At 41.1% G+C, this 72089-nt stretch overlaps 3 protein-coding genes and 1 pseudogene across 3 annotated transcripts; 3 read left to right on the top strand and 1 right to left on the bottom strand.

Annotated features, from left to right (window-relative positions):
* Nucleotides 1–19177: 19177 nt before the first annotated feature.
* Nucleotides 19178–27415, bottom strand: LOC133390960 (putative nuclease HARBI1; annotated as a pseudogene).
* A 7930-nt stretch (nucleotides 27416–35345) lies between these two features.
* LOC133391553 (uncharacterized) lies at nucleotides 35346–36388 on the top strand. Its single transcript, XM_061646485.1, has 3 exons — nucleotides 35346–35899; nucleotides 35986–36051; nucleotides 36122–36388. The coding sequence occupies exons 1-3, from the start codon at nucleotides 35773–35775 to the stop codon at nucleotides 36382–36384; spliced, it is 456 nt and encodes a 151-aa protein (XP_061502469.1). The 5' UTR covers nucleotides 35346–35772; the 3' UTR covers nucleotides 36385–36388.
* Nucleotides 36389–36405: 17 nt separating this feature from the next.
* LOC133391554 (uncharacterized) lies at nucleotides 36406–37382 on the top strand. The gene is made up of 2 exons (XM_061646486.1): nucleotides 36406–36534; nucleotides 36733–37382. The coding sequence occupies exons 1-2, from the start codon at nucleotides 36432–36434 to the stop codon at nucleotides 37173–37175; spliced, it is 546 nt and encodes a 181-aa protein (XP_061502470.1). The 5' UTR covers nucleotides 36406–36431; the 3' UTR covers nucleotides 37176–37382.
* A 25197-nt stretch (nucleotides 37383–62579) lies between these two features.
* Nucleotides 62580–65520, top strand: LOC133390961 (uncharacterized). Its single transcript, XM_061640473.1, has 2 exons — nucleotides 62580–65361; nucleotides 65507–65520. Exons 1-2 carry the CDS (start codon nucleotides 62580–62582, stop codon nucleotides 65518–65520), a joined length of 2796 nt encoding a protein of 931 aa, XP_061496457.1.
* The last annotated feature ends 6569 nt before the right edge of the window (nucleotides 65521–72089 follow it).

Raw genomic sequence — 72089 nt, forward strand, 5'->3', positions numbered from 1 at the left:
AATTGGACGAAAATTTGAGAGACCCGCTGTGCTTCGTTTCTTTTGCACCAACACAATAATTCCATCCACGAAGCAGCTAGGTATATTGCCTTGAAGAGCATCATTCAGCACGTATGTTAGTTCTCGAGATATTATATCGAAAGTGCGAATATAAAACTCCTGTAATATGTTTGATGACTGTTACGGTCGTCATGTGGTATGTTTTGAGATAGTCCCGGTATGTTCGATTTTGGGACGGTTGCCATGTAGTAACTTTGAACTCGCGTTGGTCAGGGTGGCCTTCGTCATCGTTTGCCGAATTAAGTAGAACTGAGGTGGATACTGTTTCGAAGCGGACGTTCGACACTTGATCGTCCAGGCGATCATAGAAACCTTTAGGAGGTTTCCCTTACTGGAAACGTTGGAGTTTAGAGGCCTTACCTTGGGTAGGGGGACATAACTAAACTCTTTAAATGAGAACTCGATAGATGTAGGATGGGCATAGTCCTATCCTGACAGTCCGAACGAATCTGACCTGCCATGATCGGAGTTGGTTTTATTTATACTCAAAAGAAGTTAAGGGTTTTTCACATTTGGTTCCATGTTGTATGTTGAAAAGTTATTGTTTTCACTAAGCTAGTTACGTTTGTCTTTTGTTGACAAGAACGATGGTTCTTGTCACTAAGTTCCTGTTTTGGGTTTAATGCTTCTACTGTTCCTGCTTTGGGTTATAAAGCATAAACTGTTCCTGCTTATGTTGTACGTTTCGGTTGGTTCTGTTAAGTGTGTCACAATTGTTTTTATATGAACGGTGTGGCCTGAGCTCTTCCGGGTGTGTATGGTATGATCTGATTTACTGAATGTGTTATAATGGATGTGTTACAATGGTGTGACTTGGCTTTCCAAAGTGTGTTACTATGTGTCTATGGCTGATAGTGTGTATTACAATATGTTCTGTATAGCAGATATGCTACACCTCCCCCCTTTAATAGAATAACGTAAATAATGAAATTGTTTGAAGTTATTCTTTTCATTTAATTAAACTGTTTTTTTTTTGCTATGCTTTTTTTTTGGTTTAGTAATAAAATCATTTCTTATCTCTTAAGGTGGGTAATATTTTATGTAAATAGATCTATTGTTTAGAGATAAAGAATTGGGATTATTTAATTTTCCTATAAAATATTTAGATTTTCCTATAATTTTTTTGTTAGGTTCACATATAGAGTTTTCTGATCTGAGATTCTGAATTTCTGAGATAACATTATGAAATTTTACTAGGAGCTCTTTTAAATACTTTTCGTAAGCAATAGTTCTTCTTGGTTCTTTTACGTTTACATCACATAATGTGGAATAATTCATTTTTCTAGCCTTTTTATCCTGGCAATATAATTCATTGTTTGATTCATTTATATAATTCTTCTTTGATTTGATGCTACGTTTTCTTCTCTTTAGATGTTTTAGCTCGGTTGTATGATTTTTGTTGTAAGAAATCTCATCATTTATTTCCATTTTGTCTAGCAGTAATAAACTATCTGTCACTTGTTCTTCAACAATATTTTTCTCATTGTCATTACTTGTTGTAATCATTTGTATATGTTGTTTGTTTTCATGTTTATAATCATGTTTAGTATCATTTTCATATTCTTTTGTTAAGTTATTATTTTCTGCTAATATCATTTCAGAGTCGTCTCTTGGCCCTTTCATATCATTAATTGTTTCATTATTTAATGCATTTCTTCTTTTTGATTTATCTTCAAGTTTTCTGTTTAAATAGTTCGTTTTGCTTTTAATATTTTTATAATCTTTTTGAGTTCGATCGTTCATTTCAATAGTATCTGTATAGTCTTCATAATTTTGATTATTGAATTGTGTATGATTGTTTTGTTCTGTTCTTACATAACAGCATTGGATTTTATTGGAATTGTTCTGACTATTGTTTTTATAGTTGTATTCGCGATTATTGTATCCTTGGTTAATTTGACTCATACTACTACAATCGCTTAACTGATGGTGGCGTTTATAGAAACTGAAATTGTTATTATTTCTATACCTGTATTTGTTGGATGGTGTTTTAGTTGTTATTGATTGATTAAAATTTGGGTAAATTTGATAATTAACTTGGGTATCTTTGTGTTGAAAATCCCTATTGTTGTTTCTGTTGTTGTTCTGTGCATATCTTACGGGTGGGAACCTGGGTAGGTTTTGTGTCTGAAAACTAATATTATTTTGGAATTTGTTGAAATTATTCCTTCCTTGGTAGTTGTTTCCATACTCTCTATTGTTCCTGTTAGCGTTTGCATATAGGATCTTTATACGATCATTATTTCCCTTTTTCATTCTGTCTTCTAGCTCCAACTCTACTGCTCGCTCTATTGCTTCATGCAAGGTTTCGAATTTACTCGATCTCATTATAATTTTGGTCTCGAAATTTTTGAGTCCATAACACAATGCACTGATTCCTGATTTAGTTGCCTTTTTTCTTGCTACTTCTGGCGCTATCTCTTCTGCAATGTATGCTTCTTCTAGTTGTTGCGTTAATTTTTCAATAACGCTTCCAAAATCTTCTATCCTTCCAATCTGTTTAGTATTGTCCATTTTCAATACTAAGATCTCTGGTGTTACCTTTATGCTGCACCTGTCTTGTAATTTGCTAATTATATCTTCGATTGAGGTTGGGTTTTCCCCTACGACAATTCGTGCTTTTCCTGTAAAACGTCCTAATACCAGTTCTATTGTTGTTTCTTTATTTTCCGGATTTACTATTTTCTTTAGTACGTTTAAATTTGACACCATACTTTTCAAATCCTTCTCATTACCATCATACTTTGATATGAGAGAAGTGGTGATTTTAATTAATTCCATAATGTCAGCCATTTTGTCTGGTTTAGTTTCTATTGTTAGTCAAATTGCCTAAAGAGGCAGAGCCTACATTTGTTCAGCTGTTTCACCTGATCATAATTTATGTCTGATTCTTCTATTTTCTCTAACAATTTTTGCATCGTTCAATTTGTTATTGTTGGTATTGTCACAGTCTATAGACAATTTAAGTAAATTCCTAGCCTGTTTTTGCTACTTTATGCAGTCTGATCAGTAAAATTTCGTATTTACGGTACCTTTTTTTAAATACATACCATGTATCTTTGTTGTTGCTGCTCATGATGATGCCTCGTTACCGGTGCCTGGTGTTTAATTGGTGCTTGGTGTTTACTCGATGTCTGATAAGAATTTCTACGATGTCATCAGTCGTCACTCGACGTCTTGTCGAGGTTGGGACCCTATGTCCATTCGCGCATGCCAATCCATATTGGGCAGTGAACTCGCCTTGTCTTTTCGTCTTCCACGTTGGGAACGGTTGTTCCATTCAATCACACTGGTTACATCTCGTATACCGTAGTCTCGCCATTCATTCTATCACCTTTCAGATGAACATCACTTCTGCTTATGGTTTCACAGCGCTGGTGACATCGTTATTTCCGCTTACGTTGGTTTGGGTTCGTTGCGTTATTAATCACTTCAAGATTGTTCTAGTTTGCAAACTGATCACTTAAGGGTTTATTTATAATGTTGTTGCATTTTTGCACGTTGAGGAAGGTTGTCACAACACTTTATTTTTTTGTATTGCTGTACATCACTTTTTTTTCGCCCTTCAAACGGTTCATCACTTATATTTTCGATGAGTTGTCATTTTGTACACCACACTGTATTTGCTTTTGGTCGCTCATTCATAGCGATTGTTTTTTTTATATATGGGTCACTTGTGCCAGCTGCGTTGTTCAATACAAATTTGCACATTTGACACTTTTTTCCGTCGTATACCGGTTATGGTCAAAAACGCACTTTTTTTTTACACTATTTGATGCGTTAGCACGACACTGCTGTACGTTACCGTTGTACGTATCACAAATAATTTGTTTATACTTCTGCCCGTCGATTGCAGATTAAGGTCACGGTCGCCATGTAATATGTTTGATGACTGTTACGGTCGTCATGTGGTATGTTTTGAGATAGTCCCGGTATGTTCGATTTTGGGACGGTTGCCATGTAGTAACTTTGAACTCGCGTTGGTCAGGGTGGCCTTCGTCATCGTTTGCCGAATTAAGTAGAACTGAGGTGGATACTGTTTCGAAGCGGACGTTCGACACTTGATCGTCCAGGCGATCATAGAAACCTTTAGGAGGTTTCCCTTACTGGAAACGTTGGAGTTTAGAGGCCTTACCTTGGGTAGGGGGACATAACTAAACTCTTTAAATGAGAACTCGATAGATGTAGGATGGGCATAGTCCTATCCTGACAGTCCGAACGAATCTGACCTGCCATGATCGGAGTTGGTTTTATTTATACTCAAAAGAAGTTAAGGGTTTTTCACATTTGGTTCCATGTTGTATGTTGAAAAGTTATTGTTTTCACTAAGCTAGTTACGTTTGTCTTTTGTTGACAAGAACGATGGTTCTTGTCACTAAGTTCCTGTTTTGGGTTTAATGCTTCTACTGTTCCTGCTTTGGGTTATAAAGCATAAACTGTTCCTGCTTATGTTGTACGTTTCGGTTGGTTCTGTTAAGTGTGTCACAATTGTTTTTATATGAACGGTGTGGCCTGAGCTCTTCCGGGTGTGTATGGTATTATCTGATTTACTGAATGTGTTATAATGAATGTGTTACAATGGTGTGACTTGGCTTTCCAAAGTGTGTTACTATGTGTCTATGGCTGATAGTGTGTATTACAATATGTTCTGTATAGCAGATATGCTACACTCCTTTGGAATCCCATCGGGACCAGGAGATTTACGTGAAGCAGATTTTTTTATTGCAAAGAGGACTTCATGCCTGTTAAAATCATTCATGCAACTCCTGTTTTCAACACAATCGTCTGGTATTACTTGACTGCTGGAGAAATTGTTACTTGGTGTTTCCGTGTGTTGTACTGATTGGTTATTTTGAGAGTCAGGTGTCCTCTCAGCGTATAATTCAGAATATTTTCTGTACATGTAGTTATTAATCTCCTCCACTGATTCTAAGCTTATGCCTTCGCCTGTTTGGAAACTGGTTATGATGTTTTGTCTCTTCCTCCGCTCCTGCAGATGAAATGTGGAGACAGTTTCTCCATCAATAAATGTTTCATTTATACGTGTAAAATGATGCGAAAAACGTCTTTCAAGAGAGTAGAAGTAGAGAAGTAGAGCAAGCATTTTTCCTTTCAATAAATTTATATTCTTTAGTTCATCTGGTTGTTGTAAATATTTTTCGTAGGATAAGCTTAGCTGTTTTTGAAGAACATTTTGATGCAGGCGAAAGTCATTGTATTTTTCATTGGTTTTCCATCGAAAAAAAGATTTTATTTTGGGTTTGGCACATTCTACCCACCATTTTATCCATGTGTTGTAAAATCTCTTTTGCCTTGTCCACCTTTCCCATTGAATTATAAATTCTTCTAGGACTTCGTTAGAAAGTATGTGAGCACGAAGTTGCCAGTATCCGTTTCTGCGCGGAGCTGGAGGAATCGGGAGGGTGAGATGGATTGTTAGTGCCTTGTGATCTGAGAAGGAGACTACTTGCATATTTGTCGTTCTAAGTTTTGTGCTAAGAGTTTTGGTTACGTAGCATCGATCGATGCGCGATCCCGATCCACGAGCTATAAAAGAGAACTCTACAGAGTTTCCTCTCAGCACCTCTCAGCTATCGCATAATCCTAGACTGTTAATGACGTTCTGGAGCGCAAGACTTACATCCCCTCCACCCGTAGCGTCATTTGATTTTAATACGCAATTAAAATCACCCGCGAGAATTACGGGCTCTTGTGCGTTTCGCAGGTAGAACGGCAATGTGTGGCTGAAAAATGTTTCTCGCTCTGCTCTCCGTTGACTGCCTGACGGAGCGTAGATATTGCAGAGAGTACCAGTGTTCTCGAGTCGGATGGAGATTAGACGAGAATCTAAGCTGCGCTCTACGTGAGAGTATTTAAGCTGTTCGCGTAACGCAATTGCAGTGCCTCTCATGTATCGTTTACATTTGTCACGACATTATAGCCAGGGATTGTTAAATTTGTTTGATATACTTCTTGCATGAATATAATATCTAATCAGTGGTTCGTATAAATGCAAACTGCAAAGCGTCTATTTTTGTTTTGTTGGATATGGTATTCAAGTTCACTGAACCAATGTTATAACTACATTCATTAGCCATTTATAACTGAGCTTATATATATATATATATATATATATATATATATATATATATATATATATATATATATATATATATTTTTATATATATATATATATATATATATATATATATATATATATATATATATATATATATATATATATATATATATATATATATATTTATATATATATATATATATATATATATATATATATATATATATATATATATGTATATATATATATATATATATATATATATATATATATATATATATACATATATATATATATATATATATATATATATATATTTATATATATATATATATATATATATATATATATATATATATATATATATATATATATATATATATATATATATATATATATATATATATATATATATATATATATATATATATATATATATCAGTGGATTTACTTATAAATGGTTCTTACATCGTTTTAGGATGTTTGAGTGGGCGTCCGGGTTTACGTTTGGTTTGCGAGCCCTGGGAAGAAGAGGATGCATCACTCTCCGGACTATCATCTGTGGGTCGCTTTGTACCAGTGTTATTCTCTTCTGTCGGTTCTGAGAGAGGATCGGATGGAAAATCGAGCGGCGTTTTGAAGATTATTACATCTTCACTGTTCGCTGCTTGAACTATTTCCATGCCTTCGCCTGCGTTTTTTTGTATTGTTTTTGTTAGAAGAACTATCGGTTCGTGTGTGTGTTGTGCTGAAGCCGCGGTTTGTGTAGCGGCCTGTGGCACGTTTGTTGGTTTTATACTCCCTTGTGTGTTTGCTTGAGTAACCTTTTCAAGCCTTTGTTGAAGGTTAACATGAGGCACCGATGGGTTGTGTTGTTGGTGTGTGTGTTTTTTTGTTGTGTGTTTGGAAACAGGTGATACTATTGTGGGCGCATACGAATTCTGTGCTGCTCTTTCCATCCTATTGACTGCACAACCCACACCATGATGTGCTGGCAGCTGACAATGCGCACAGGTGCGAACTTGCCCGCGATAAGTTACACCTGTCACCTCTCCTTCGATCGTGATGTATGAAGCTATCGGTAGTTTGCGTATCATGCGCACTGCTCGTGTTCCCATTAGGATACCAGCAAGCCGGCTTCCTTCCGGATGCCGTTGTTCGCGTATGCTAAGTATCTCCCCGTACTTAGCCATCTCTGCTCGAACTTCATCGTCGGTTATGTAGTAGGGCAGGTCCTGAAGGAAAACATCGATCGCACCATCCTCCATCTCGATGTCAAATGGCTTGAACACGTTTCCGCACTTCCTCCCGTGTTTCCCTTTATTCCTCTCCACTACCGCTTGCGCTTGCTCTAGTGTACCCATTTGTAGATACACCGTGCTCCGAATGAAGTGTAGGTGAGTTCGGATTAGATTGTCCGTCGGGAGAACCATCTTGACGATTAGATCATAGATCTCTTCTTTCGATGGTTTTACTTCAATATCAGCAAAGCTAATACGAAGCGTATTCTCCCATCTTCTCTCTGCACTGTTCATCCTAGTTGTACTTGAACTTAGTTGTCTTTAAATTGTTTTGGTTTGCTTTCTCGCGTGAATACGTCTGCTCTTTACAAATGACACGAGAGAACTTGATTAAAATAACAAAAATAAAAAAATAATAATAATTATAATAATAATAATATTATGATTATTATTATTAATAATAATAATAATAAAAATAATAATAATAATAATAATCCTAATAATAAAAATAAAAATAATAATAATAATAATAATAATAATATTAATAATAATAATAATAATAATAATAATAATAATAATAATAATAATAATAATAATAATAATAATAATAATAATAATAATAATAATAATAATAATAATAATAATAATAATAATAATAATAATAGTTATAATAATAATAATAATAATAATAATAATAATAATAATAAAAATAAAAATAATAATAATAATATACGCGGGTGTTTTTTTCTGCATTAAGTCAGTCAAGTTCCAAAGTTCAAAGCAACAACATCGTGTCTTCATCAATTTCGAAACTTCCTCTTCATCATTAACACCTTCATAACAGGATTTTTCAAGGGTTCGAAAATGTAAACGGATTTGCATAAGTTCGTTGGTTGTATGAGGAACTATTCCACGCAAAGGAGTGAAATTATGGTTTAATTCTTCATTATCCCATCTGTCTCTCCTCGTTATTTCAGTTCTTCTAATAAAATTATGAAGGTATACTGTAGTAAGTACTATCATGCTGGCCGTTTCTGGATTCAGTTACATAGTCCCATAGTAGTCGAAGAACTCTAAACATTGAGTCTCCCGAAAGCCATTTCAACAACCCTTCGTGCCAGAGAATGGCGTTCGTTAAAAAGGCGTTCTATTTAACCACTCTCTGTAACACCACCGAAAGGTCTCCCAAGAGCATATACGGGACTCTGATGGAAGAATTTTGATTTACCGGTTCCGCCTCTGGGATGTTTAATTCCTTTCATTCCAGCATACCGTAAAGACGAGAGGTCCTTAAAATTCCACCGTCTCATATGCGACCCTTGCACCCAACGTCAACAAACATCAAATTGCAGTCAGCATCCGCAACACAATACTAAAAAAATGTTTGTAGTTATAATATTCCGTTCCACTTTTGACAGCAGCTTTGATGGCAACACGTTTTCCATCGATGGCACAAATAGCATGGGGAATCTTCCATTTGGCATTGAATGCATCCGACACCGTAAGCCATTCTTGCTGTGTCGACGGAAGCTGTAATAAGACATTTAGAAACATAATTAAAATAAGTTTCAAATTAATTAGCAACAAATATAATAATTATTTTTTTTACGAACCTTTACGTATTTGCGAAGATAAATTAGCAAACTGTTGCACACTTCTGAGATGAACAATGATATCGATTGTTCAGATACCTATGATGTGATAAAAAAAGATTGCAACATTAATTAATTTACTCTTTTCCGCAATATTCAATCAATAACTTACTCGACTGGCGTATTCCAAGCTTTTGAAGCTATCACCAGAAGCCAGAAATCTTAGTTTTATAATAAGTTTGTTTTTTGGTGTAATCCTGCCTACGGATGTGGAGTGTTATAGCCGTCAACAGATAAGCAAAGTCCCATCTCACTAGCCGCATAAAATTAATAACCGTATTGTCGAGCTCTTTCACCAGAATCGCACGCATTAACTGGCTTGCATTTTGATTTAGTTCCAACAGCATTGGTCTTGCCCAAATGCGTGTTCTCGGTCTTCTTTGCTGGAGGATATGAAAACGAGCGAAACTGGCAAACACTTCGGTTCAATTTAACAGCGCTATTCTGTATCGCTCATCCATTTTTGATAGATTTCGCTATATATATATATTTTTTTTGCGTGGTGGAGCAGTCTTCAAAAAATTTATACGTTAAATCTAATATTCAAAACTCATCCGCGTTCTCAACATAATTTGTAAAACTAAAACTCACCTGAATACGGTTTTCTTCAATTTGATTTTGGTTACGCTTATTTAACCGAATGACAGCACCGCATAGACCGCGTATACTAAGATATGTGATACAATCAAAATGAGTAGAAAGGAGGTGAGCTTATCGAAAGATTTAGATCGACATGACGATTGTCAAATTTAACACTTTATAACCGGTATTGTTTATCTTTTCTTCCTGTGCATAACATCGTCGCTCAATCAGTTTTATTTCTAAAAAAGGTATTGTAAGGATTGTTTTATTATTTCAGTATTCTAATGTAAGTCCCTCATCAATGTAATGCCTTATGTTAGAAACTGCCGTTCTAACTCGGAAAAATTGAATAAAATGAATTTCTTATTTTGGCACTACAGGTGCACCAAAAAATTAGTTTACTTTTATTCTTGCTATCGCTTATTCGCTTTTGGATATTCGTCACCTTTGGTTCACGTAACGCTTCGGTGATCGGATGGAAGAACCCCGACGATCTTTTGTTTACCTTCGCAGCTGAAAATGACTGATTGATTAAAAATGATTTTTGTTTCAGCCGTACATACCACCACACTACTTTGCTTCTTGCACGAAACAGTCCGACGTTAACTCGTGGCCCGATCCGTTTAGTGCCGAAACTCATCATGACAAAGATTGGATCCCTGTTCGCCAACACCGAACACTTCGTCTCACCAATCCATCCGGCCTGCGGGATAGAATTATCCTTTCCTGTCGCATGAGAGATACATTTATCCCTCTCATCCCATCGCAAGGTTGCGACCAAGCCACCGCACGCGCGCGCCTTGTTTCCTTCAAGCTGCGTCGCAACTAAAAACCCCTCACACTTGGGCTTACATTCCTTCATCAACGGATCAACGATACACGTATCGGTCGCGAGTGAGACTCCCGCACTGTTTCCATCAGGCATTGTTAATGATAACCGCTCTGAAACTGCTTCGGAGTTGCATTCTTCTATTTTAGATACTGCATGTTGTTGCTCAGTTTCTCTATTCTGGACCGCAATCAATATTCGTCTTTCAAGGAAAGCCTTTACAGTGCTGATTTCTTCATTCAACCCATCAGGATGCAGCCGTCAATGGTGATATGACCCGATAAGGTTTTCATTTGGATTAGTGTTCGTGTGCAGTGTTGTTTGTGAGGTAGTGTTAGTAACCGTTCCAGCTAAGTTTGTTGTGTTTGTCGTGCGTGTACGCCTTGTCGCAATAGTTTTGCTCGTTTGCCATCGAGAGCGTTCGCCATCGAAATGCGTCAATCTTGCGCCATTATTGTGTTGTAGGTCATTACCCTTGGAACTTGAAACCAAATGCTTGGTTGGAACTTGGCATTGTGGTGTGCCAATAATATTTGTGCCGCTGTGCCTCTGCGATTCTTGCGTTGTGAAATGCTCGTCTCCCGGTGACTTAATATTCGATGCTCCCGAATCAGTTGTTGCCCAGCACCGCTTTTCGTCACTCCCGGACTCATTCGTATCGCATAATTCGCGAAGCTCGCGCTCAAGTTCCAATATGCCGTTGCTCTCTTTTGATCTCGAGAAACCTGCGTTCGATCTTGGCTTTTACAAATCGCAGCGCTTCTGCATACGTTTTCTGGAACACTAATTCCCGATAGTTTTGAGATGGAAAGTCTTGGCGAAAGGTCTCACACACGTTGCCAATAGCTACTGATGAAATTGGAGATTCAGCCATCGAATCTGCCGCTTGTTGGTCCCGCACCTGCATTTGTGGTATCGTGTCACAGCCCGTGACGCACCTGCTCGTGCCCGCCTCAAACGGAAATCCTCTATCAGCTTCACGCGTTGTGGTCGAACCGACTGGCCCTCTGGCAAACACTTGAACGCCGTTGCGCTCCGCGGTCTGTCTTCTTATCGGCCTTGATGCTGGCTCTCGTTCCACACGGTGAAAATACTGCACGAAATCCATTTTCTTTTCACTATTGAACCTCGTTATTCTTGCAGCACCTTCTAACTTCACGCGCCTTTCCTATCGTTACCACAGTGAATATTTGTTTCGCGATATAGTGCCGAGTGTAGAAATGTTTCTAAACTAATTTTTTGGAATGTTAGAAACTGCCGTTCTAACTCGGAAAAATTGAATAAAATGAATTTCTTAGGTTGGCACTACAGGTGCACCAAAAAATTAGTTTACTTTTATTCTTGTTATCGCTTATTCACTTTTGGATATTTTCTTGTTATTGTCCCCGTTTATGTGATTTCCTTGCCTTTTTATCTCTTTTCGCGCGCACAAAACATCGCCTTGGCTGACAGTCCGTTGGAACCTTATAACAATTTCCAACACCTTATCTTCATCGAATAGTTACGGGTTTGTATTATTTTCAGATATTACAAACAATTCATTACGGAATTCTGATATGCTATATTCTGATATGTTTCGCATGTCACTTTTGTCTTAAAAATATCTAATTTTACAATATACAGTCTCCTGGGATTCAGTTGAATGTGCTGCTTTGTGAATCCCAAAGAGATTGGCCCCTGCTGCCGTCTCATTGGTGATCCTGCCCAAAGCTAATTTCGTCACGGACCTGATCATCGATTTCTACCACCGAAAATATCGACACGCGAACCACCTTGTCCTAATAAATGAAGTTCGCCAACGGTACGATATTCCCGCACTAAGAGCAGCGTGTGGTCGAGTGCGGGCTAGGTGCCAGCTATGCCGAATAAAAAAGGCGAAACCGAATGTACCGATGATGGGAGAACTACCGGAATGCCGCTTGTCGCCCTGCACTCGACCCTTCACCTTTACCGGAGTGGACTATTTTGGACCGTTCACGGTAGTAAACGGTAGGAAAACGGAGAAAAGATGGGGAGTTCTCTTTACCTGTCTGGTGGTGCGGGCGATACACATTGAAGTCGCGCATACACTGTCCACTAGTTCCTGCATCCTCGCCCTCCGCAACTTCATAGCTCGCCGAGGAACACCAAACGAGATAGTATCTGACCGAGGTACCAACTTCGTCGGCGCCAATCGGGAACTCCAGGAAGGGCTAAAAGATATAAACATGAGTAAGATCGTCGAGGAGCTGAACCTCACCAGCGTAAAGTGGACCTTCAATCCGCCAGGAGCACCGCATTTTGGAGGTGCCTGGGAGCGGCTCGTACAATCGGTGAAGAAAACATTGGCAAACATTCAGTTTACCAAACATCCATCAGATGCGGTGTTCAACAGTTGGTTGATGGAAGTTGAATTTATCATCAATTCTCGTCCTCTTACAGATGTTCCGGTTGATCGTGAAGAGGACTCCCCACTTACGCCAAACCACTTCCTTCTCGGATCCTCGTGCGGGGCCAAGCCGATAACCAGCTACGATGTGTCGGCCGAGTCTATAAAAAACACCTGGAAGACGTCACAGGTGTACGCCGATATCTTCTGGCGAAAGTGGGTGTCGTGCTACCTGCCCACTCTTACCAAGCGGACCAAGTGGTTTGACACCGTGAAACCTATTACGGTGGGCGACGTGGTGCTAATCGTTGACGAAACACTCCCGCGCGGATGCTGGCCAAAGGGACGCGTAGTTCGAGCCATCGTATCGAGAGACGGCGCGGTCAGACGAGTACACGTGCAAACGGCATCCGGAAAAATAATCGAAAGGCCGGCTGTCAAGATAGCAGTAATTGACGTATCCGCATGAAAGTGTTTGCAATGTTTACAAACACTGGGGGCCAGTGTTGACGCCGTCAACCGTCAATTTAGATGCAAAAGCCTCCTTGCACGGGTCACGCGATAGATGGCGCTGTCGGTCGCTTCGAAATTAATCGGTTTATCGAAAACCGACCAGCGACGGCACGAGCCGAAGCCCTTAGGGGGAATGACCGGAGCAGCAGGATGACGGGCAGATTCCTTCGCGCACCCGAGCATACGCACGTGATTTTTTAGCGCCACCTTGCGAAATAGCAATAAATTATACCATTCAAAATTCGGCTAAAAAACGTTTAATTGATCTCTGGGTAGAAAGAATCGGTTGCATCGCAACATTCTTCTTCTTCTTCATTTATTAGGACAAGGTGGTTCGCGTGTCGATATTTTCGGTGGTAGAAATCGATGATCAGGTCCGTGACGAAATTAGCTTTGGGCAGGATCACCGGACGTTTCGTTCATCGCTCTAGTCCGCTGCGCAAAAGAAGCCCCTACATGGATCGAGATGGTGTCCTTAGGGTCAAAGGTAGAATCGACGCGTGCTCATTCATTAGCGAAGATACAAAACGTCCGGTGATCCTGCCCAAAGCTAATTTCGTCACGGACCTGATCATCGATTTCTACCACCGAAAATATCGACACGCGAACCACCTTGTCCTAATAAATGAAGTTCGCCAACGGTACGATATTCCCGCACTAAGAGCAGCGTGTGGTCGAGTGCGGGCTAGGTGCCAGCTATGCCGAATAAAAAAGGCGAAACCGAATGTACCGATGATGGGAGAACTACCGGAATGCCGCTTGTCGCCCTGCACTCGACCCTTCACCTTTACCGGAGTGGACTATTTTGGACCGTTCACGGTAGTAAACGGTAGGAAAACGGAGAAAAGATGGGGAGTTCTCTTTACCTGTCTGGTGGTGCGGGCGATACACATTGAAGTCGCGCATACACTGTCCACTAGTTCCTGCATCCTCGCCCTCCGCAACTTCATAGCTCGCCGAGGAACACCAAACGAGATAGTATCTGACCGAGGTACCAACTTCGTCGGCGCCAATCGGGAACTCCAGGAAGGGCTAAAAGATATAAACATGAGTAAGATCGTCGAGGAGCTGAACCTCACCAGCGTAAAGTGGACCTTCAATCCGCCAGGAGCACCGCATTTTGGAGGTGCCTGGGAGCGGCTCGTACAATCGGTGAAGAAAACATTGGCAAACATTCAGTTTACCAAACATCCATCAGATGCGGTGTTCAACAGTTGGTTGATGGAAGTTGAATTTATCATCAATTCTCGTCCTCTTACAGATGTTCCGGTTGATCGTGAAGAGGACTCCCCACTTACGCCAAACCACTTCCTTCTCGGATCCTCGTGCGGGGCCAAGCCGATAACCAGCTACGATGTGTCGGCCGAGTCTATAAAAAACACCTGGAAGACGTCACAGGTGTACGCCGATATCTTCTGGCGAAAGTGGGTGTCGTGCTACCTGCCCACTCTTACCAAGCGGACCAAGTGGTTTGACACCGTGAAACCTATTACGGTGGGCGACGTGGTGCTAATCGTTGACGAAACACTCCCGCGCGGATGCTGGCCAAAGGGACGCGTAGTTCGAGCCATCGTATCGAGAGACGGCGCGGTCAGACGAGTACACGTGCAAACGGCATCCGGAAAAATAATCGAAAGGCCGGCTGTCAAGATAGCAGTAATTGACGTATCCGCATGAAAGTGTTTGCAATGTTTACAAACACTGGGGGCCAGTGTTGACGCCGTCAACCGTCAATTTAGATGCAAAAGCCTCCTTGCACGGGTCACGCGATAGATGGCGCTGTCGGTCGCTTCGAAATTAATCGGTTTATCGAAAACCGACCAGCGACGGCACGAGCCGAAGCCCTTAGGGGGAATGACCGGAGCAGCAGGATGACGGGCAGATTCCTTCGCGCACCCGAGCATACGCACGTGATTTTTTAGCGCCACCTTGCGAAATAGCAATAAATTATACCATTCAAAATTCGGCTAAAAAACGTTTAATTGATCTCTGGGTAGAAAGAATCGGTTGCATCGCAACATTCTTCTTCTTCTTCATTTATTAGGACAAGGTGGTTCGCGTGTCGATATTTTCGGTGGTAGAAATCGATGATCAGGTCCGTGACGAAATTAGCTTTGGGCAGGATCACCGGACGTTTCGTTCATCGCTCTAGTCCGCTGCGCAAAAGAAGCCCCTACATGGATCGAGATGGTGTCCTTAGGGTCAAAGGTAGAATCGACGCGTGCTCATTCATTAGCGAAGATACAAAACGTCCGGTGATCCTGCCCAAAGCTAATTTCGTCACGGACCTGATCATCGATTTCTACCACCGAAAATATCGACACGCGAACCACCTTGTCCTAATAAATGAAGTTCGCCAACGGTACGATATTCCCGCACTAAGAGCAGCGTGTGGTCGAGTGCGGGCTAGGTGCCAGCTATGCCGAATAAAAAAGGCGAAACCGAATGTACCGATGATGGGAGAACTACCGGAATGCCGCTTGTCGCCCTGCACTCGACCCTTCACCTTTACCGGAGTGGACTATTTTGGACCGTTCACGGTAGTAAACGGTAGGAAAACGGAGAAAAGATGGGGAGTTCTCTTTACCTGTCTGGTGGTGCGGGCGATACACATTGAAGTCGCGCATACACTGTCCACTAGTTCCTGCATCCTCGCCCTCCGCAACTTCATAGCTCGCCGAGGAACACCAAACGAGATAGTATCTGACCGAGGTACCAACTTCGTCGGCGCCAATCGGGAACTCCAGGAAGGGCTAAAAGATATAAACATGAGTAAGATCGTCGAGGAGCTGAACCTCACCAGCGTAAAGTGGACCTTCAATCCGCCAGGAGCACCGCATTTTGGAGGTGCCTGGGAGCGGCTCGTACAATCGGTGAAGAAAACATTGGCAAACATTCAGTTTACCAAACATCCATCAGATGCGGTGTTCAACAGTTGGTTGATGGAAGTTGAATTTATCATCAATTCTCGTCCTCTTACAGATGTTCCGGTTGATCGTGAAGAGGACTCCCCACTTACGCCAAACCACTTCCTTCTCGGATCCTCGTGCGGGGCCAAGCCGATAACCAGCTACGATGTGTCGGCCGAGTCTATAAAAAACACCTGGAAGACGTCACAGGTGTACGCCGATATCTTCTGGCGAAAGTGGGTGTCGTGCTACCTGCCCACTCTTACCAAGCGGACCAAGTGGTTTGACACCGTGAAACCTATTACGGTGGGCGACGTGGTGCTAATCGTTGACGAAACACTCCCGCGCGGATGCTGGCCAAAGGGACGCGTAGTTCGAGCCATCGTATCGAGAGACGGCGCGGTCAGACGAGTACACGTGCAAACGGCATCCGGAAAAATAATCGAAAGGCCGGCTGTCAAGATAGCAGTAATTGACGTATCCGCATGAAAGTGTTTGCAATGTTTACAAACACTGGGGGCCAGTGTTGACGCCGTCAACCGTCAATTTAGATGCAAAAGCCTCCTTGCACGGGTCACGCGATAGATGGCGCTGTCGGTCGCTTCGAAATTAATCGGTTTATCGAAAACCGACCAGCGACGGCACGAGCCGAAGCCCTTAGGGGGAATGACCGGAGCAGCAGGATGACGGGCAGATTCCTTCGCGCACCCGAGCATACGCACGTGATTTTTTAGCGCCACCTTGCGAAATAGCAATAAATTATACCATTCAAAATTCGGCTAAAAAACGTTTAATTGATCTCTGGGTAGAAAGAATCGGTTGCATCGCAACATGTGTTATTTTAAAGAATAATTGTGTATTTACCATTCGTGTGCGCGGCAATTTCATTATTATTTTGTGAACAAAAAGTGTCGTAGATTGTTGATGACACGATTGACACGATGCCTTGGATTTTATCGTATCAATTTGTGTGATGTGTTCTTAAATAACATCGGTAAAGTGTTTATATTATCTTTGCTGTAGTATGGTCCAGGACTATGAAAATACTGTGATAACATTTGGTCAATTGTAACTCATTCGGATTGTTCTATTGGAAAATAAACGAAATATTTCACCAGCAGCAACAACTGTCTCCTTCAATGTTGATAGATCCTATATAGTGTGTTTTAAATGATTGGTTAACCAAAACATTTCTCTCTCTCTCTTTCTTCATATCAATCGTACAATATAACACAATGAAAATGATTTGTCATTTATACTTTATTTTATCTTGCAGGATTAACATCCCAGTACGATGACCACGCGCAAGCAGAATACGATGCACAAGTGCTTATGGGAACATTGTCTCACAACAGCGATACCGATTACATCAGTGATCGTTCTTCTGAAAGCGAAACCGACGCCGTGGCTGAAGGGTCCACAACTGCTTACAACTGCAACAACCATAGCGATATTGGTGAATGTTTGCGAACTTTGGCAGTTGTGCATAATCAGCCACGCTCGTCGGTAAATGAAATTTGAGCTATTTTGGGAATATGGACAGATTTGGAAGAAGGATTCTCGCATGCTATTGATAACGCCAAAAACCATCGGGGAAGAGATACAATCGATAGCGGGCGGTGAATTTTGGTACAAAGGAATAGAAAATAATCTCGTCAATTATTTTAAGTAAGTTTTGAAAATAATTTAGCCTAAACAGTGTCTGGTAAATGTGTTCTCATTTCGATTGTTCTCATTCTGATTCATTTAATTCAACTGTTCCATCAATCGACGAATTGTCGATACAGGTATCCACCGACGGACTCCCTCTTCATAGAGGTGGACCTACACAGCTCTGGCCCATACTTATGAAGATTGTAGAACTGCCCTCCGCACCAATTATGATGAGCGCAGTGTTTTGTGGACCAGCAAAACCAACCAGTCTGGAAGTATTTTTAAGACAGTTTGTAGAGGAGGCAAATGACATTCATCGAAGGGGATTGCGGATCGGAGATAAAATGATAAAATTTTCGATCCAAGCTATTATTGCAGATTCTCCTGCGCGGGCTTTCCTTAAAGGTATGTAAACATACAACCATTGCTTATATGTACACAATTATCTGGAGCTTGTGTAATGCTAATTATGGGGATCTTCACGATTGTAGTTAGTTTTATGTATGGAGTTTGACAGTTGGAGGCTGAAATCATGTAAACACTCCAAACAAAACCACACACAAAACTAACCTGCAATTTTCAGTCGAGATTATTCTAGCCACAAAGCTAGAATTAGATTCGAGTACCTGCTCGAAAACACGGTGTTGTTTACATTTATCCCAATGTGCATTAAAAAGATCAGGTGGTGGAATCTGGAATCAAAGTGTATGTAGTCCAGGTGGTCTCATAGCATTTTTTCATAACCAATTTTTAACATCACTTTTTGACAGAACGAGTGAAAACTTTTGCTCCAACGAGCTTTCTGGAGGCTTGACTAATACTCAAAATACTCTTACAATCTCCATTCAGAAGCAGAAGCGATAAAAATCAGCCTTCTAAATTCATACACCTTGGGATAAGCCCACCTGTATATTATACTCACTTAGATAGCTGCTCGAAAACTGCTATACAATGCAAACAGCTGACAGGCTGAATTCACTAGATTCACTACAATATGAGCCTCAACCCGGGCCGTCATCACAACTTCAAAAACAACCACAACAACAAAAACAAAGTCAACAAAACCCGCAACAGCAGCAACTAACTTCGCAACAGCAGCAGCACACTTCTCAGCAGCAGCACACTTCTCAGCAGCAGCAACAACCTTTGCTACAGCAGCAACAAACTTCACAACAGCAGCAGCGAACTCAACATCAGCTTCAAGAGCAACAACAATCACAACATCAACAACAATTACAACAACAGCAACATGAAGATGAAGCAAATGTGCATGGTACACTATTTCATCGCTTTAAAAAGAGAAGTGTTGCTGAACTACAGTTGCTAGAATTCAAAAGATACAATAGGACAACAGAAAAACTGGCAGTCATAAAATAGGAAGAATTAGAATTAAAAAAAGAATTTTTGGGTGTTATAAAAGAATACATCAATGCTAAACGCGCGGTAGCAGAAAGAGATTTGGATTTGAAACAAAAAATATTCAATTTTAAGGTTGAATTAGCAAATAAGGAATTAGAATTAAGGCAAATTTTGTCAGCAAAAGAATTAGATTTAATATTACAAATATCAAATAGCCAGTTAGAATTAAAAAAAAGCAATAGCTAATAAGCAAATTGAGGTTCAAATGTTAAAACTAGAATTAGAGAAAAAACGTTTAGCTTAGTAAGTTGTTGCGATGGTACTCAGTATTGAATTTCTTTGTTTGTATTGATTCAATTTTCGAAAATTACATCAAAATTGAAAATTTCACAAATTCATCGAATTTCACTGTTACTTTTTCTTTTTTCCTGTTTACTTCTATGAATCTTCTATACCACGTATAATACTATTGAACGTCTGTTGCCACTCTATATTGTGTTCAATACACATGTTGTGTAACGCACAACACGTATTGATTATTACTCCTGCCTTTCTTGGATCGTAATTCAGGGATCTTTCAGCTCCTAACAGACATCTGAACCATGATTTTAGAATTACTATACTTTGCTCCACAGTCATTCTTCCCGACGATATTTTTGAGTTTTCTTGTGCTTCCACAGAACCTTCATCCGGATCACGATGAGGTCTTACTATCCAAGGTTCTGAGGGATATCCAGCATCTCCTGAATATAAAAAGTAGTATTAAAATGTGTTTTTTACATGATACAAAATATCAAACTACCAAATAGTCTGTCATTTTGTCCGCTTCTATGTAAGTGCTCAAAATAAGCCCGGAATGGACTTACTCTCCAGATATGGGCGTCATGGTTCGATCCTAAAAAACGAGCGTCGATCGCTCTAATCCGGTATTTGTGATCACATACCTTCAATAAACAAAATGTTGTTAGTATAGTATAGTATAGTATAGTTAATTGTGGAAGTAATTGGCCGAGCGAGGTGGCCTTATTACTTAATACTACCCTATAACTTAAATCTAGCAATACATAGCTTATCAGTAACCGAACAAATACATTACATAACGCACAGTACAGTAAAATGAGTCGCGTGATGCCAGTCAAAATGATCATAATTAGCGTTAAATTTAAGAGTCATCGCAGTCATGGGATCATTTTCACTATAAGCACGTCTAGCCAGTTGAGTTTTAAGTAGTCGATAGTTACGAAATGTTCTAGAGGGTACATTTAAGTTAATTTTAGCTAGTAGTTCGGGTGCGTCAGTCTCACCTAAAATTAGCTTAGACATAAATTTCTGCTGAGCTACTTCTCGTCTCTTTTCAAGCGTCTCTAACCCAAACAGTAAACACCTAGTTTCATAAGACGGACGAGGATCAAGATTGCGACGCGGGGTAAAACGCAGGACAAAACGTGTAAACTTTCTCTGTACTGACTCCAATTTTTTGGACCAAAAGCTGGATGAAGGAGACCATACTACAGAACAAGACTCAAGCAGTGGACGAACAAGAGACTTGTACAACATTAAAAGGCAGTGTGGGTCGGAAAATTCTCTCGATTGTCTGCGAATGAAACCTACCTTGTTGGCCTTGTCTAAAATATCGGAGTAGTGTTGATGAAAATTCAATTTACAGTCTAAGGTAACGCCTAAGTCCCTAAAAGTCTGGCAAGCTTTTGTTAGCTTTTGTTTATGTTTTTGCAAAAAAACAAAAACAAAAAAAAAACAAAAAAAAAAAATATATATATATATATATATATATATATATATATATATATATATATATATATATATATATATATATATATATATATATATATATATATATATATATATATATATATATATATATATATAAATATATATATATATATATATATAGATATATATATATATATATATATATATATATATATATATATATATATATATATATATATATATATATATATATATATATATATATATATATATATATATATATATATATATAATAATGAGTCGTGGAGATTGGATTTAGGTGTTTATTCGCCAACGGTCGGAATAGAAGAGAAATAATGTGAGGAGCTCGGCTGTGTTATCCAACTGACGTTTTTGACAATTCAGTTGGGCAAGGTTTATACAGTGCTTGTATAATATTATACTGGTATACCAGTTTAAGTTATACCACTCATAACTTCTTCGGGGGGTGAAACTCGGGCGTCCTCGTCCGATTGACATTATTAAAAAAATTCAAACACGGTAAAATTTATGTTACTTAAAACTATCTTGAAACTTAACTAAGTAATAGTCCTATCTTTAGCATTTAGAAGCATTCATGTGATATTTAGAGTTCAAAATCATTAGCTAACAAAAACTAAATAAGGGAAAATTCAAAATTAGATATGAACTACTATGCTGTACTATTTTAAGAAAAAATAACTGTTTAAAACCAAAACAAATCATTCTACTAACTATTATGTCACTTATTTCAACCTTTTGAGTTTGCGCTTATGTCTTTTAACACCTCTGATATTTTCGAAAGTTCTGTCAGCAACATTTTTCGCTACCACTTTTGATGCTCTTGGTTGCATCTTCGTTCTTATATTTGGTTTGATATACACCAATTGATTTTCTTCAAGAGAAGGAGGGTCACATTTTACATTATTTCGTTTGGTTTGCTGCTTGGCTGCTTTTAACATATTTGTTTGTGCCGCAGAGAATAATGTTTCCCCATTCCTTAATATCTCTTGCAAATTACGGCTATCTGAATTGTTAAATAGCAATTCATTTGGTGTATATCCTGTCGCTGAATGTACAGTATTATTATAAAGAGTAACAGCAATTCTTACTAGTGTCCTTGTGTCTGCTCTCTCATACTTATACTTGTTTGTATTGAGTATCTCAGTTAATGTGCAATGTGTCTTTTCGATTTGTCCGTTTGATTCGGAACATGAGGCATATTTAAGCGAAACTCCTAATGACGATAGGTAATTTTTTAGTTGAATGGACATAAAAGTGGTCTCATGATCTGTTATGATTTCCTTGGGTAAACCAAATGACGAGAAATACTTTGTAATTTTTCTTTGAACTTGTACAACGTTTTTGTTTTTTAAGTTTAGCATTTGTAAATGTTTTGTAAATGAATCGATTATGGAAAGAAAGCTACACTTATTAATTATATAAATATCCATATGAATGCGGTCCAATGGCTTTTCCGTAATTGGTCTTGGTGAAATTTTAATGTTATAGGGTTTCCTGTCATATTTATGGCAACTACAAATTTCACAGCTATTAATGTAATTTCTAATCATTTTAAGCATGCAAGGAAAAAAATATGATCTTCGTAATTGGTGTTCTACTTCACTTATACCTCTATGTGCCCTATCATGCTCGGATGTTACGAGAAATTGTTGCCTGTCTGGATCTAGAACATCTTCTACAATGTTAGTTGTAATTACAAAATGACCTTTACTAAACTGATAATTACTCAAAGTCTCTTGTAAAGTGTGCATAATTTCTTCTGGTGCGAAAATCGCTGTTTGTTTTCCATTATGGTACTGGGTTATGAATTGGCTAATACTATCTGAGTCAAAATTGTTACGTGTTATTTCTGTTCTGCGAAAATTATTGAACGGTAATATTTGAATTATTGAGTTTGTGGAACCCATTTTAAATACGAGTTGGTTTCTGAAGAAATTTGCAGGTCTCGTCGTGTAATGAATATAATAATCGTTCGATTTATCAGCCGAATGAATTGTTGTTCCATTACTTGAACAATCACTTGTGTCATTGTTATGCGTTATACTTGTATCCGGATCTGAAATAGAAGAAATATTAATATCTGGTAATGTTTCAGGCCTCCTGCTTAAAGCATCCGCTACCACATTGGTCTTTCCTTCTTTGTATTTCACTTCGTACTCAAAGTTCTCCAATTCTAATCGCCAATTGAGTATTTTTGAATTCTTAAATGAAGTTTTTATAAAAGTAAGCGGCTTATGATCAGTAATCAAGGTAAATTTTTGCCCGTACAAGTAGGGTTTAAACTTTTTTACTGCCCAGATGATTGCTAATGCTTCTTTTTCAGTAGCAGGATAATTCATCTCTGTTTTATTCAGAGTCCTACTTGCAAACGCTATCGGCCTTTCACAACTATCCTGAATTTGAGATAGAACCGCTCCTAAAGCATGATTACTAGCATCTGTTGTTAAAATAAAGGGCAGCTCAAAAATAGGGTACGCTAGTACTTGATCTGAAGCAATAATTTGTTTCAGTTCTGTGAAGGATTTTCTAAATTCGATATCTTCATTTGAGAAAATAGCTCCTTGTTTTAAATATTTCGAAATAGGCCTTGTTATTTTGGCATAATCCCTCACAAATCTACGGTAATAGCCTGCAAGCCCAAGAAACTGTTTGATTTCTTTCGGATTAGATGGCAGCTTCCATTCAATAATTTTTTGAATTTTGTCGGGATTGGGTTTTATACCATGTTGTGTTATTAGATGACCTAGAAACTCAGTTTCTTTCTTTAGAAATTCACACTTGTCGATTTGGATTTTTAAATTAAATAAGGATAATCTTTTTAAAACCTTGTTTAAGTTCTCCAAATGTGATTCTAAATTACATCCAATAACGACAATGTCGTCTAGGTAGACAAAGCAAATCGAACCAATGTATCCAGTTAACACATGATTCATAGCACGCTGGAAAGTTGCTGGGGCATTTTTTAACCCAAACGGCATTCTCGTAAATTCGAAATGTCCCTGGGATGTGGAGAAGGCCGTTTTTTCACGGTGGGAAGGTTCCATTTCTATCTGATGAAAGCCAGATTTGAGGTCCAGGGTTGAAAAGTAAGTAGATTTTCCCAAACTATCCAAAATTTCCTCTATTTGAGGAATAGGGAATTTGTCATTGATAGTTTTTTCGTTAAGTTTACGAAAATCTATCACAACCCTTACTTTCCTAACATGAGATGAGTCCGATTTTTTTGGGACTACCCAAATAGGAGATGAATAAGGACTGTTAGAAGGAACAATTATACCATCATCGAGCAATTCTTTAATTTGTTCCTCGACATCTTTTTTATAATGGTTAGGAAAACGGTATGTTTTTGTATAAGTTGGCTCGTTATCCGTTGTTATTATTTTATGTTTGACTGCATTAGTAGATGAAAGTGTCTCATGACGCTTTAGCAGTACTTTTTGATTTTCTAAAATAATATTTAGTAAAGCATCTTTTTCATATGGAGTTAAATGTAGGGTACGAATTAGCTTTTCAACTGAGATTTTATTAAGCTCTTCGTCAGAACTTAGCGGGATCGGACTTATGGTTTCGAAATTATTAACTTTCAAATCAAAAGTTTTCTTTATGTTTGGTGGAATTTGAGATTGACTTAAAATGTTAATAGTTGATTTATATCCATCCGATTTATACAGTCCTGGTTCTATTACAATATTTTCACATAGTGTTTGATGGTATGGCACAAACCAATCGCCATTTTGTTGAGTTTCTATTGAAACTATGTGATGATAATATTTTTTGGTAGGAAAATATTTATGAAAAGGGAAAGTTTCATCCAACAGGTGAATAACTTCATTTTTATAATCGACAGTGCCTTCACACATTGCTAAATACTCAGATCCGATTAGACCGTCAAAAAAAGCATGGAAATCCATCTCGTAAAATAGTTGTTCCGGAAGATTGTCTCCTAGTAAATTAATTATTCCTTTTTGTGTTACATCATGTGAGCCACTGATGTTTTTCACAATAGTGTTAGTAGGTTGAATTAGAGGAATAATTCCGCTCTTTAATATGTTTTTGTTAGCGCCGGTATCTACAAGTAATTTAATTTGTTTCATAGAATAAGGATGTGTAACTAAAATATACGGTAAAAAGTCTATGTCTTTGTTTTTATTTGTAATGCTTCGCAAAAATTTGCATCAATTATGTCTTCATCTTGTTCACAATTATTATGATCGTCTTGATCGCACGTTTCATTCGAATTCACACCTTTCTTATTTAACGTTAATCTTGTCCTTGTGGATTCGGTTTCCATGGGGACGGGGAAATTTGTTTCCATGTGGTTAGTTTTATTTGTATTTTGTTTAAAAACACCGGATCGAACTGAATTATTTGTCTCCCGCCGAGTCGTTTTCGAACTCGAGGGATACAGATCATGAGAAGACTTTCCGAAAAATTTGTTATTTTCTGTAACTTTTCCTGTATTCATGTTAATTGCAGTTGATTCGTGAGATTTAAATTTACATAAAAATGCATACGCATCTTCTAAACTTTCTGGTCTTGCTGCTTGCATATACCCAAAATAGGGGTGAGAGAGACCAGCGATAAAAGCTGCTAAGCTTGTTTCGTCTATGAAACTATTTATCGCCACCCAGCTGTTTTTATATTTTTCATTTTGCTTGGCTATCATTTTTATGCTTTGTATTACCTCTTTTGTTTGAAGGTAATAATTTTTAATAGTTGAGTTGTGATTCATTTTATTTTGCCACAAATGACTTATATGAGTTGATAGATCATGTTTATCAGAAAGACCGTTTATAAGCACATCTTTTACCTCATTAAAGTCGTTAGGGCTACCTTCAAGACAAATAATATCTTTTGCACGACCTTGAATTTTATTAATCACGGATGCTTCATACATACTGAAGATTGAAGGATGCACTTTGTCTTTAAAAATGTTGAGTGCATTCTCCGCTGTTTTAAGCCAAGAAAATAACTGCTTCTTATTACCTTCATACACAGGTATGCCTTTAATAGGGTCTGGGATTTTGTAAAACGATTCAATGCTTATTTCGGAACTAGAATTTAGAGCGATTGTATGGTTATTTGAACTAGTTGCATTGTTAACCGTTAATGCAGAAAGCCTTTGCTCCTGCTCTTTCTGTGTTGCAACGAGAGTTTGCATTAAACGATTCATTTGTTCTAGTTGCTCCTGAATTTGATCCATGCTATTTTTTTCGTTAACTGCTAGGCTAGCAAATGGAAGCTCAACTGTTATCGGTATATGTGAAAGGCTTCCCGAATCGTTCGATGATGAATCTGTATCAGATTCTGAACACACAGTGGAATTGTTTCTCCACATGAAAAAAAATCGAGCGTGAAACAACACTTTCTGCGTTTTTTGTTTGTTTCCAAGATCAAGCGCCTATTTAGCAACCTGATAAAGAATGCGAATAAACCTATCAGGTAGTATTTATTCACTGCACAGTAGCAAATGTTTTTTTATCTCTGTCACTCTTAGACAAACAAAAGATTAAAACTACAAGTTCGCTTACCTGTGCTTGCGTGTTTGAGAACACGTGTAGTACCCTAACCTCAATCCGCTTCTGGATAAAAGGAGAGGAGGAAGGAAGGTTCTGTCGTTGAATTAGAAACGGCGTTGCCACAAGTCGTCCGCACTTTGTTTTCGTTCGGAGATGAAATTATAGCTCTATCTAGTAGTGGCTATTTTTTCGGGCAATCTGCGTGAGATTGTAATACACTCACTAGCACTGTTATCTTTCCTTTTGTTTCAACGACAACTACCGGCTGCGCCAATAATGAGTCGTGGAGATTGGATTTAGGTGTTTATTCGCCAACGGTCGGAATAGAAGAGAAATAATGTGAGGAGCTCGGCTGTGTTATCCAACTGACGTTTTTGACAATTCAGTTGGGCAAGGTTTATACAGTGCTTGTATAATATTATACTGGTATACCAGTTTAAGTTATACCACTCATAACTATATATATATATATACTTACAATCAAAGCATTGATGCTATAAACGTTCTTCCGGTTTAAATACTTTAGTGGTCGGTTACGTGGTTTAATTTTTTTATTTTTATGTGGGTACCATCAACACACATGACGATATTTTCAAATCCACTTTTTCCAAAAAAGAAATCTTTTGCATCTTGTCGCTCCTCTTTAGACATCATAATTTAATAAGAGATTGGATTAAATTGGCGAAGAGGGACTAATGTTTGCTGTAGTACTTTTGAAAACGTTTTTTGCGCAATTGCAATATGGAAATCTTTCCCAACGCCCTCGTTGGTAGCTTCCGGTTGCCAAAAAATAGGCATGCTGCTATTTGTTCTTTCGTGTCGAGTCCATAACATCGTTGAGTATTTAATTGCTCGTGAAGACCATCAAAAAGGACCATCAGAAGCGTGTGACTTGTTGAAGGAGACACACGTGCCTAGCCAGTGAAGTGTCCTGCTGAGAGCAAAGGAAAGGAAATTGTTAAGAACTTTGGGCAACCATCATCCAAATTCCTCTTGCGATCAGTTCGGAAAACAAAAAGTATTTTTTCTATCGAGTGGTGAAAAAGTGAGCAACGATGCCGGGGCCACCGGCCACCTCAGCTGGTCTCCCCCCGCACCCTGGGAGGGAGCAAAGGGGAAGAACGCTGCCAGCATTCATGGATCCCAACAACGAGCATGGAGAGAAGCGGTACCTGATCCTGCGCACAGCAGACGGATCTCCACTTCCGACCAATCCCTGGATACTGAGCGAAACGGTAAAGCGCATCCAAGGTAAGGTAGTAAACGGTAGGCTGATCAGCCCCTCAACCTATTTAATAGAAACCCGATCCGAACACACCTACACTAACCTCCAAACGGTCACGAAACTGCTTAACAATGTGGCGGTCGTTGTCGAGCCGCATCCCACGTACAACAATGTGAAATTCGTGTTCACGTGTGGCTCGAGAGCCTCGCTCACCGTGGACGAAATAAAGGCCCATCTCGAGGAGGATAATGTCACCGACGTATATCGGTTCACGCGCAAGTCGGATGGCAAATCGGTGCCCACGAATTCATATGTAGTGACAATGCAGGCAGTGAAAATCCCTGAATATATCTACATCGGCATGGAGCGCATCAAGACTCGCGTCTACTATCCACGTCCAATGCGCTGCAACACGTGCTTGGAGTTTGGCCACACCAAAAACAATTGCAAAAATAGCGAAACCTGCGCAACGTGTGGCGAAAAAACCCATGGTCCGTGCACACTGCCGGCAAAGTGCACAAACTGCGGTGGAGCACACAGTGCTTTCGACACCAACTGCCCCAAGTACAAACAAGAAGCTCAGTTGATAAAACTGAAAATCGACCACAACTGCTCCTACCGTGAAGCCAAGCAGATGATCGACAGTTCCTCTGGACCAAAACAAACGCTAGCTAGCACGGTGCAGCAGCGTATAAACGTAGCGCAAGCCGTCGATCCGAAAGATCAAATTATAATCAGCCTCACGCAAACAATCGAAAATCTGAACAAGCAGATCGCGCGACTTAACACTCGCATCGACGAACTGCATCAAAGCAGCAGCTCCGAACAGCAAACCGATACGGATACGGAAACCGACTACACCACCACCATCACAAGCATACCAACCACCGGCTCCACCTTAACCTCAAAACACCAACTCTCCCTTTCATCTTCTTCCTCCTCCTCCTCCGAAGAGGGAGAAGCTGTCAAAATACCAGCAACAAAGAAATCGAAATTCACCTCGAAATAAATTTTTATACTGAATTTCCAATGTCCAATTTCCAATTTTCTGCTAACAAATGATATTTCTTTTCCTAAAAAGTGGATCCTAACGCCTTTAATCCTACCAGCACACCAAATAACCAACATAATTTTTTGTTAAATTGGAATATACGAAGTGTCAATAATAATATCGATGAACTAAAAATTATATTAACCCAAACACAACCCACAATAGTAACACTACAAGAAGCGTACTCATCAAAACACCTTTTTAATGACCCACTACTAAATAACTACACTTGGATAACTAAACCAGCAGTCATACCCAAACATACTGTTTGCTTAGGTATCCTAAAACACATACCCTTTTAACATGTAACCCTTCAAACCGATTTGCCAGCAATAGCCATCCAAATAAAAACCCCCATAGAGGTCACCATTGTCTGTATCTACCTCACACCTAGCGATCGACTTATTCCAAACCTGCAATTGTCGCTTGACAACCTTTTTAACCAAATTGCACATCCCCTTATGTTGGTTGGCGACTTTAATGCCCAACACAAGGACTGGGGCTGTGCAATAACCAATAGCCGCGGAACACTCCTACAGGACACGTTCGAAAACAATCTTACACAGGTTCTATACCACAAAGCACCCACCAGACTCTCGCCGGACACAGGTAAACAATCGTCCCTTGACCATTGTGCCACCTCATACCCAATAGTTCCACACTTTTCCATCCAAGTAATGGACGATCTGCATGGGAGTGATCATTTTCCTATGATCATTAAATGCAATCGCAACACACCACCCACAACCATCCGTCCCAGATGGAAGTATGACAAAGCCAACTGGGAGGACTACCAAAAAGCGTTGAGTGCCTTCCCTTGGGACATCCTCGATCAGAATGAACAGGTGTTTGCCAATATTATTCTAGAAGCAGCCACATCCTCCATTCCCCGAACGAACGGCACCTTACCACGAAAGTACGTTCCATGGGGGAATAAGGAGGTAGCAATAGCCATAAAAAACAGGCGAAAGCACCTGAGGCGCCGCACAAACAACAAAAACAAACAAAACAAATTCCTAACCGATTTTTTGGCGGAGAATTTCAAAATAGCCGATAAAGAAACCAAACTGGCCATTAAAAAAGCCAAACAAGCCGCAGACGAAAAATTTCTCAAAGCAGTCAGCAACTCCACTTCTGCAAGAGAAATATGGTCCTGGGTAAACGAGCAAAGCAATAGCAAAGCCACCAAATCCAACTCCCCAATTATCCTAAACGAGGACAATCCTATCACGGATCCAGCAATAGTTTCGGAAAAATTTGCCCTTCATTTTCAGACCATCTCATCCAATAGCAATTACCAGAAAAATTTCCTAAAAACAAAACTAGCCTCCGAAACGAACCCACACAACTTCACCGCAACACAACAACACCAATACAACACACCTTTCACACAGGCAGAGCTGCACTATGCACTCAAAAAGTGCAGCGGCAACTCGGCCGGCCCAGACACAATCGGCTACCCACTACTACAACACCTCCCCCCATCCGCATTATCCCATCTCTTAAATATCTACAACCACATATGGGAAACTGGTTCCATTCCCAGCGAATGGAAATACAGCTTAACCATACCCATCCCAAAACCCTCCAAAAACAGACACCATGTGGACAACTACAGACCCATCTCACTACTCAATTGCATTGGGAAAGTGCTCGAAAGGATGGTCAACCGTAGGCTCTGCCAAGAACTGGAAAACCAAAACTTAATACACCAAAACCAACACGCCTTCAGACACGGTTTGGGTATAGACACATACCTGAACCACCTACACGAAATATTAAATACCGCAAAAACAAACCGCCACCACACAGACTGCGCAGTCGTAGACTTGAGCAAAGCCTTTGATTGCTCAAGGCGATACTTAATTCTCGACCAGCTCCACCGATGGGGTTTCCAAGGAAACCTCCCTAATTTCATTGTAGATTTTCTAAAAATTAGAACCTTCTCTGTACAAATAGGCTCCACCGTTCATACCCTTCAAAATGGCGTACCCCAAGGAGCGATTCTATCGCCGATTCTATTCATAATCGGCATAGAATCACTTTTCCTATCCATCCCACTAAACATTACACCATTGATTTACGCGGATGATATCCTTCTGATATCTTCCGCAAGCACACCAGCCGAATCCAGGGATAACATACAAGCCGGACTCAACAAGCTTGCACAATGGTGCCGTTGGACTGGCTTCCAGTTGTCTCCTTCAAAATGCTCCATCCTACACATCTGCCCACACACACATGATACACCTACCACACCACTTACAATAAATAATAAACCGATCCAAAACAGCAAAAATGCCCGAATATTAGGAGTCATCATTGATTCAAAACTTTCCTTTTCCGATCACTTTAGTCAGCTTAAAACCAGCACCAAACACTGCTTAAACTTTTTCAAAATTATGGGCTGTCGGAAGACAAAGGCTTCCCGACAAACACTAATCCGGATAGTGCACTGCTGGTTAGTACCAAAATTACTACACGGCATAGTACTATTTTCAAACCACCTCAATAAATTCAACAAACTCATAGCACCCGTTTACAACACTGCAATAAAATCCTCAGCCGGTGCTTTCATTACCAGCCCAACAGTTTCAACGCACTGCGAAAGCGGTCAACTACCATTTAGCCACGTAATAGCCTTAAATATAATAAAAACAACACTCCGCATCCTTGAGAAGAACATTCCCTGTGAAACGCTTCTCAAGCATGCTAACACCACCTTTAAAAACATAACCAACTCCAATATACCGACCATTCAAAAACTAATCACCACCAAAGATAGGCCATGGACGACACCATCGGTTAAAATAGTTAAAATTTTCAATAATAAGGACCAATTAAATAGCATACAATGTTTTCAAATGCTCAAAGAGCTACTAACCACCAAATACCCAAACTCCCATGCCATCTACACAGACGGTTCGGTAGCAAACAACGCAGCCGGATGTGGCATCTACTCATCCATAACAAAATGTGCCATTAAATTACCAAATTTCACCTCCATTTTCTCGGCAGAAGCCATAGCGATAAGCCTTGCAGCCGATGAAGCAGCAATAGCCGGACAGCACAACATTATATTAACGGACAGTGCTAGTGTGCTAAAGGCATTAGAACATGGCAAAAGCAATGATCCCCACATACAAGCAATAGAACAGTCCCCAAACATCAACACTATCACCTTTTGCTGGGTGCCAAGCCACCTAGGCATACGTGGCAATGAAATAGCCGATTCATTGGCCAATGAATAACGGCGCGATAAAAACAAAAACGACAGTCCCATCTCAAGAAGAGATGCTGTAAAGTATTGTGAAACGGCACTATGGAGCAGTTGGCAGGCCCTATGGGACAAAGAAATAGACCGATTTCTCAGGCAAATTAAAAAATCCACAGCAGCATGGTACGACCTTCCCTCTCCTAGTGATCAAAGGATCATTTCTAGGCTGAGGATAGGTCACACCAGGTTAACACATGCACACCTATTGGAAAATGCTCCCCCACCACTCTGCGAGTACTGTGGTGTTACCATCACAGTGCGACACTTACTAATAGAATGCCCCGCTTACGATCAACATAGAACAACCTGCCAACTAGCTCACAATCTGGACGAAATGCTCGCTCCTAACAAAAAGGGACTAAGAAAAATACTAAAATTTCTACAAATAACAAACCTGCATAAAGAAATTTAAGAATATACTGCTTATTACAACACAAAAGAGAAGAAGTAACTTATCAAACTAGGGGACGAATTTGACTATGGAAACGTAGTCTGCCCGTCTCCTTAGTCGAAAGGCCGGAACTACCTCACAGTTCACCCACTTATGGGGTAGATTCGACTACCCGGTCCGCTGTAATCCTAGCTGGAGGGGGGGCATTGGTGGGGAGTGTGGCGGGTTCCGTGGGCCCGGGGATTGATCGGGGGATGTCTGCGTTGGGACTCCTGTCCTGGATACTGCGTCTGGTCACCCAGGAGCTGGATACAGAGATGGGGGGGACAGCGCGGCCTGACCACGACCATATTCTCCGTAACCCACCGAGCTTTCCCTCATCCTACTTCTGCTTCCTGCCAGCACGGGGGGACAGTGGCCAGTAGTCTGCTACCTCAATAGTTGAAAAGGCAGAGTTACTTTACAACTCAAATATGTTCTTTCCCCACTCCTCAACTTCCCACCTCTCCACCTCATCCTTACCAATCCGGGTATCCATTATTCCCCCTCAGAGAGGAAGAGAAAAAAATATATATATATATATATACAATTTGGAAAAGATTATAGTGCATGTGACGAAAGAGTCCATAAGGACCAAAGTCACTATAATTTCTTTGACAGACAGACAGACTTTTGCCGATGACACATCTAGCGCATGCATTGAGTAAAAAACAAAAAAAACTTTTTTTTCCTATTTTTATGTCCTGCGGTGAACCACGAAATTTTTTCACCGGGGGTTTAATTTTCGATTTGACATTTACTGTCTAATAATTACTAATTACTTCCATTCGTACACCTTATAGATTCCGATTAGGCAGACAGTCTTTGTCTATTCGAATTAGGATCTGCTTCCCTACCAGCCAAAATCATTATCAGATGTCTAATAGACAGCCTATTAGACATCTAATAATGATTTTGGCTGGTAGGGAAGCAGATCCGAATTGTGCGAGTCGAATTCCGATTTTCCGACTGGCATCTATCTGTCAAACCCTGTTTTAAGGATAGATTCCAAAATCGAATGTAAGTATTTTCCTCCATCTAATAAGGCCTTTACTGATTGATATTCTTGTCGACGACTCCGACAAACTGGGTATTGTGTGTTTTGTATTAGAGTATTCGGTAAAAACCCTCAATTTAGCATTTCGTTTTAAGTCAATTTAGCAATGTCTGAAGTCTCTTGGTGTGACGTAGAAGGGTTTGATGATGATGATGGCCAGAAATATAATCAAAAGAAAAGATATGATAGTTTTAATTATTTAAAAAAGTATATTAAATGACTATATAGATAAAGTAGTATAGATTTTACCAGGCCTTAACTAGTATAGATAAAGTTTTGGTTTCTATTGCAATTTAACTAATAATGATTCCATCTACACCGGAAGAATGGATGCAAATTTCCGATGAATTTGAAGAACAATGGGGGTTTCCACTTGTTATTGGGGCGATAGACGACACATAGAAATAAGAAAGCCAAGTAACAGTGGAAGTGAATATTATAACTATGAGGGTTTCCACAGTATTGTACTATTAGCAATTGTAGATGGTGATTACATTTTTTATATGCAGATGTAGGATGTGAAGGTCGTAAATCTGACAGTAGTGTTTATAAATTTTTGCTATATATACCCAATTAGAACACAATATTTTGATTCTCCCTGAGCCTCAAATTTTAAGTATGCCTTATACGTCAAAATTCCGTATGTTCTAGTTGAAGACAAAGCATTTGCTTTAAGCAAATACTGTTTACGACCTTTCAGTACACTCCTCTTAATTGCCCAATCGAACGAAACTTTAATGTGTGCCACTTAAGATCTAGGGCAATCGTGGAAAACACTTTTTGCATTCAGAACAGTCGATTTAGAGTTTTAGAAAAATGTGTACCTTTGGAACCAAAACATGTAATAAAAAGTTCTCGCTACTGTATATTTCCCCAATTTTCTTTGAGTTAGTGCAGGTGCACAAAATTATGGCGAGACAATTAGTGGATCTTTGCGCTTCGAATCGGATTCAGCACCACCCATATCTAGATTAGCAGGTATTAGAAAAGGACCATCAAACGAACTCAATGATATGAGAATACTTTTTGCTATCTATCTCTTTCATCATTAATGAACTTTGTTTTCATTTGCTATTAGAGATAAGATTAGATTAGATGATTATGTATAAATGTTTAAATTAGAATAATGCATGTATATGTTGACACTTGAATAAAAACGGAATAATAAATGAACTACTGCATAAGTGGTTTACAATATTTTGAAGGTGAATTTATCTAGACCGCTATTCAAAAAATACGAAAGCATAATGTTATTATTCACATTTTCTACATTATCTAGGTTCGGATAATTGCGGACCGAGTACGTTTTTTTTTTCAAACCACATACCTTGCAAAAGATGCCAATTTTGCATTGAGCTGTCATTTCTAAATAGCAAAAATACTCGGTCAACCTATGAAAGGTACCTGGATAAACGATGCTCCACTATATTTATGTTGATTCTATAAACAAGGTTTTGAGAAAATTACCGTTTCTGTGTATCTTCAGTAGGATATCCGTCGAACTCCTGTCAAACATATACGAAATTGACGATTCGATGGGTTTGTGGAAAGGTAATGGTCAGAGAATCGCCGCAAGTAGCAAGAAATTAGTTTTCTCAATTTTCTATTTGTTTGCGGTATGTATATGAGATATTGTACCAAAGCGGAAATTTTCGGACGATAACTCATACACTATCATAATTTGACAAGCAATATATGATTGTATGTGTGGTTCTTCCATTGGTAACATTTCGCTCGTAACAACAATCTTCTCGTAGCAGCTGAAGAGTGCGGACGTGTACTACCAAGCGCTCCTCGACTGACTCGTATTTTATACCCCCGTGATCAGTGCAGTGCAGAGTTACCTCCCCCTGTGCAAAGCAACGGAAGAAATCATTCCCTTTCGCGCATTTTCTCATGCTTGCTTTTTCCCTCATAAGGCAAATTTGTCGAGCAGCTCGTCGAACTACCCGTCCCAGGCTCTGCTTCCTACCCCTCGTCTGAGCGCGCTGTCGAAGGTTTGGATGGTGCGTCAGACGGCCAATAGCTGTCAGCCGTCTTGCGTTGTCATTCTTTGAGTAGTGCTATCTCTTTCTCGCGTGCAGCCCAATTTTAAGACCGGTGTTGGTACCGACAGAAAATGTAAACAAACGTCAACACAAATTCAACCAGTGCTCATCCTTCCCGTGAAAAGTTTCCCGATAGAAAGCGTGAAAATGGCCCCGAATCAGGACAAGAAAAGTGGCTTGATGTCCCACGCAATTGCCCGGCTCTACAAGCAACGTCTGGAGGAAGTGGAAAGGGAACTCCTTATTGCCCAGCAGTCAGAACCTCCGACTGTGGGTAAGTGATCGGTGAACGGTGGTTATATGCTGAACGGTGAATATAGCGATCAGTGTTTAACAATGGTTTTCGTGGCTATATTTTAGATGACCGAGCGCGTGATGCTATGCCAGTGCAGTTTGAAGATGTTCTGATGCCCATGGAAGTGATCGGTAAGTAACGATCGTTATGCTGTATGCTGCTTACGTTGTGCTCTCATGTGTATCGTGTGTTATGATGTAGACGATGCTGCTCCGCTTAGCAAAAGCAAGGAGGAAGGTACGACCGACGCAAGCAGCGGCGAGGATACAGACGTGGAGGATATCCAGGTCGAGGTAGTAATGCCAGACCATCAGTACGGAGATCTTTCGTGTGAGGATTTTTTTCTATTCCAGCGATTGTCAGCCAACCCAGGAGGGGTTCGAGTTGAACATTTTTGTGGATGGCCTACCCCTGTACAAGAGCAGTCGGACCCAATTTTGGCCGATTCTCATGCAGGCTCATAACGTTCCACATTTCATTCCAGGAGTTTTTGCAGCCGTTTGTGGACGAAATGAACAGACTGTATGTGGCAGGTCTGACAATTAAATCCCGCTCTTACTGGGTGGAAGCGCGTGCAACAATTGCAGATGCTCCGGCACGAGCATTTATTAAAGGTATGTTGATAAAATGCACTACATATAGTCAACGCTTTCATTACGACTAAACCGTTGTTACAAGAAATCTCTTGCAACGGGTTAGCGACTGGAGCGGCTAAAATACGTTATTCGTTTGTCCACTTAACCTTTACAGTAATATGCGGTGAAACTGATGTTACTGTTGTTTCTGATTTTTTTGTGTATTTTTTTTTTCAGGTGTTAAATCGCATAATGCGTACAGCGCCTGCATGAAGTGCACTATCGTTGGTGAGTTGGATGGACACCGGATGTACTTCCGGTATGGTGAACAATGCCCGCCTCGGAACCACAAGGAATTTTGTGACGACAAATATCCAACACATGTCAACAACCCTACGAGTCTGTTAGGTTGCGATATCATTGACGATTTTGTGTCAGCCGAAGACATGCACTTAATATACAAGGGCGTAGAGGCAAAGTTGCTACATTTGTGGATAAATGGCTTCCCTGGCGTAACTTGTTACTTGCCACGTCGCCAGCAACGTGAAGTGTCGGCGCACTTGCGTCTGTTAGGCTGCCTTCAGATTACCAACGTGAACTGCGCGACCTGCGATACATCCATCTCTGGAAAGCTTCCGAGTACAGGATGTTTCTGTTGGTTGCCGGTTTCGTTGTTCTGAAGGATAGACTTATCGATGCAGCGTACCAACACTTCATGTTGTTGATGATGGCTGTGACGTTCATGTCCACCACGTACCATCGCGCTAAATGGGAACTGGCTGATTCATATTTGCATAGGTTTGTGGCAGCCTATGGAGATCTGTACAGCCCGGTTCTCATGAATAGCAACGTGCATAACTTACTGCACGTTTACAATGACGTATGCAGGTTCGATGGACTATAAAACATATCAGCCTTCATTTTTGAGGCATTTTTGCATGACCTCAAAAAGTTGGTGCATTCTGGGAGGCACAGCCTGGTACAAGCGGTCCATCGTTTGCTGGAACTGCAACATGTCATTGTTGCCAAGCGTCAGCAAAACAAACCGGTGGACGAACCATCGGTGCGGACGGTTGGTGTCGACACCATAACGACCGTGTGGCAGGGCTTCGCGCTGCGAAAAAACTTTCGCGATCAATGGTTTATGACCAACTCGGGCGAGGTGGTCCGTTACGAAACGGCCACAAAAACAAGCAAGGACGTTACGGTGCAGGGGTACGTGTTTTTCAAATAGGTGCTTGCCTTTACGGAACCTTGCCTTTCAACGGAGGCGAATATTTACTCTGCCAACATGGTAGATTTGAATAAGGGTGAATTGCAACACTATGCCAGCAGCACGCTGATGTGCAAGGTAGCTGGTAGGTACATTTGCTAAGAAATAAATGTAAAAAATATGCCTCTTCCCAAAACCCTGGTTAAGTGTTTCGGATCAGGAAGGTAAATTATGAGAAATTATCTTAGGTGCTGTGTGACAGAATGCATTTTTTGTATTCATGAATTCATAGTGAATTAATTCATTAATTTAATAATAATTCAACTAAAAAACTAACAAAAAAAACTACCTAACTAAACTAACTAAGTACTAAACGAAACTAATCTTAATTTGTCTACCTACGCTATAAAAAAAACTTACATTAAACTAACTGTAATCTTTCTTAATTTCGGAAGAATTAACTGAAGGCTGAAGAATTGCGTGTTTTCTGTTTTAGCGCTCAATCACGAATGACATCTCTATTTGACAGTATTGCCTGAGATACTTAAACCTAGGTGTGATCGCACAAACAAGATGTACATATAGAAAAGGTGTATGTGTAAGGATGTCAAGGTGTATGTGTGAGGTATATACAAATTCGAATTTCTAATTTCTACATAACCTACATTATTGTTATTATTTACATTGTGCATTAGTCCATTGTTTGAGTTCATTGAATTGGTAGTGTTACATTTTGCAGGATACCGCAACACGCGTTTAAAAAAATCTACAACGTATGCTGTGGTAATGGGTGCCTTCCAGGTCGCTGCGGCTTTGAGGAACAGCTCGCATACGTTTGGAAAATGTGCCAACGACACCTTCCTGTTTCGCCGAGACCACCGGCAACGCGAAATAAAGCCACCGTCGAAAACAAAATCCAGCACCTCCCTCAACCGTTTGGTGGGATCCGTTGCCATCACCTCGTTCTGCAACCATGCCAGGCAGTTCCTAGCATGTTGCTTGTGGGTCAACTTCTGCTCCATGCTCTCAGCTCCTCCTCTGACCGTATGGGCTGCAGCGTGAGCGCGTCCGTCGCCGGAAGCGCGTAACCGTCTGGATCTGCACATACGATTTTCTGCAATTTTTTTAGTGTCAGCTCGATAGCCATGGCGGTCTTCCGAGTGACCGTCACTTCCTTTTTCAAGGGTAACAAATTCTGCGGCGAGTTCGTCGAAGCGGCGGTTTATTGTGGCTGATAGCTCGGTTATCACCTGCAGCACATCGGTCAGAGGAGGAGCAACGGCAGGAGCATCTATTGCAACGGCAGCAGGAACTGTTGCAGGAACTCCGGCTTTGGCAGGGACGACGGTAGGGCGGCGCGGAATTTTGTTCTCGACGGTAGCTTTGGTCTCGGGAAGCGAGGCTGGAATGGTGTTGTTGGCGGTGGTGTTGGCGGTGGCGTTGGCGGTGGTACGGACGATGGTGTTGGCGGTGGTACGGACGATGGTGTTGGCGGTGGTACGGACGGTGGTGTTGGCGGTAGTGTTGGTGGTGGTACGGATGGCGGTGCTGGCGGTAGTGTTGGCGGTGGTACGGACGGTGGTGTTGGCGGTAGTGTTGGCGGTGGTACGGACGGTGGTGTTGGCGGTGGTAATGGCGGGGCGCTTACCCATAACCTTCCGCACGGAAATGGACGATGATATGGCGGGGTAAATGGAGTCCTGGCCAATCAGAGCAGAAGGCCGATGTTCTGGTAGTTTGGAGTACTTGGCCAGCTTGCCATCTGCCCGACCCATTTCCTCCACAGTCATCGACCGCTTCTGCATCAATCTAAATTGTTCCGGAGTAAGTATCATAACCTAATGCTCCTTCCCTGTGGCAACGGTTTTTGCTGGACGAATAACGGTGTTGGAAATAATTTTTATGGTGCTCTTGGTGCCGGTGGTTCGAGTGGTAGAAGTGGTGGTGGTGGTGTTGGTGGTGGTGGCTGTGGTGGTGGTGCTGGTTGTGGTGCTGGTGGTGGTGGCTGTGAAGGAGGCTGTGGAGGTGGCTGTGGAGGTGGCTGTGGAGGTGGCGCTGGTACAGCTCTGCGGCAGCCAATAAGCCGCACTGTACCGAACAGTTCCACTGGAGTGCCCTTCCGGATTCATGGTTAGCTAGAGGAAGTAGTAAATTTTAAATTAGAATCATACACATCCGTGTCCATCGCGGTCAACCGGTCAAATCGGAACGGGCATGGAACATGTTGACCGAAGCCAGGACAATCCAGCGATCGAGTCAACCACGGCACGTAAGAATTCGAATAATAAATAAATAAACACTTACCAATGTATATATATGTATGCGCCGATTAATCTGAAAATAATTCCTTGAAAAAAAACAGCCCGCAAACTAGCCACTGCACACGCACAAGTCTCGAACGGATATGAGACGGCACCAGCAATACAGCGACAATATCAATACCAGGAGTAGTAGTTTGTGGAACGAACGAAATGAGTACATGTGTGCAATACAGAAAGTCCTCCTCCTTCCCATTATCATAAACCAATACCTTTTTGAGCCTTTTAGATACATGGATATATACAGCGTGCTGTAGTGTTTAACTTTTTTTTTATCTTTATCCACCAACACAATTACATTGCGCCAAATTTGAATTGGTAGAAAGAGATAGCCGTTTGTTCGCATTTGCTCTCTCGCTCGCCGCGCCTTTAAAAACTGCAATAAATACGCTGGCTATCGTAGTTTTGGCTGAAGTCTAGCGTATTTTTTTGCGTATTTTTTGACACAAAACGACGCAAAAAACTACGCAGAAAACTGCTCGAATTTTCGCAGCGGGCTGTGTCCAAACAGTGCAGTGCTGGAAAGTGTTGTTCGTGTTTGGTGTTTCAGGAGTTTTGTGCTGTAGTGTAGTGCGTGTGGGAAAAAAAACCAAACTTAGACATTCTTTTACGCCGTTCGTTGTTTTCACAGCGAGACGTTAAAGTAAAAATCTAAACATTTTTAAGAACTATCCTAACGCACTTTACGTAGTTCACTTTTCTCAAAGCGCTACGTAAAGTGTTGTGGCCCAAGGGTGTAACCTGTTTTGTTAGTGCAGACTGTGAAAGCCTCTTGGAAGTGAGTTTTAAAGACATTAGTCTGATGGACTCACATAAGCCATTTGCGATCAGAAGTGAAGTGGTATTGTGGTGCAGTGGACATTGTGTAAACATTTTGACAGTGAAGTTTTTCAAGTGCCAGTGCTGAGAGGGCCGACGACATGTCGGACCCTCCTCCTGCCGCGAGGGCTCATCCCCCTCCCGGCACGAGTTCCCGGGCTAGGACATACCCGTATTGGTTTAACGGCGAGGAAGGAGAGCTGATGTATCTGGTCCTGACCATCGAAGAAGGAAAGCCGCTACCAGACCCGTTCATCGTAGGCAAAAGCCTACAACAACATGTTGGACGACCAGTAGAAGGTAACCTGATTAATAATAATCCCAAATACCTTTTGAAAACTCAATCATTTGGCCTCATCGCGAACGAAAGTCGTTAAAATTTATCCGATCGGTTAATTTGCTCGAATCCACTGGTGGAATTTATTTTCCACCGGTGGATAATTTTCTCCACCGGTGGATAATTTCTCCACCGGTGGATAACTCTTTCCGATTCGAGTAGCCCTTGATTTTGCCTATCTGTCAATCACACTTTTGTTTACATTTAGAGGTGTTGTTTTGCGGAATGAATAAAATAGTAAATTTGGCTTATTTACGGACCATCTAGTGAAGAATCCACACCAGAAGTGGCCTTAGACAGTACCGACTGTAGGCCTGTTCAAACGATCCGGTAAAAATGTAAAACGGGTGTTTGCCTGAACAAGTCTAGATGAAACAAAAGCGTATGAACTGGAGGACGAGGTTTGAATCCTTTCTGAGCTTGCCACCTTCACTGACGCTTGTCCTGTGCCATATACCATGTGCGTTCATCAACTCCAGCCACCGCGAACGTTGGATCCGTGAACGTCCGTATTTTACGCCCTCGTGCAAAAATATATTGAAACAACGCGGTACACTTATTCCGTGCAATAAGGAGTGTCCGAAACCGCTCATGGTCTCTCGCCCTCGCCAGTCCATTATCCTGGCCTTAATGACTGACGCCTCCAAGTCATCTGGCCACTTTAATTTAAACCTACTACGCCCTCTCCGCAATTGCGGATTTAACCGTAAGCGGACTGATTGGCCGCAGGAGGCTCCGTGGATATAAAGTCCAGCATATATGGTATGTACAGTAGTCTCATCGCGGGCCTCCATGAACGATAGAGGCTCCATGGACGAAGAGACTCAAAGACTACAGGGGCCCATATATGAGGGATTCCGACCAATACCCCCCACTCCCCCAAGAAAAAAATTAAAGTGTATTTGATTCAAAGCCAAGAGATGAATTCTCCCCCCACCCCCTCTCCCTGCACAACACCTGGGACGATCGTTTCCATGCCTTGAACAAGGACCGTCCACTGAAGACTGGCGAGCTTGATACGACAATGAGTGTGCTTCCACACGTACGATGATGATTGTGTCAGATTTGATAAAAATAAAATAACTACGTTAAAATTGTTATGTATGTGATACAGAAGAGAAGCTTTTCAAGTGTACATATTCGTTTAAATGGATGAACAAAAAAATTCATTGGGTGACACGTTTGTCGCGAGGCGTGGAACATAGCGATGTGTGTGTCAATCCGAACACTCCCGGGCTGTACCCTTCCATAAGCGACCCTGAGTTTTTGGGGATAGTCCGGAAGGTACAAGTAGGCACAACACCTTCGATAGGTGCAAAACAACGCAAACGATTCCGACCGGAACTCGCCGCTCCAACGGATATGAGTAGCTTATAATTTCTTGTACCTAGTGATAATACTGGTCTTCCCAATCTCGTTGCATTTACGTGTCGGAACCATGTTCTAACATGCCATAAGGCCATAACATAAGGTTGGATAAAAGAGAAGGATTAGCAGAAAAGGATTTTTTTTTGGTTTCTTATTTCTTAGCTTGAACTATAAAAACTAGATACCTGTTATAAACCTAAATTTATGTGTTTTGATTATTTATTTAAAAAAAACAGGTAAATTTATATTTTCTAAAAAATAATATTTTAGCTAAATCGAGTGATAAAACATCTTAAATAACTCAAACAGCGATAAAACATCCTTTTTTGCGAGCTGTTAAACATGGTTTTAAATATTATTTAGTTTTCCACTGTTATATCAACTGGGGTGGAGCAGTAGATATGGCTATCCGACTGAAATGGTTTTTTTATATGAAGTTTTCAACTGCATATCCCACTGCTCGACTTTTTAACCACGTTGCTATGGCGGCAAACACCATTCCACTCCACTGCCAAACCGATCGGTTAGCGAAGATTCTGATTGAGAAAACGCAATTGGATAACATTGGAATTTTGCTAACCGATCGGCTAAATTATCCACTCCGTTATCGACTTTCGTTCGCGATGAGGCCCATTGTCCCACTACAAAAAGTTACAATCACTTACTAAACTCATCAATGGAACACCAATCACCATCACACCCCACACAACTATTAATACCGTCCAGTGCGTAATTTTCTCTACCAACCTTAAACATATGAAGGATGAAGAAGTTCTAGCAAATTTAAAAGACCAACAAGTTACTGAAGTGCGTCGTTTTACTCGTAAAGTTAATAGTGAAATAATACCTACCAATTATTTCCTCCTCCGTATTGCTGCAACACGTGTCCCCTCTGTTATCCGCCTTGGCCCACTCCAAGTGATTCCCCGTACATATTATCCCAAACCCATGCTTTGTCTTAATTGTGCTCACTATGGTCATACCAAGCTGAGATGCGAAACCTCACAGGTTTGCCACAATTGTGGTATTCCTGCCCATGGTGAATGCACTGCTCCACTGAAATGTGTGAATTGCAAAGGCAACCAAAATTCTTTTGACAAATCCTGCCCATTTTATCTTAAGGAACAGGAAGTAATTAAATATTAAATTGATTACAACGTGGCTTTCTTTGAAGCACGAAAATACATAGATTCCCAACTACATAAACAGAGCGCAGTTCAACAAAGGCTCACTCTCGCTCAAGCTGTGTCCTCTAATCCACAAAGTAACGTTGCCCCTTCAACTTAACCCGATTCTAGGGACGAAGAAATTACCAATTTTAAAAAACAAAATGAAGAACTTTTGAAAAAACTCACTCCACCTGTTGCCACCCTCAACCCAAAAGACGAAATTATTGCCCAACTTAAACAAGAAAATGCTAATCTACATAAATAAGAAAATTGATCTACTAACAGAAACTATCAAAAACATGCAAATCGAACAAACCAAATTTTATAACACTTTTAATCAAAACAAAACCACTGATAAAGTTGAAACAATGGACCAATCCAAAGAATCTGACTCTTCTTGCTCCTCGTCCCTTCTGGACGGAAGCTCATCAAAGGCGCTTAAAAAACGAGCCCTCTCAAAGGGCTCCTCTTCCTCCGGGGAAGAAACGTCCCTCCCTCCCAAAAAAACCCCTCCATCTCCCATCCCTATCCCTTCCTCTCCCAATCCCCTCAACTCCGAGGGAGAGGAGCCCCTCCTCTCACCCGATAATGCTCCATTCATCGAGGTGAGGAGGTCAGAGAGGAGGAAATCATCTTTAAAACAATGACCACTTACATCACATCTTCTTTTGTATTAACTCCAAACATTCATTCTACAAATTCCCATCCTCCGTTAAATTACAATACACCTTTGTTTGCCATGTCCTGGAATATCAGGAGCATGAGCCGTAACTCTGATGAACTAAAAATTCTAATTACCCGCCACAACCCAACAATAGTCGCTTTACAAGATATGATGACCATACCAAACCTAAACAGCTCTCAATTCACCTAAACGGCATTCAATAACTATACCTGGCATTTTTTTCTAAACACCAACCAACATGCATCACTCCGTTGGTATAGGCAAACAAAAACACACACCCTCTAACCTTAATAATATTTCTACAAGCATACCTGCAATAGCCGTTAAAATATCTTCACCAATAGAATCCACAATAGTCAGTCTGTACCTTCCACCTTCTCTATGTCCTTCTATTGTTGCTCAGGAGATGGAAACTGTGTTACCACAGTCACCGTCACCTGCAATAATACTTGGCAATTTCAATGCCCAACATTCTACCTGGGGTAATCCTGGCTCTAATACTCGTGGCCATATGCTAAAAGACTATTTTGATACCTGCAGTATAGAGGTTATTCATAATACCACAGCCACACGTACCTGTCCCACTAATGGACAAGGTACTATTTTAGATTTTTATACTCTCTCCTCTTCTATAGCTTCTAGTTTTTCTGTTTCTATCCATAACGATACCTATGGCAGTGATCACCACCCGCTTTTTGTTCATAGCCTTCAACTAACCTACTGCCCTCAAAAACGTCCTAGGTGGAAATATGAGGAGGCTGACTGGGAAAAGTATAAAATCGAAAACCCTTAGATGATCCTCCCTCGCTTACACGCTTTACAGAGACAATTACAAATGCAGCGTTAACTATTATCCCTCTTACAAAGGGTACAGTTGGCAGAAAATTTGTCCTCTGGTGCTTAAAACAGTTGCCCTTGCCTCGACTCGAGACTCGACGAAAAGCACTCAAGACTCTTCAACGCTCAAAAAAAAGAAACAATATTTTTACACCGCTCTTGGCCGACCAATACCAAGAAGCCAATCGGGAATCAAGAGAAGCCGTCAAATTTGCAAAAAAATCTATCTTGGGGCAAATTTGTTTTTAAAATTAACACTAAGACAACCACCAAATATTCCAACAAATTGCAATTTTATCCGGTAAAAACCACAAATCAACTCCAATCATTCTGAAAACAGAAAACACTATTATTCCACCCAGTGCTGCAAAATGTCATGAGTATCATGAGATTTTCACCAACGAAAACAATGAACATATCCGTGGTAGCTTGATGCTCATTGCTGATAGTCAATAAAAGTGCGCCATGACATGCTGAACACGACATGTGAATTCTTGAGTCCAACGCGATACTCTGACTGACAAACTTAGCTTAATGCCGGCGCAAGCATTATCATGATTTTTTTCTGGCTGTGAACAGTGCTGCCAAATGCTACTGTTTCAATCATCAACCCTCATGACTGAAACGAAACTCAAATCAGATCACGTACACAACTGAGATGATCAGTGACTATACTCAAACAGTTGGAAAATCAATCACATGCTTGGTGACATTTAGTTTATTACCCAACTTTTGATCACTCACTTGGTCACGAAATTGTTGTCGGCGATAATCGCAACATTCTTGGAATACACTTGGCGCGTAGGCTCTAGCAACAAAATGAGCATGTTTTCTCCCTCTATCTGGTTTGATTATCTGTCGGGTCAAACAGAGCGAGAAAACATGCTCATTTTGTTTCTTGGAACCACTCGCACGCACCGCATATCTCCCGTGACCATCGCGATGATCACCGACTGAAAATGTCACGACCAAGTGATTGAACACGAGTTGGTTGCACACAATGTCACCAAGCATGCGATGGTCGCACCAACTGTTTGAGGCTCGCCTCTGATCTTCGCAGTAGAGCTCGTGACGCTGAGATGATTTTGTTTCAGCCAGAATTTGTCATGGCTATGTAAGTGACATTTTGCAAAATTGATCACAGCAAAAAAAAGTCGTGATATAGTGACTAACCAAGCGATGGTCGCAAACATGTCATGAGCATGTATTGGTCACACCAATCGTTCTGAGTATCACCTCTGATTATCACAATTGAGTACGTGACGCTGATATGGATTTTGTTTCAGTCAGATTTTTTTATGACATTGATAGTGACATTTTGCAGCACTGATTCCACCAACAGAAATACCTGAGGCTTTAGCTAGATACTTTTATGACACATCTGCAAAACATAATTTTCCATCTCATTTTCTAACCCATACATTCATCTTTGAGTCCAAACCCCTTCCACCCATTGACGCTTCCGACCAAAATTACAATAGACTTTTTTCTCTTAATGAGCTTGATTGGGCTCTTAATAAATGCCGTGGCATGTCTTCAGGCCCGGACAACATTGGTTATCTAATGCTTCAAAATCTTCCTTACCGGTCCAAAACAGTCCTCCTTCAGATTTACAATAATATTTGGTCTTCCGGGAACATACCAGATGACTGGAAAACTTGTTTCACAATTCCCATTCCAAAACCCAATAAATCACCACATGCAATAGATAGCTAGCGCCCCATTTCTCTCCTGGATTGCATTGGCAAAATCATGGAGAGAATGGTAAATAGAAAACTGACACAAGAATTAGAAGTCCAGAACCTGGAATGGTTATTGGGTTAGCAGCGGCCGTTCCTTCCTGAGAACCATCAAGACCACAAAACCACCATGGAAAGACCATCCATCACACCAAGACCAGAGAATCTTATCACGACTCTGGATAGGACACAACCAGCTCACCCACACCTTTTCATTACAAAAATCAAGCCCACCACTATGCATTTCTTGTGGCGTCGACATCACCGTCCGTCACATCTTAACCGAATGTCATGGATACCCTGCGGAACGCATCACCTGCAAATTGGACCACAGCATCGACACCATCCTCTCACCAGACAGCGATTGCCAGCGTAAACTTTTAAAATTCCTCCGTATCACTAATCTTTATAAACAACTCTAACCAAAACCATATTTGTGACAGACAATAAAATCAACAGATACTTTTAAGTAAACCGAGGCTACCCGGTATAAGGTATTTTTGAAGCCACAAATGGCTTGCAAAGAAGATTGTTAGACTTTAAGTATAGAATTAATCAACCGATTAAAAGAGGCGAATGAGGCCAATTGGCTCAAAGTCTCTATGAAAATAAAGGAAAACAAAAATTTCGCTCTCAAAGCCAGCAGGTTGTAGCAGGTTATGTGTATTTTTTTTTTGACTATTATGTTTAGTTTGCATTTAAATCAGTTATGTTCTTTCGTATCCTATCATTCATATAAATACCAATAATTAAAAAACTATTTAACCTCAAAATGTCTAACGCTAGACGTGAAATGCAGATAGCAAATTTGCCATTGCACGCTGTTGTGGTTATGTGCCGAAAAAAGACTGAATCTCGTACACTGTTTCGTTTGTCAAATCGTGCACGAAATATCAATCAAAAAACAGCCGCAAAGTGACATTTTCACTCGCTTGGGTAGTTTCTCGACAAAGATATCCCGCCATGCAATTGACAGGGATTTGCGAGGGCGCGCTCGCCATACATGTTTACCGCCCCATAGCCACTCACTCACTCTCTCCGCTTGGTGACGCACAGACGTGGTTTTGATCGCTACTGCTTATTCCAGTGTTTTAACGCGGCTTGATTAATCGCCCTGTGGCTGGCAAAATTTTATCGCTTGTGGCTTTTGCACACATTTGCTTTGCGATATCACTCGTTGTGTGCCTGCTTTCCAGTGTAACAGTGGGCCTCATCGCGAACGAAAGTCGATAACGGAGTGGATAATTTAGCCGATCGGTTAGCAAAATTCCAATGTTATCCAATTGCGTTTTCTCAATCAGAATCTTCGCTAACCGATCGGTTTGGCAGTGGAGTGGAATGGTGTTTGCCGCCATAGCAACGTGGTTAAAAAGTCGAGCAGTGGGATATGCAGTTGAAAACTTCATATAAAAAAAACCATTTCAGTCGGATAGCCATATCTACTGCTCCACCCCAGTTGATATAACAGTGGAAAACTAAATAATATTAAAAACTATGTTTCACAAACTATGCTCGCAAAAAAGGATGTTTTATCGCTGTTTGAGTTATTTAAGATGTTTTATCACTCGATTTAGCTAAAATATTATTTTTTAGAAAATATAAATTTACCTGTTTTTTTAAATAAATAATCAAAACACATAAATTTAGGTTTATAACAGGTATCTAGTTTTTATAGTTCAAGCTAAGAAATAAGAAACCAAAAAAAAATCCTTTTCTGCTAATCCTTCTCTTTTATCCAACCTTATGTTATGGCCTTATGGCATGTTAGAACATGGTTCCGACACGTAAATGCAACGAGATTGGGAAGACCAGTATTATCACTAGATACAAGAAATTATAAGCTACTCATATCCGTTGGAGCGGCGAGTTCCGGTCGGAATCGTTTGCGTTGTTTTGCACCTATCGAAGGTGTTGTGCCTACTTGTACCTTCCGGACTATCCCCAAAAACTCAGGGTCGCTTATGGAAGGGTACAGCCCGGGAGTGTTCGGATTGACACACACATCGCTATGTTCCACGCCTCGTGACAAACGTGTCACCCAATGAATTTTTTTGTTCATCCATTTAAACGAATATGTACACTTGAATAGCTTCTCTTCTGAATCACATACATAACAATTTTAACGTAGTTATTTTATTTTTATCAAATCTGACGCAATCATCATCATACGTGTGGAAGCACACTCATTGTCGTATCAAGCTCGCCAGTCTTCAGTGGACGGTCCTTGTTCAAGGCATGGAAACGATCGTCCCAGGTGTTGTGCAGGGAGAGGGGGTGGGGGGAGATTTCATCTCTTGGCTTTGAATCAAATACACTTTAATTTTTTTCTTGGGGGAGTGGGGGGTATTGATGGGAATCCCTCATATATGAGCCCCTCTAGTCTTTGAGTCCCTTCGTCCATGGAGCCTCTATCGTTCATGGAGGCCCGCGATGAGACTACTGTACACACCATATATGTTGGACTTTATATCCACGGAGCCTCCTGCGGCCAATCAGTCCGCTTACGGTTAAATCCGCAATTGCGGAGAGGGCGTAGTAGGTTTAAATTAAAGTGGCCAGATGACTTGGAGGCGTCAGTCATTAAGGCCAGGATAATGGACTGGCGAGGGCGAGAGACCGTGAGCGGTTTCGGACACTCCTTATTGCATGGAATAATTGTACCGCGTTGTTTCAATATATTTTTGCACGAGGGCGTAAAATACGGACGTTCACGGATCCAACGTTCGCGGTGGCTGGAGTTGATGGACGCACATGGTATATGTGGGACAGGAAAAGCGTCAGTGAAGGTGGCAAGCTCAGAAAGGATTCAAACCTCGTCCTCCAGTTCATACGATTTTGTTTCAACTAGACTTGTTCAGCCTACAAACCGTTTTACACTTTACCCGGATTGTTTGAATAGACCTACAGTCAGTACTGTCTAAGGCCTGGTGTGGATTCTTCACTAGATGGCCAAATAAGCCAAATTTACTATTTTATTCATTCCGCAAAACAACACCTCTAAATGTAAACAAAAGTGTGATTGACAGATAGGCAAAATCAATGGCTACTCGAATCGGAAAGAGTTATCCACCGGTGGAGAAATTATCCACCGGTGGAGAAAATTATCCACCGGTGGAAAATAAATTCCACCAGTGGATTCGAGCAAATTAACCGATCGGATAAATTTTATCGACTTTCGTTCGCGATGAGGCCCAGTGTTATCATAATGACTATCTGTGCAATTTGCTCTACGGCAATTACGGGGGTGTGTGGCCGTTTGTTCCATGCTCACTGTGCCGGTGTCTCTGAATCCACGTTAAGTGAATTGTTGGCAGATTGTGGTCTGTGCTGGCTATGCAAACAATGTGATGCCTTGCGTAAATCGAAAAAGCCTGTATTGTTTCCGGAGATTGAGGCCGCCTTGGTCAATTCAATGGATGGCATTTTCTCGTCTCTAGGAAACGCCATTAACTCGATAAGAGCGGATCTGCTTCACCGTCTTAAGCAGGATCTATTTAGTGAGAGTGCCTCGTTTGATTCTGCATATGGTAAGAGAGACGCATGGTGCCCTCTCCGAACATCACTACCCCTCGATCTACCATCTCGTCATCTCCCTCCGGCTCCCTGGCCGGCAGTGCCTCCTGCGCCTGCAATGCAACAAGGAACGGGATCGGGGAGTACATATGATCCAGTATTTGTGGCTCCAAGGCCACAGTCATTGTCGTGGATTTTTATGTCGCGCTTCGACACATCTGTAACGGATAAGCATGTCATTACCATGGTTACAAATCGACTTGCGCTTGCTCCATCGGACGTTGTGGTGCGTCGTCTCGTAAAACTTGGCGCCAACGTCGAAACGATGTCATTCGTATCGTTTAAGGTCGGTGTACCTTCCAGCAAGCGCGAAGAAGCTCTCTCTCCGGCTACTTGGCCTCCATCTCTCGTGTTCCGTGAGTTCATCGTTTACCAAAATCGTCATCTCCCTGTAGTGTCAGTGAACGACACGCTTACAGATGAGTCGGCCAAAAATATAGATAGTGCAAGCAACACTAATACCGTTAAATCTATCGTCGCCCAATTGGATGCTCCCGTAAACGATCCATCTAACTTCGGCTCTCTGAGTACACCACGCTTGGCCAGCATGCCTTCTCAGAGTGCTTCTCTGCCTTCGGCTCTCTCTCATCCACTGAGTGACACCTGTTCCGAGCCTACTTCCGTGCTTCCTAGTCTTCAATCAACCTCGTCGATTCCGTCATCGTCTTCATCGGTGTTCATTCCTGCGAGAACGACTGGATCCTCTCGTAAACCTTCGGATCGGTCGCCTCCAGATAACCTGCCTACCCCTGTTAAGCGTATCCGTGGTGATCACGCCAGACAACCGTCGTTGTCAAATGAACCAAATGAATAGCTAAGTATTTACGTGTGATGATTGTAAGTGATTGTTTTCACTGAAACTTGGGCTGATGATTCTTTACCCAATAGTATGCTCTTTAGTAGTGATAAATTTATTGTTTACCGTTGTGATCGTAACATAAATAATAGTTCTCGTACTCGCGGTGGCGGTGTTCTCATTCCTGTTTCGACCAGTTTAGCATCAGCGCCTATTTCTGTAAATGCCGCGCCGCTTGAGTGTGTGTGGGTTGTGATTAAAAATGAGTGCTTTAATATATATATATATATATATATATATATATATATATATATATATATATATATATATATATATATATATATATATATATATATATATATATATATATATATATATATATATATATATATATATATATATATATATATATATATATATATATATATATATATATATATATATATATATATATATAAATATATATATATATATATATATATATATATATATATATATATATAGGTGTTATCTATGTCCCACCCTACTTAGCAGCTGATATGCGTACGTTTGAAAAACTTTTAGAATGCGTTCACGATGTCAAAGCCCGCTTGCGTAACAAGGATCAACTTATTCTTCTTGGTGATTTTAATCAAACTTCTCTGCAGTGGATAAATTCTGTTAATTTAACGACACCTTTCCAGCACTATACACCTCATAATGCGTTGCTATGTCATGCACCTTTTGTCGATTTATTCAACGTTATGGAATTTTGTCAACTAAACAATATTTCAAACCATAATGGTCGTGTGCTTGACCTTATACTATTGTTTTCTCTTAACTTCACGCCGTGTTCCGTTTATGAGGCAGATCTTCCTCTTGTAAAAATTGATGACCACCATCCTCCGTTTGTTTTTGAAATTGAATATCTATCCACTGCCAACTTACCTGTTTCTGTGCAAAGTGTTAATCTTAGTCCTATTTATAATTATAAGAAGGCTGACTATGCTAGGCTGCGTGTAATTTTGTCCTCTATTGATTGGTCATTTTTGTTTGAATGTACGTCCATCAATGAGGCTGTAACACAGTTCAATGCTATCCTTAACACTTCCTTAAACTCCTGTTCTTCTCTCTTCAGACCACCTCCTTCCCCTCCATGGTCCGACCGCCATCTGCGCTCTCTGCTTAGGGATCGAAATCGGGCTACACGTGCTTACCGGATATGGCGTTCACCGTACACGCGTAGGTTATTTAAATATGCAGCATCCACTTACAGATCATATAACAGATATCGCCATAAATTATATGTTTTGCGTCTTCAATCTCGCTTCCGTTCAAACCATCGAGCGTTTTGGAATTACATAAACTCTATGAGAAACAATAATGGCCTCCCTACTAGTATGTCACTTGGTGATGTGCTTGCTACGTGCCCGAATGACATTCGTTCGCTTTTTGCTGATCATTTCTCGAGTGTCTATGAAAATGGTTTAAATAACTCTGCAAGCTTTGAGGCCAGTCTTTCATTCACCCCTCTCAATGTCCTGAATGTTGAATTTGTTTCTGTAAGCACTGCTTCTGTTTTACGTGCGTTAGGTAACCTTAAACCATCCTCAGTGCCGGGTCCTGATGGTATTCCTGCTGCTTTACTCTTTCAATGTCGTGAAGCACTAGCCCTTCCTGTTCTCCGTCCGTCTGTTCAAACCCTCGAGCGTTTTGGAATTACATAAACTCTATGAGAAACTATTTGCTCCACCACTACTAATCTTATGGAATTTGTTTCCTCAGTACTCTTAAATCTGGACTCTGGCATGCAGGTTGATGCTGTGTATACCGATTTCAAAGCTGCGTTTGATAAAATCCCCCATTCTCTGCTCATTGCTAAATTCAAGAAACTTGGCTTCTCTCCTTTCTTTCTTGAATGGCTACAATCATTTCTATCGAATCGTTTTTGTTGTGTTAAATTGAATGACGGTTTTTCTTATGAGTTTCATTGTTCGTCGGGTGTACCCCAGGGTAGTGTCTTGAGTCCTTTACTTTTTATTTTATTTGTCAATGATGTGTGCTCTGTTCTTCCATCCGATTCCTTCCTTATGTATATTTAAATCATCTTTAAAAATATTTTGTCCTATCACTGACTCTAATTCATGTGTCTCTCTCCAATGTCTGTAAGACTCCTTCTCTTCTTGGTGTTCTGCTAACTTTCTCTCCCTGTGTATCGATAAATGTGCTTGTATATCTTTCAATCGGAGCTTAAATGTGTTGTCTCATAATTATTCACTAAACTCTATTGTATTAAATCGTGTTAATGTCATTCGTGATCTTGGGGTTCACCTTGACGCAAAGCTGTCATTCAATCATCATATTGAGCGTACCATTAACCATGCCAATAGTGTACTAGGAATGATTTGTGCTATGGCAAATGATGTGCGTGACCCTATATGCCTCAAAGCCCTTTTTTGTAGCTTAGTCCGCCCTATTTTAGAATATGCTAGCATTGTGTGGTGCCCGGTCAGCTCGGTATGGATTGAAAGGGTTGAAAGTGTTCAACGCAGATTCACCCGTATTGCCATTAGGCGTCTTTTAGGGCAATCGGGTGCTTCTCTTCCCTCTTATGAAGTCCGATGCCGTATGCTTGGATTGATGACACTGCATGATCGTCGCTCTGCTTCTCAAGCTTTGCTTATCAGTGGTTTGCTTCGGAACGAGATTGATTGTCCTTCACTTCTTAACAGAATACCGCTGTACGCGCCTGCTCGCTTTCTTCGACGCTGCGATTTCCTTCAAATCCCGTCGAGAAGAACGCTGTATGGCACCAATGATTCGTTTTTTCGATCCCTCCATCGCTTCAACAGTGCCTCTGGTGTGTTTGATTTTCATATTCCCCCTCAATCCCTTCGCCCCCTCTTCCTTCAGTTCTTTGACTCCCTTTTTGTTTCCCCATCCTAATTCTTTCATTTTACGTGTGTTGGCTGTGTTACAAATTGCTTGCTGTCTAGTATATGTTTGTCTAGTTAGATTTAAGTATTTGTTTGTTATTATTAATTTTAAGTTTTAGTCAGTAAGTTTCCCTATATTTAGCCCTCTGAGGATATTTGTATCGTAATAAATAAATAAATAAATAAATAAATAAATAAATAAATAGCCCCCTCGTATTAAAGAGCTTGTGAACCTAGGCAGTTTTTTCGCCCCTATTTTTAGCAGTTATAATTATACCTCCCCGAGAACAGGGGACAGTGCGATTTGTGCGATTTGTAGCATACTTAACACCTGAATTTTGACATTTTATTTTACAAAAATCCACAAAAATTGAAATAGTGATCTTTTCGACAAATAACACCGCAAAAAAAAAGTAAATCATAAAAAAAACAAAGATTATTTAAAATACCATAATATTTCAAGCAGATGATACTACTCGCAACCTTCGCAATGTTTGACGGGACATCTCTATCTCTACCACATTCTCTGTGTCTTGTTTCTCCTTTCCTACAACGCAACTCCCTCTGACCGCTTCACATAAATTGCGCACGTCGTTCGGTCACTCTCGCATGTACGGCAGATTATCAGCTGGTTATGGTAATGTGTATGGGTTGTAGTTGTAGCTCTTTATTGGTGGGTTAGTACATAAATTTTATGATGTGTGTTTTTTTACCTACCTGTGACCTCGACGATACGAGAGCTGATAAATTTTATATCTCGAGCTAGTGTTTTTTTTATTATTTTGCATCATTTATTACCTTGACCAATGTTGACCTTGAGTCCATGTAACGGCTATGAATGAATATTTTAAACTAAATAAACGGCCATAAAAGTATACGCATTGCGGATCCTTTATAACACAACCAGGTGACGTGCCACATCCTACTCCACAACTTTCAGCAGGAGATGCAGCCTAGCCTGAAAAAGCACGGGGGCATGCTACAGGTACTCAAGGACTCGAGCATCACGACAGAAGTATTTATTGGTCAGATCAGAGCCACCGTTTGTGCCGAGCCGCTTACTTCCACCGGAAGAAGAAGGCATCTGTGTGGAAGCAATGAGTACCGGAGAGCAGGTCATCGAATTTGAACAAAATTTAGGAAATAATGAATACTTCAAACATGTGGTAGATTGGCTGCGCTACCTGATTACGTCAGTGAATTCGACCACATTAATGACGGAGGCGCTAAAAGCTATATTCAAGCCGGAAGCTATCGCGGCGTGCGGATGGGAAGGCGCGAAGGGGAAAGATGCGCTAAAAGATTGCAATAAAATTTGCCTACTGTTTGAAACAGTAGGCAGTACACCAAATTTACAGTAACACACCTCGGTGTGAAAATTTTTCTTGTTACCAAGTTTTGGTATGGGGAGTAAAACATAAAAAAAAAAAAAGAAAAAGAAGCTTTGGCAAATGCAGAAGCAAACAATGATTGGCAGCAACAGCAGGAGGGACAATAGTTTAAGTTAATTTTTTTCCATTACCTAGGATTAGTACTAAGATAATATAACATAAGATAAGATAACATGTTTTTTCCATACTGATACGCTTTTTTTTAATGAATTTCAAACTTTAGAAGTAGGATTTTTTCTATCTTTATTTAGTCGTACTCTTTCTTTAATAATATTGATATAAATAGTTAGTTAGAAAAGTTTTGAAAAGTAATAGCTTTAAATAAAACTAGAATTGTGTTTTATTGCTGTTAGAAGCTGTACTATATTTTATGAATATCACATGATAGGAACATATCATATATCATTTAATTTATTGACACGACATCATACATCATGTTGTGTTTCCCTTAGAGCAGGTTTTTTTTATTAATACTTTGTGTATCCACTCTACACACTCGGGTAAGTGTGCGGTAATGGCACCACCACATACTCAATCGGTGTGTTACCCTGTACAGCTGCTAATTTGCACAAAATTGCAGTCGAAGGCCCAATAATGGTGTACGTGCTTATATTCCACATATGAACCGTACACACATTAATATCTTCCAACGGACACGGGCTATTGAAGGTGCTCTCCTGATGTGTGTAGTTGACGAATGAGTGTATGCAACCCGCGTTACACTTTCTCTCGCTACGCGCCGACAGATGGCGTTGTCTGTCCGTCGCCATGCGTGTTGACACTAAACGTTCCACGTATGTAATGCGTCCCATCATTGGTAATTGTGTAATCTTGTAATCTTGTAATGTTCACGCATCGCTACAGCAGCACGACGACAATTAGTACACAACCATCTGTAAAATAAATTGAATTCAGAGATTAACACACAGCAACGATAAGAAGCTTGATTTCTTTTGATTTTCTCTATTCTCGCATCATCTGGTGTGCAAATCGCCTAAAGTCCTTAGAGGGTAGCCAAAGGTTGACACTTGCACACGTTCTTCGGTGTTCTGCGCTGTTATTTTTGGTTCCCTTCCTACCCTTTCCCCTGGGTTGATCAAGTGGCTTGCCCGCTGGTCGCCTTCGGTTTCCTCCTACCCTATCACCAAGCATAATCGGTGGTTTCCACCGATAGCCTTCAGGTACCCTTCCTTCCCCTCCGCAAACCAAAAATCGCCTTTATCCGCGAAATGCATTCGCTCGGAACTCGGAATGCTCCGAATCATGTTGAATTTCTTTAGTTTCAAGAGTGACCTAGTTTTTGTAAAATGCTCCCAGTATTTGTCTTCCCTAAACTCTTTGTCCATCCTCGGCCGGGCGATTGCATCGTAACGGAAAAAACGCCGACGCGTTCTGGCGTCATACTCCATTCGTATGGTGCACTTCTGACAACCCTCGATCGCGTTGAACGCCTCAACACCTGCAAAAAAAAGTCAGCCATTGTACAATTATGTACAATATCATGTTTAGATTAATCGCTTGCTTTGCCTTGCCTCTGATGTATGCGCGCGCAGGTGCATCGACGAAGCTTTAGGGCAATGATTGCCTAGTACACACGACTGCCTATTTTTAAAACGTTCGCCTGTAAAGGGTTCATTTCCTTGACGAACTTTTCAAAATATTCGTCCAGCGAGAGGGGCTTGGACTCACCACAAAATATTGCCACCGTCATCATAGGGAGCCGGGGGACATTGTGCGCACGCATCAAGATCGGCCAAAATTGCGAGCGGCTACTAAAAAACGGCAGGCCGTCGACAGAAAAGTCCAGCTCAAAAGCACGTTCAGCTTGAGGCACATCGCTGAAAAAAGAAAAACATACACAGTTACAGATAATATAAAATAACTTAAGCCTTGATTTTAAAATGTCAATTTACTTATGGAAAATAGGATTGAAGGTATTTTACGATGCCTTGGTTCCAAAAATGACCACCAGCTATCGACGATGTTTGCCTCTCATCCTGTGATGTGCTGGCCGGTGGCTTCAGTAGCGTACGCGCATCGCTCGACAAATTGTTATAAGGCGGGAGCTACCGCAAGTGACGCAACAGCAACGTAACACTCCGTTGGGTTTGATTCGTCTAAAAGACCCAATTCCGAAGACCGCCCTCCATCGAAACTCCGGCGTAGGGAATTTACGGCCCCAAACCCTCGTTCTGCACGATACCTTCGTCGAGTACATCGGCTTCGTCAGCGCTGCTGTATGCCGACTACGTCTCCCCATCACTCTCTGCACCACTCGAAACTGGTAAACAGGTATTTTTAATAGGCGATCTAGTAGGCCTCGTCAATGTGGATGTTTGACTTCGTTTCAATTCACATTAAATTTAACAAGAACGCTATGGCACGCGCGCACAGCTCAAATAAAAGCAATTTTATCATCGTTGGCCCAAAGCATTGGGCAGAGCGAGAAACCGCCATTTTTTGTTGGTGTGGATGTCCGGTGCACGAGACACCCAAACCACGCAGAGACACTTGATGCTAACATCGAATGCACAGAACGCTGCGCTTACCACCACCGTAACCCCGATACACAATCACAAACGCACTATAGTACAGTCTAACCGATCGACTAAATTATCCACTCCGTTATCGACTTACATTCCCAATTAGTGTTGGGAGATTCAGGATTCGGGAGATTCTAAGATTCATTTCCTAGAAAGATTCGATTCGGATCGGATCCTGTTTATAGCATTTGAATCCCTAAAAGATTCATTTGCGATTCGGATTTGATTGCGATTCGATTGGGATTCGTTTGCAATTCAATTGGGATTGGGATTCGTTTGGGATTCGATTTGAATTCTGATTTGGTTCGGGATTGTGATTCGGAAGGGGTTGGGATTCTTTTGGAATTAGATTGGGATTCTGATTGGGATTGGGATTCGATTGTGATTCTAATTCTATAGGGATTATGTTTCGATTAGGATTCTGATTGGGATTTGGATTGCGTTTCGATTGGGATTGGTATTGCGATTTGATTGGGATTCGTTTGCAATTCAATTGGGATTGGGATTCGTTTGTGATTCGATTGGGATTCTGATTTGGTTTGGGATTGCGATTGGAAGGGGTTGGGATTCTTTTGGAATTAGATTGGGATTCTGATTGGGAGGAAGATTCTATTGGGATTATGATTCTGATTTGGATTTGGATTGCGATTCTGAATGGGTTTGATATTCGATTGGGATTCTGATTACGATTGCGATTGGAATTGCAAATGAATTAGAGGCTGTCCCCGAGATGCGCTATTAATGGGGGTCCAGAGAAACCACGTATCTCTAATTTCGGAAGTCGAATCACGCAGTTTTCAGTCAATATATAGCAAATGTTCGTGTAATGTAGCGTTTAATGAGAAGTTATAGTTACTAAATAAATTTTTTGATTTGATATTGAATAAAGGTCCGCGTTTCTAAGGGACCTGTACTAATTATGACACAAGTACTGCAAATTTAAATAATTAACAGTAAAACAGAATTACCTCGTATTCTAGCTTTAACTACATCCACCCCAGTCCCCTCCCCCCGCTGCGATCTAGAATAAAACGCTTTACCACATCGGGATTGGGATTGGAATTCAAAGATTCGAATCCCATCCAGAATTGGGATTCGAAGATTAAAATCCCTTCTGAGATTTTCCATCACTACACTATACACATTGACAAAAATTTGAAGGCCCCTAAACACAATTCCAATACACATACATTCCATGATTTTTATTCATTGGTTATGTTTTTTGCGGTAGTATTTGCCAAAAAGATCACTATTTAAATTTTTGTGGATTTTTTAAAATAAAATGACAAAATTCAGGTTCACAAACAAGTTCACAGCCCCAGATTCCTCGCATTAAAGAGCTTGCGAGCCGTGGTGATTTTTTCACCCCTAGTTTTAGCAGTTATAGTTATAGCACCCCAGGAGCAGGTTTTACAGTGCAAATTTTAACATATTATAGACAAGAATTTTGACATTTAATTTGCAAGAATCTACAAAAATTTAAATAGTGATCTTTTCGTGAATGTTCTGTTCGTTATCTAATGTGTATTGTAAACAAATTTTGACTCGAGAGGGCTTCATAGTCCATCGATTAATTAATAAACTAAAACTAAAAACTAAAAAACTAAACTTTTCGACAAATAACAATACAAATACAAAAATAGTGAATAAAAAACAGATTATTTCAACATATCATAAGATTTCGATCAGATGATACTACTCGCAAGCCTCGCAATGTTTGGCGGGAACAAGCCAGCAACGGTGCTCCAGTGGAAAGAGTTTTCATTCGAGAAACGATTCCATCGATATCGATGTGTGCGCTTTTCAATTTGGCTTTGATGAAACGTGCCTGTGCTTGGCTGGGGGCCCCTTTACATGTTTTTCTATTATCTACCACAAGTTGTGTGACACCAAAATGTTCACACGGGGTCCTAGTGAACTTCGATTCTCAACGGAGAATAGGGAAACATTCAGCAAATTAATTTAAAAATAACGAGTGTGGCAAATTTGAAATGATGTTTTATTCACACAACATCAAATAGTGATTATTTGGACATCACAACATGGTAAAACGCGTTGCTGGTTCATATGCCCGGTACATGTGCACTGAAACTAATAGGGGAACATTGCTGCGAACCACCAAAGCCGTGTTAGTGACCAAAGCCACACAACGCTCACTATAATATTTTCTTTAGAGCCCCGAGCTGCACATTATCCTGAAGTGGTGTGCTTCTGCGCTTGCTCCTTCGCTGATGAAGATTTTTAAGGAGTCCCTGAGATGTGGAACCTTTCCTGCCACTTGGAAATTTGCCTGGATGACACCCATCTACAAGAAGGGCTGTAAGAATGATGCTGTAAACTATCGTGGCATAACCTCACTCAGCGTGTGTGCAAAGGTGTTCGAAATGCTAATCTACGAGCCATTGTTGGCCTCGGCCTGCAACTATATTAGTGTGAATCAACATGGTTTTGTACCCAGGCGATCTACAACGACTAATCTACTAGAATTTGTTAGCAAATGCCATAAATCTATCGATACAACTAGATGCTATTTATACGGATATCAAGACAGCATTCGACAGTGTATCGCACTCCATCTTGCTAGCGAAACTCGACTTACTTGGTCTCCCAAACCCTATGATAATGTGGCTTAGTTCGTACCTTACAGATCGTCAATATTCTGTGAAGTTAGGCCCGTACATGTCAAGTCCAGTGCATGCATCTTCTGGAGTCCCGCAGGGCAGCAACCTGGGTCCTTTGCTGTTCCTTCTTTTCATCAACGACGCGACGTTGATCCTTCCGGCTGATAATCATCTACTGCACGCAGATGACGCGAAAATTTTTCGTGTTATTCGTGAACCAGAAGACCACGCCCGACTGCAAACTTCCTTGCATGAGTTCCAGTGTTGGTGCAACCGTAATGCTTTATCCCTATGCACATATAAATGTTTGCATATGGAATATGCAAATATCGTATGGTGGCCAACTGCAGCGCGACCGTTAGCTCGATTGGAATCAATCCAGCGTAAAATTACACGATTTGCACTTCGCTCATGGAACCAAAGTCTCGATTACCGGACTAGGTGTTTACTACTCGGGTTACCCACCCTAAGTTAGCGAATACGAAAAACCAGGTTGTCGTTCATCACGGGAATTCTCGACGGCCGTATTGACTCTACGTCACTACTGGCTGCCATCAACTTGTACGTTCCGGCCAGGCCGCTCCGGACTCGGGCAATGTTGGCTCTCGACGACCGTAGAACGCAATTTGGCTCCTCTGACCCGTTCCTACTCATGTGCCGTGCTTTCAACGCAGTCAGCGACGCTTTTGAGCCGAGGATTTCGCCAACTGAGTTTAATGATCGTGTTTCTGTGTTAAATTTGGTTCCATAGTGCACATTTTTCTGTTTAATGTTATTGTAATCCATTGTAAAACACTCATTGTAGAACATTGCTAAAATGGTTCGAGAGGGCATTATTGTCCATCGATAGACAAATAAACATAAACATAAATATAAACATGTTAAGGGTGCTATGATATCTTCAAAAAATAGAGGAAATGGTCCGGACTTGGTCTTACTATCCGCCGCGGAACACTTACACATTGAAACCCACATTTGTCCACATTGTTACCTATATCGAAAACGCAGAACGCTGCGCCTCCAACATATCAACCCTGTTTGAATTTCAATTTATATATTTATTTGAATTATATTATGGCATGAATTATGGGATTATGGTAACGGGATTAGAAACAGACAACACTTGAAGGCTACAATATAAACAGGGAAATAGATGAGGATAAAATGAACTATGTAATGAATTATAGCATGTACAAATGAACTCAAACGGACAAGTGAATACACATTAGCAAAGTGAAAGTTCAACCGCCTACACGTTATTTTTCTTACTCCTAAAATATCACAAGTTTTCCTCCAATTTCACACCCGGTGTAATTTACTACATTTGGTCCTTCGAACCGGATCGTGAAAGGAAGCACTACGTGCAGTGAAAATTTGTGTACGGACACTACGTGGCCTTAATTTTGGGAAAACGGCACTCCGTGACCGTTGGTGTGAACCAAAGTGTGGACTTATTCGTTTGCTATCCGTTGTGTTGCGCAAATCACAACGTGGGTTGCCCCGCTATCACGGGCAAATCTGACTTTAGTGTACTGTGATTCTTGTTTCGTTTTTTTCCGTATTGATAAAAACATTTCGTGCGTGCGTATTCTAGTTCGTGAGAAAGGTGACGCCGACCGTTGGAACCATTGCGAAAACCGCCATCCTTGGAAGCAACCATTAGCGCATCAAGCTCGCGCCAATCGTGATCGTCGTTGCGTACAACTTTCGTGCAAGCTGTGCGAAGTCAGTGAACTTTCGCGCCAATTTTTAAAATAAAAATGGAGAAGAAGTTGAAATCGGTGCAACTGAAAAGGCATCAAGCGGTCGAATTGGTGAAAAGTATAGAACAGTTTACGATCGGCTACGTCGAGGAAAATGCCAGTGAAATACCAGTGTGTTTAGAACAACTAGAAAGGTATTATGAGGACTTCCTACATGCAAATGCGAAAGTGATGGAACTCGATGAGGAGGCCACAGATGCGAGTGTAACTGAGCGGTGTGATATGGATACACGGTATCGTCGCGTTAAGGGCTTTCTTCTACGAAAGCAACCACCTCCTACGGCCGCGCAAAATATGTCGAATGAGTCGATGCTATTAGCGAGCTCGACACTCAATAGTTCGGGACGATCAGGTGCAGTAAATTTGCGGCTTCCAAAAATCGAATTGCCTACGTTCGATGGCGATTCCACCAAGTGGTTAACGTTCCGCGACCGATTTGTGGCGATGATCGACAGTGCCAGTGAGATACCGAATATAATGAAGCTGCAGTATCTGCTGTCCTCCTTGAAGGGCGAGGTTGGTTTGCTTTTCGAGCACACCACATTGACAGCAGACAATTACGAGGTGACGTGGGCTGCCTTGCTGAAGCGGTACGATAATCCACGTACGCTGATCCGGGAATACTATCGGAAAATTCATCACCTGCCGGCAGTGAGCTGTGACAACGTGGACGATTTGGCGCTGCTCGTCGATGAATTCACGCGGCATGTGAACGGGCTGAAGAAGCTCGACGAACCGGTGGACACCTGGGACACGCCGCTCGCCAACCTGCTTCTGATGAAGCTGGATTCGTCGACCATTCTGGCATGGGAGAACCACTCAGCGCAACATAAAAAAGATAAGTACAAGGAATTAGTAGACTTTTTGCAAGATCGTGTACGAATATTAAAATCATCGCGCGAGTTTTCCAATAACGGTGACGGCAGTTTGAGAATGGTGGCCGGCAACAGAAGGGTCTCCGACCATAGGCCGAGAATTGTGGGCAATGCTGCAACTGCAAGGAGAACTTCGCCGAATGTTTCAGCTCAACAGTGTGTTTTGGGTTGTACAGAGCTTCACAATCTGCGCAATTGTCCTGCATTCTTGCGAAAGGACGTACAGCAACGCCGTGAAGTAGCCACCCGTGAGCGACTGTGTTGGAACTGCCTCAATCGCAGTCATCATGTGAGGGATTGTCGTTCCGCGTTTAAATGCACTACGTGCAACGCACGCCATCACTCCTTGCTGCACGTAACGCCAATTGTCACAATGGTTGCGCAGTCGGATGATGAAGTGGTTCTGCTGGAAACAGTCCAACTACAACTGGTAGATGATCATGGCAATAAACATACAGCACGAGCACTGTTAGATTCCACGAGCACTGTTAGATCGATGTGCAACTTTATCTCCGAATCTATGGCCCATCGACTGTTGACACCGCTGTCCAAAGTAAGCATTGCTGTATCGGGTATAGGGCAAATCAAACAGCACGTGAAGGGTTCCATCACAGCGACCGTTCGATCGCTAGGAGAAGACTTCCATTCGTCAATGGAATTTCTAGTGCTCAAGACTCCGTCAGCTGAAATTCCAACCATTCCCTTAAACATTGCGAAATGGAACATCCCAAACGTACAGTTGGCAGACTCGTCTTTCCACGTTCCGGGAAAGGTCGATGTTGTAATTGGTGGAAACACGTTCTGGGAGATACATACTGGAAGAAAACAGTCATTGGGTAACGGAAGGCCATGGCTGATAGAAACTGCGTTTGGATGGGCGGTCTCGGGGAATACTTCCCAACTTGCTGGCCCCAATCTACGATTGTGTCACACGGCCGCCAACGAAGGTGCCATCGAACGCTTGCTCCAGCGGTTTTGGGAGGCTGAGAGTATTATGGAAGGTCCTGCCTTGTCAATTGAGGAGGACATGTGCGAAAAACATTACGTAGCTACCACGAGCCGTAATGCACAAGGTCGCTACATTGTGTCTTTGCCGCGAAGCCCCAAACCTGAAAGAACGCTGGGTTTGTCAAAAGAGATAGCAGATCATCGTTTACTGGGTGTAGAACGTCGACTGAAGGCCAATCCTGAAATGGAAAGGGAATATATTAAATTTATGAGAGAGTATGAGTCGTTGGGACACATGATCAAACTCACGGAACCCGTTGATGACAACAAACCACATTGCTACATTCCTCATCACGCGGTAGTCAAAGAGACCAGTACAACAACCAAGGTGCGTGTTGTTTTTGATGCATCCTGCAAAACAACATCTGGCTACTCGCTAAACGATACTCTGCTGATTGGTCCAACAGTGCAGGATGATCTGCTTACAATCATCCTACGCTTTCGAAAACACGCTGTCGCAATAGTGGCAGACGTAGAGAAAATGTACCGGCAGATTCGTCATTGTGAAAACGATCGAAATCTATTGCGCATACGTTACCGTGAATGTCCCTCCGATCCCATTTCCACGTATGAGTTGCAAACGGTGACCTACGGTACCGCAACAGCACCATTTCTAGCTACTCGAACACTACAACAAATTGCGCACGACCACAAACAACAATACCCTTTGGCAGTCGACCCAGTGCTACATGACTTTTATGTGGATGATTTGTTGACTGGAGCAGAAGATGTAGTAGAGGCCGTTGGAATGCGAACGCAAATTTCGCAAATGCTTGAATCGGCAGGTTTCCTCTTGAAGAAGTGGGCATCTAACGTCTCCGAAGCGGCGGATGACATCTCCCCGGCGGATGACATCTCGCGCGGGCTGAGTCCGGAAGAATTGCTGCAGTGTACACGTTGGTGGCATGGACCGAGTTGGCTGTCCTACGGACAAGAGAAGTGGCCCCATGATCAACCAGCGATGAAGGAAGGCGAGGCTGACATCGAAGAGCGACTGGCAGTCTCACACATTGTCACTACATCTACGATGTGTGATTTTAGCAACATACTTGTAGAGAATAGAATAAGAAATAATAAAAATATAGAAGATCGATGTATAGGCAAGTGTCAAAATGATAAGCAACCTAGGACGAGAGACGGAGCCAGAGAAAGGAAGCACAAAGTGCAGAGAAACGAGAGCGGCAGAGAAACGAGAGCGGGAGAGAAACGAATTGGAGCGATGACCACGAGAGACGGACGAAAATCGGAGAGAGCTTTGGGGACGACGGAGAGAGAGAACGACACAGCGATCAGTTTTTGGACGAATGTTGACGAGAGCGGTCATAAAGCACTAAGCATCCTAAACATCTAAAGTACGAGACAGCAGTAAAGATAAAGAGATAATAAAAAAAGGGAAATGAAAAAAACGAATGTTGAAATTGGCGAAGACAGTTGCGGATATCACGACAATGGCGCAAACCACGCTCCCAGATCGTAAGTATAAAACGTTTTGTGGATTGAGAGCAGTGCATTGCGGGAATGTGCTGAAAGTGTTGATAAATGAAGTGAAGTACGTCATGTCGGTTGCAAAAGACATTCAGTAAATGTGCTTTAATGTGTATAAACGAGCGATGCATGTTGAGGATGAACAGAAGCGATATTGAACACGGATCGGTGTTTCTAACCGAAGACAGAGGATTTGTAAAGAAAAATATATACCGACAAGTGTGCATACATTGTGTGAAGAACGTGCCTATTCACGCGGAAACAATGCTTACCACAGTTGTATGACCGTTTCCCGGGAATTTGCATTCTTGTTCGAGCACGATACCAGAGGTGTGCGAGTGTGTGTTCATGTGTGTTTGTGCGTGTATGACATCCACATATCACGCGAATTCTTAGAATTTTTGCCCGGTGGTTTTGCGTTCTTATTGTTAACATAACACAAAAGATCGTTAGGGCGCCACGACTTTAAGTGTATGCGTACGTATTCTGGAGCAGGTGTGTCAAACACTTTTCATCAGTGCGTTACATTTATGTTTTAAATTTTTAACCCGCGAGCCGAAAAGAATAGTTCTTAAATTAAAAAAAAAGAGTCAGTGTACTATTGTAAAAAAAAAGAAAGATAAATATCAGTAATTATAATTATTTTATTAGAATAAGCAAATCCACTGTTTAATAAAATCTAAGAATTTTCTACCGAACAGGAGGTTTGACATACCTGATCTAGAAGACACACATGCTCAAACAGGAGTGTATGTCCGCCAGAATTGTGTGTGTGCGCAGGTTTGTGCACTACGTCTAGAGAACCCGCGTTTTCACTCAGGATCAAAATGGCGTTTTCTTTTTTACAAAGAAGCGAAATATTCCATAGGCTATGACTTCAAATGTATGCGTGGATTGCTTCGAAAGTCGGTGTTCACGCTAAAGTACGGTGCTTAGCATGAAGCGTGAGATATGTTTTACGGTTCGGTACGAATGTGAAATTTTTATCAATTTTAGTCAAACTAATTCAAATTGTAGTTGGTAAATTGAGGCAGTTCTCTGGAATTATAGAACGTTGATACATATATAAAATACGCCTCTGGGATGGCTATGTGTAAAGGAGAAAAATCTCTAGGAGGGCTACTCAGAAAATGAACACCTCTGGGAGGGCTGCAAATATATAATAATAAAACAAAAGAATAAGGTACGCCTCTGGGAAGGCTACTTGTAACACGGGGACGCCTCCGGGAGGGCTACTCGAAAATGTACGCCTCTGGGAGGGCTACAAAAAAAAAATAATAATAACGAACGCCTCTGAGAGGGCCGAGTGTAAAAAGAGAACGCCTCTGGGAGGGCTACTCGAAAATGTACGCCTCTGGGAGGGCTGCAAAAAAAACAATGAAGAAATCAAATATATATATGTAATAATGATACTTATAAAACAAAAGAATAAGGTACGCCTCTGGGAGGGCTACTTGTAACATGAGGACGCCTCCGGGAGGGCTACTCGAAAATGTACGCCTCTGGGAGGGCTACAAAAAATAATAATAACGAACGCCTCTGGGAGGGCTACTCGATAAATGTACGCCTCTGGGAGGGCTGCAAAAAAAAAAAGAAAAAATTAGACAAATATATATATATATAATAAAAAAAAAACAAGAGAATAAAGTACGCCTCTGGGAAAGCTACTTGTGACACGAGGACGCCTCCGGGAGGGCTACTCGAAAATGTACGCCTCTGGGAGGGCTACAAAAAAATAATAATAATAACAAACGCCTCTGAGAGGGCCGAGTGTAAAAAGAGGACGCCTCTGGGAGGGCTACTCGATAAATGTACGCCTCTGGGAGGGCTGCAAAAAAAAAAATGAAGAAATCAAATATATATGTAATAATGATACTAATAAAACAAAAGAATAAGGTACGCCTCTGGGAGGGCTACTTGTAACACGAGGACGCCTCCGGGAGGGCTACTCGAAAATGTACGCCTCTGGGAGGGCTACAAAAATAATAATAACGAACGCCTCTGAACGGGGCCGAGTGTAAAAAGAGGACGCCTCTGGGAGGGCTACTCGATAAATGTACGCCTCTGGGAGGGCTGCAACAAAAAAAAAAAGAAAAAATTAGACAAATATATATATATATATATAATAAAAAAAAAAAACAAGAGAATAAAGTACGCCTCTGGGAAAGCTACTTGTGACACGAGGACGCCTCCGGGAGGGCTACTCGAAAATGTACGCCTCTGGGAGGGCTACAAAAAAATAATAATAATAACAAACGCCTCTGAGAGGGCCGAGTGTAAAAAGAGGACGCCTCTGGGAGGGCTACTCGATAAATGTACGCCTCTGGGAGGGCTGCAAAAAAACAATGAAGAAATCAAATACATATATGTAATAATGATACTAATAAAACAGAAGAATAAGGTACGCCTCTGGGAGGGCTACTTGTAATACGAGGACGCCTCCGGGAGGGCTACTCGAAAATGTACGCCTCTGGGAGGGCTACAAAAAATAATAATAACGAACGCCTCTGAGAGGGCCGAGTGTAAAAAGAGGACGCCTCTGGGAGGGCTACTCGAAAAATGTACGCCTCTGGGAGGGCTACAAAAAAAAAATGAAGAAATCAAATATATATGTAATAATGATACTAATAAAAAAAAAACGGTACGCCTCTGGGAGGGCTACTTGTAACATGAGGACGCCTCCGGGAGGGCTACTCGAAAATGTACGCCTCTGGGAGGGCTACAAAAAAATAATAATAATAACAAACGCCTCTGAGAGGGCCGAGTGTAAAAAGAGGACGCCTCTGGGAGGGCTACTCGATAAATGTACGCCTCTGGGAGGGCTGCAAAAAAACAAAGGAAGAAATCAAATATATATATGTAATAATGATACTAATAAAACAAAAGAATAAGGTACGCCTCTGGGAGGGCTACTTGTAATACGAGGACGCCTCCGGGAGGGCTACTCGAAAATGTACGCCTCTGGGAGGGCTACAAAAAAAAAAAATAATAATAACGAACGCCTCTGAGAGGGCCGAGTGTAAAAAGAGGACGCCTCTGGGAGGGCTACTCGAAAAATGTACGCCTCTGGGAGGGCTACAAAAAAAAAAATGAAGAAATCAAATATATATGTAATAATGATACTAATAAAAAAAAAAAAACGGTACGCCTCTGGGAGGGCTACTTGTAACATGAGGACGCCTCCGGGAGGGCTACTCGAAAATGTATGCCTCTGGGAGGGCTGCAAAAATATATATATATCACATTGAACGGACAAAATTTTAATCTTATTTTTTTTAGGAAGCCCAATAAAGGAAACAAGTTGCGGAAGGCGCTAAAGTTGGAGAGAAAAAGAAATATGCTACTAGTCGCTAAACTCCAGAAGATGAAGTTTAAGAACAATCGACTGCAGAGAGCTATGCCGTTTGAGGAAAGCATTGACATGGAACCACGACACTCGACCGCAATTGACATATCGAGCAATGACAGCTCCACACTAGCTATTTCAATGAACTCACTCTCTGCGGTATCTATAAACATTCCGGAATGTAAACCGCTCGATATAAAGGACGAGATCGATCGCAAATCTTTTGAAAATTGGAAAGATTTATTAGAGGCATCCATGGAGCTCGCCGGCATCACAGACGAACACACTAAAAACAACGTCTTTAAGGTTAAGGCTGGACCATTACTACTGGAAACCTTGGAAGGAACACCAACCCTAGCATTCCCCGACGTAGCTATTGCACCATACTCAAACGCAATGAAACGGTTGAAAGATCTGTTTGGATCCCGGGAATATCGTCTAGTACAGCGTCAAAAGTTTAGATCCTTGACTCAAAGTGCAGATGAATCTGACTTAAAATACGTAAAGCGCGTGATAGCTTCAGCCAAGCTGTGCGATTTCGATGAAGAAAAGTTAACGGAGAGCGTGACTGAAGTTCTTCAACTACATGCACTAAACTCTAAAATCCGGGAAGCGGGTCGTAAGGTTATGCGCAAGGGAGGTACTTTAACGGCACTTGTGGATAAGATCAGAGGTTACGAGTTGGACAAAACGAACGAAGAAATCTTCAAGAAGACGCATCAACCGGAAGCGGAAGCCATAGTAGCGGCGGTTACACGCGGACGGGTAGAAACTGATTCCTCCGCACGGCACCCTTCAGGTCTACGTGGAAAAAGTATCGAATACCAAGGACGGCCAAATTGGAGAAATTTTAGAGATAACGGAAACAACTATGAACGGGTTGGTACAAGGGCGGTAAATAAGATTGTGCCTTGTTGGAGATGCACCAGCCGTTTACACGTGTCGTCTAAATGCCATGCTGTGGACAAGGTTTGTCGTAACTGCCATAAAACGGGCCATATCGAACGCGCTTGTCGAATAACGCCAATCCCTAACACACTTAAGCGTCGGATCAGTCGAGAAGACGAGAGATCGGCAAAACCTGGCAAAATTGCCACGTTGGCAAAAGAGGAGGACGGAAAAGATGACACAAATATCGTAAGTGATTATTAAAGTTGAAACGGTGTCCGTATTTTTTTTTTCTCTTCAAGTTTTTAATGTTCTTTGAATTACTAATTGTTTGCATAAAATAAATTTGGTGAATAATCTACAAGAGTAACTATAATGACATTTCTGAATTGAGGTGTATTCAATGAAAATTATGACATGGATCTGATAATTTTGATGATTATTTCAGGTTGTCGAACAGATGGCAGTAACTATAAACGGTGGTCACGAAACGGAAATACCTAGTGGATACATCGTCGGTCGTATAGCAAATTCTACGTCGGTGGTTTTTCTGATCGATTCAGGAGCAGAGGTCAACACCGTTAACGAAAGTATCTTTGATAAGCTTTATAATGATGAAACTTCCAAGAAACACATATATTGTGTATCAGAAGGTACCGATAAACCGCTTCGCGCGTACGCCAGCCCGGGCGAGATAAACGTTGTAGGAACTTTCGTTACGGAGCTTTTTATTTCCGAGGAAAGGCCGTGTTTTTTCGAAAAATTTTATATTATCAAAGGCGGCAAGCCTTTACTTGGAAGGGATACAGCCCTTCGGTACAGTGTGTTGCAGTTAGGACTCAACGTCGTAGTCGATCGTGGGGACGATTACCAAGGTAGTGTTGTTAGATTTCCAGGCGAAATTTTAGCAGTAGCGACAAAGAAAGAATTCCCAAAATTCAATGTTCCCCCGGTAATTTTGTCGTATGACATTACCAAGCCACCATCTCGCAAAATATTTACGAACATTCCATTGCCATTTCGAGAGGAGACCGAACGTAGGCTACAGGATCTTTTAGATACAGGGATTATAGAGCTCGTTACGGATTCAATGGATAGGTCATTCTGCTCTTCTTTACTAGTCGTCCCAAAAGGTAAAGACGATATACGGCTAGTAGTTGATCTAAGGGGCCCAAATAAATGTATTATACGCACACCTTTTAGAATGCCAAATTTAGAGGAAATTCTGGCCGACCTTCATGGTGCCAAATATTTTTCTACTATCGACCTTACAAGTGCGTTCTTCCATGTAGAAATCGCAAAACAATCGCGGCATCTTACAAATTTTTTTGCCGGAAATGCTACTTACCGGTTCAAACGTCTACCATTTGGTCTGTGCAACGCCCCTGACATCTTTCAGGAAATATTACAAACAAAAATATTGTTGGGCTGTAGTGGACAAAAATGTTACTTGGATGATATTTTAGTACACGGTAAAACGAAAGAAGAACATGATAAAAACCTGAAAGCAGTTCTGGATCGACTACAAAATCATAATGTACGTATTAACAACGACAAATGCGTCTTCGGAAAAAAACAAGTAAAGTTTGTAGGTTTTTTTATGTCAGACAAGGGAATGCGTGTCGAAGACGAAAAACTAAAAGCAGTTAGGAACTTCCGTCGACCGGAGACTGTGCTCGAAGTGAAAAGTTTCTTAGGATTTATGAATTTTTCAGAGCGTTTCATTTACATGCGAGCAGACAAGACGAAACATTTACGCGAGCTAGCAAAGTCGGAATCATTTTACTGGACAGAATCAGAGGAGGATGAATTTGTTTACCTCAAGCATGAAGCGTTGAAGTCAATTTCTAGCTTAGGATACTTTAGCTACAAAGATGAGACTGAGCTCTACGTAGACGCTTCTCC

The sequence above is a fragment of the Anopheles gambiae genome, chromosome 2, assembly GCF_943734735.2.
Source record: "Anopheles gambiae chromosome 2, idAnoGambNW_F1_1, whole genome shotgun sequence".
In the NCBI taxonomy this organism is placed as follows: domain Eukaryota; kingdom Metazoa; phylum Arthropoda; class Insecta; order Diptera; family Culicidae; genus Anopheles; species Anopheles gambiae.

Excerpts from the sequence above, each read along its gene's own strand:
- LOC133391553 (XM_061646485.1), top strand. The coding sequence starts at position 35,773 with ATGGCCCCGAATCAGGACAAGAAAAGTGGCTTGATGTCCCACGCAATT. Across the intron at positions 35,900-35,985 it reads GTCAGAACCTCCGACTGTGG|ATGACCGAGCGCGTGATGCT; the intron begins GTAAGTGATCGG and ends GCTATATTTTAG. Across the intron at positions 36,052-36,121 it reads GATGCCCATGGAAGTGATCG|ACGATGCTGCTCCGCTTAGC; the intron begins GTAAGTAACGAT and ends GTTATGATGTAG.
- LOC133391554 (XM_061646486.1), top strand. The coding sequence starts at position 36,432 with ATGAACAGACTGTATGTGGCAGGTCTGACAATTAAATCCCGCTCTTAC. Across the intron at positions 36,535-36,732 it reads GGCACGAGCATTTATTAAAG|GTGTTAAATCGCATAATGCG; the intron begins GTATGTTGATAA and ends TTTTTTTTTCAG.
- LOC133390961 (XM_061640473.1), top strand. The coding sequence starts at position 62,580 with ATGGAGAAGAAGTTGAAATCGGTGCAACTGAAAAGGCATCAAGCGGTC.